At 42.5% G+C, this 72,089-nt stretch overlaps 3 protein-coding genes and 1 pseudogene across 5 annotated transcripts; 3 read left to right on the top strand and 1 right to left on the bottom strand.

Annotated features, from left to right (window-relative positions):
• Positions 1–54,487: 54,487 nt before the first annotated feature.
• Positions 54,488–55,996, top strand: LOC103652721 (uncharacterized). Its single transcript, XM_035967160.1, has one exon. It carries the CDS (start codon positions 54,816–54,818, stop codon positions 55,248–55,250), a length of 435 nt encoding a protein of 144 aa, XP_035823053.1. The 5' UTR covers positions 54,488–54,815; the 3' UTR covers positions 55,251–55,996.
• Positions 55,997–56,449: 453 nt separating this feature from the next.
• LOC103652723 (Inosine-uridine preferring nucleoside hydrolase pseudogene) lies at positions 56,450–60,822 on the top strand (annotated as a pseudogene). Its single transcript, NR_163436.1, has 6 exons — positions 56,450–56,503; positions 57,090–57,150; positions 57,238–58,468; positions 58,736–58,905; positions 59,915–60,018; positions 60,572–60,822. The product of NR_163436.1 is annotated as an Inosine-uridine preferring nucleoside hydrolase pseudogene (transcript).
• A 4,552-nt stretch (positions 60,823–65,374) lies between these two features.
• Positions 65,375–69,724, bottom strand: LOC100217284 (uncharacterized). 2 transcript variants are annotated; one of them, NR_158971.1, is made up of 4 exons: positions 69,057–69,724; positions 68,601–68,880; positions 66,454–66,517; positions 65,375–65,702 (listed from the first exon to the last, which is right to left on the bottom strand). NR_158971.1 is itself a non-coding variant. In NM_001366424.1 (3 exons), exons 1-3 carry the CDS (start codon positions 69,107–69,109, stop codon positions 65,694–65,696), a joined length of 342 nt encoding a protein of 113 aa, NP_001353353.1. In that variant the 5' UTR covers positions 69,110–69,724; the 3' UTR covers positions 65,376–65,693. The 2 variants fall into 2 exon arrangements, 1 of the variants encoding a protein (NP_001353353.1); NM_001366424.1 differs by lacking the exon at positions 66,454–66,517 and having other exon boundaries at positions 65,376–65,702.
• On the top strand, positions 68,745–69,799 carry LOC111591350 (uncharacterized). Its single transcript, XM_023302325.2, has one exon. The coding sequence runs from the start codon at positions 69,233–69,235 to the stop codon at positions 69,725–69,727; it is 495 nt and encodes a 164-aa protein (XP_023158093.1). The 5' UTR covers positions 68,745–69,232; the 3' UTR covers positions 69,728–69,799.
• The last annotated feature ends 2,290 nt before the right edge of the window (positions 69,800–72,089 follow it).

The following is a 72,089-nucleotide window of genomic DNA, read 5'->3' as shown; positions in this document are numbered from 1 at the left end:
CAATGAATGTATTATTGTGAACCAAAACCATGATGATGTCAATAGTGCAGTAAGGTATTGACACCAACCAGTAGAAATTACAAATGTTCCTCATGCATGGCTACCACGGTTTCAGTTTATGGTTCAGTTTATAAATGGTGTAAATATTTGCCACACGGCACCATAAAATGTGTTGTCTGCAGGACCCAAGCCACGTTTTTGAAGAAACATGTTCTTGCCCCAACAAGGAGAGACCTTTAAATCCTAAATAAAAGAGCCTCTCTGCTAGATAGGATTACAAACAATATATGTAACTTCTTATTGATTGCCATGTATATCAGAAATATAGCACAAACAGATGCATGACAGTACATGAGTAACACATGGTGTGAGATGCACTAGGAAATACATATCCGTGTGTTTGGTTGCTGCTCTCTGGCACGAGCGAAGCTCGCTTTTCACTTCCCCACACGTGCAAACTGAAGGGTGGAAAACGACCTAAGTTGGACGCGTGCGTGCAGGCCCATGGATGAAAGCACAACCAACCAAACACGCTCTTGCGCACGATCAAAGCACGCCGCGAGCCTGGACATGGCTGTGTGGGCAACCAAACACGTCGTATGTTGACCAAAAAGATCCAGAAGGATGGGATACTGATTTCCGAGATGGTGCAAGTTGTGATGAGGCACCACCAAACTGAGGCACGTATATAGCAGCAGGTGTTTCTAGTGTTCTCCGAGGAAAAAATAGATATGTTATAGAGGCGGCCATTGTTGAACCGTTCAATTATCTATTCTTGTGTTCACTTCAATCCATTTGAGTTGGGGTAGGTTGAGTTAAAACTTCCTTAATTTTCCACCTCAATTGACCCCGACACATGTGCGTGGATTGAGGTAGATAGCCAGACAAGGCCTATGGTGGGAAAGTGATGTACCAAGACTCGAAGAAGGTATCTTACTTTACCAGGGACAATGACTTCAATTAGTACTGCTTCCTATAAACATAGCTTCTTTTTTCCCATGGTCCATCAGAGCTAACATAGAAATGAATGCACACATGAGTGAATGATGAACAACCATTAGGTATGAGCGGTACCAGGAGCTGCCCATGCAGTATGAGGTCCATAACATCAAAAGCATCAAGGTGCTTTAGAACGTTGTATGACATTCAAAGTTCCATGTGGTTTGGTGGCTTCCTGCTGCCTTCTTAGCTTCTAGCATTTGTTCGATCTGACATTTATGCATCTCTCTTATATTATATATAATATGTAGTTTATTGATTCTTAGTGCATCGCATATATGTAAGAGCCATGTGGAGACATATCTGAGACAAAAAGACTCTTTAGTGGCACTAACAAAATTATGACATGTTACCATACGTAAAACACCTTATTTAGTGTTGTGACGTTTCATTAGTCATGCATGGAAAATTGAAGCAGATGCACACAATGATTGCATGGCAAACTATGACGTGTTGCTTACTTGTTTATATCTTTATCAACTAATGAAATGTAATATTGATACTCATTGGTGAAATAAGTCATAATGATTGCATTGGCTCCATATACATATGCATGCACTAAGCGGTCGAAACTGTTAAAGAATTTGTCAAAGGAAAAGTCTATATAACCCTCTCACCATTAGAGGGTAGTCTACTTCACTCTCTCACCTTCAAAACTAGTTGTTTACCCACTCAACTATACAAAACTGGCCAAATATCCCCTTGGGCAGTTTAGTGAGTGGTTTTGCTGATCTAGAATTGCCATTGTGGTTCTAGCTGCTGCTGATGGGGCGTTGGTTGCTGACGTGGAATTACCACCATGGCACCAGTTTTGTCTATTTCATTTATGTGTAAGTTATGTGTTCATATTTAGTGTCCTCAAAAAATTCTGTAAATATTTATGTAAGTTATTTTAGTTGAGAGAGGACAATGGAAGATTGTTTTATTAATGTTTGCAAAGTGTGTCTAAGAAACAAATGTAAAATCGATTTAGTTAGAGATTAGAAGACATGCCATTTAACTTGCTTTATAAAATCAACCAAAATTTCAGTAGTTAAATAATAGAACTAGTTATCTCTAGTAAAAGTTTTATCCCTATAAGATAAGAAATAAATCTTAGACAAAAAGATTAATCTCTTTTCATATAGTTTTTATTTTTAGTAATTAAGCTGCTACTCCTAAAATTGTAGAAAAATAGAGCAAATACAATATATATCCAATTACCAACTTGTGTGCAAAATTATATAAAATTTAGATACTGTTAGATTTTGGATTTGAAATAGATAAAACTAGTGCCACGGTGGCATGCCACATCATCAAAACAACCCACTAAAACCGACCAGGAGTTATTTGGCTGGTTTTGTAAAGCTGACAAGATTAAACAATTGATTTTGAAGGTGAGACAGTGAAATAGACTATCCTGAGGTGAGGGTTATGTAGACCTTTTCATTTGTCAAATGTTAATCATTTTTTATTTTGTTCGTCAGATGTTGTGTATTATAGTACGGTGAAACTCCAGAGATTCAAAATGAGTTTGTTTTTGATGCACTAAAGTCCGATATGTCATTTTGCACTTATATAAAGGTGATCGTTGATGCTTAGAACCCATGGGGTCAAGGTCATGAAATGAGATATTTCCGCTTTGTAGTAGTTGTTGTACATATTGTATCACACAAAATCACATTTTTGGTGATTTAGAGAATTCTCCAAAAGTGTTTGAGATAAAACAATGATTTCATGCCTTTATTAAGTATACCTCTCAAAATTAAATAAATAATAACAATAAGAGTTTGGTATTCACAACTTAGTTCCAAAACCCTAAAACTAAAAGTTAGAACAACAAATAAAAGTGAGATTTTCAATCCTTTCATCATTTCCCTTTATAAACTATATAAATAAAACACTCTTTAAAAGCATTTGTAATTGAATAGTTCATGGTAAAGATTATATATTAACTTATCTTAAACGAAATAAGTAGTAAAATGTTGAATCTTTGGATAAACTTTTTAAATTAACTACCCTTCCAAAACGATCTTTTCTTAAAATGTGTGTTTTGCATAATTGAAACATTTGCATAAATAAACAAATAGAGTAATTAATATAAATTGTTTCATGATGGATTTTGTATGTGCATCTAATCTAAATATAAAATTTGAAAATAGTTTAGATTTTGAAACAAGAAATTGGAAACAAAGTAGAAAATAGAAAAACAAAAGGAGAAAAGAGGAAAGAACCAAACCTGGGCCAAAACTTACTCAGCCACTCGGCCCAATAATCACAATGTAGTCCATCTACCTAGCGAACGCCGACGGTTCGGCCACCTGCACTAGCCCCAAGACCACGCCCAGGTAGGGATCCTTCACGCATGCCGACATTGATGTGTGGGTCTGCCGGTCGACCTCACAAAGGGTCATGCGCTCACCATGCATGTGTCGTTGGCGTGTGGGCCACCAATGCCAACTGCTTCTTCTTAGATTGAGATGAATCCTCAACCGAAATGTGATGTTGGTGGGGGGATCCTTCAAATTCCAATCAAGTGTCCCGACGCATAAATACCAAGGCCCCTGCGACCTTACCATCGCCAAACCATGGACCATGAGGAAACCAAGCACAGAGAAACTTGAGCCACATCCCAGTGGACAAGAACTTGTTGGCCGAGCAAGAAGAGATGGAACTAATGCCATAACTACACGCCTTTACCATCGCTCAGCAGGAGATCAGGGGGCTCATTAGGGGCCATTGAATCGTGCATTGCTTCATCGGGCGTGAGAGGCCGGGAGTAGATGGCGATTTCTCGCCGGTGGTTAGGCACCAACGTTGAATTACAAGAACTCTTGGAGCAGCACTATGATCACCACAGTTCCCGGTAACAGGACCTTTACGAATTCACGGTTCACTCGGTTTTGTTTAGCACTGACCGATGTTGAGTTTGGCTCGTAGAGAAGCTTGTCGAGTCTGCGCTGTCGTGCGACCGTCGTGGGCATGTGGCGGCACCGCCTGGGTTCTCGGCCAGTGTAGGGGGAGAGCAAGGGAATCATGGACCGAGCGATCGGATCAAACGATCCTATGCAACCCAAGTGCACTGTTTGGACCAACCTTGATCATGGTCGTTGGATCATGGATGAGCGGTGAGGATTAGATCGCGTTTTCATAAAAGTATAGACCGTAGATATGGAATTGTGTGGTTTTCATTTGACATCTGTTCATAAAGAATTTGATCTAATCTCGATCATTTGTATTAAACCGAACGACCGAGGACAGCCCGTACCCCTTCGGGCGGCAGCTTTGCTAAATAGACCCCGAGTAATTATAGAATCAACCTGTCATCATCTCCAGTTCAAAAACAATTAAAAATCGAGTCCAAATTTTAGCGCATTAGCCCCTGGATTTTAGGGAATAGTGACTGCAGTCCAAAGAATTCCCTGGAATTGGTAAATTGGAATTAGAAATTCTCTTTCAATATAAAAAAAATAATCCCTAAAAGATTAGGAAATTCATATCTTATTCGTTTAACTCCGAATTTAGTGATTTTTGAACCTACGATTTTGTAGCGGTGCATAGAATATTCCTACGTAGTTTGTTTTCATGTTTGGTGTAATGTTATTTTTATGTACTCCTTGTCTATTTGTATGTATTGCTATGAATAGTAGGTAGGTCACGAGGAATCTGAAGACCAAATTGGAAAAGTAACTAGAGTTGCACCAAAAAAGCAAGTTGTGCCCTTAATCACTCTTCTTTACCTAATAATGTTCCTGTTAATCACTGTGATATGCTCATGTTAATTTGATGGGACATAATAGGTTGCCCTAGTTTTGTTTACCCCACACCTTGCAGACAAATGAACTATTGGATAGTTTGGCTATGCTCTACCTGGTTTTTGGGAAGTAATGCTATATGACATATGATCATGCTTTATCATTGTTACTGGATTATTTATTGTTCATGATAAGATTAAGGTGTTAATTGGAACATGGATCTTAACTTGAGATAATAGTGCTACCACAAGGGTGGAATGGGACACCCTTTGTTGATTAATTAGGAAAGCTAGTGTGACTTTGTCCTTTCCCGAAAGGGGCAAGCAGGGTGGAATGCAGGTATAGGGAGGTCCTGAGATCTAACTGTTTGTAAAGCTTTTTGGACGAGGTGGAGTGAAGGTATAGGGATTCCTATATCACCTTCGGCCCGGAATCCGTAGCGGCTTCTCTCATCTAGTGGAACTTTGTAAAGGCCTCGCAGTGGATCCCTAGCCATTCACCTTGAGAGTGTCTAAGGGTCTTGCAAACCCTGGCTAAACGGGAAACACGTCTTGCGGGTAAAGATGCGCAACCTCTGCAGAGTGTAAAACATGTATATCAGTCGTGCTCATGGTCAAGAACGACTTACGACTCTCACATGATTAATAACTTATGGAATTAAACTTAATCTGTCATTTGCATTGCGCTGTGGGATTTATTATTAATTGTTATCTCTTATTTAATTGAGATGGTATCTAATTATACTTAGTAACTTTTAATAAAATTTTGACCAACTTGTTAAAAGCAACGCTCAGCCTTAACCATTCTCTTTGGTAAGCCATACACTAAACATGAGCCCCCACCATAAGTGAGCTCATGCACATTATTCCCCAAAACTTGTTGAGCGATGAACATATGTGAGCTCACCCTTGTTGTACTCACACCTAGGTCAAGAACAGGGTACCGCAAGATGAGCAGCATGAAGGATGCTGCGATGAGTTCGTGAGAGGTTTGGGCCGTCGTCTCCCAGTCAACTTTGGTTGCAGAGGATCGTTGTCATCATATAATGTAATTATTTAGCTATTTTGTATAGAACCCCTATTATATAATAAAGATGTGACACTGATTTTTATACCATGTGTCATCATATGTGTGATACTTGATCCTAGCACATATTTGATTCGCGCCCGAGTTTGCCCTTAAATCCGGGTGAGGACACATATATACTCAACCAAATAGTTGTTTTCCTCATGAGCATTACTTTTCATTGTAGTGGAGTAGCCGGTAGGAGATCAAAGGAGGATCGAACAAGCACTCAGAAGTACCAACTTTTAACCAAATGGGCATGAGAGTTGTCAGGATTACATTTTCACTTGTTTGCACCCAAATGTAACGTTTCCTTCTTCAGCTGCTTAAACACTTGCATCTGTTCGTTCATGGACTACAATGTTTATCTTCTCTACCTACACATGTTATCTGCTAGTAACCACTAGCATAAGTCACACTACTGTTGATACGGATAAAAACAGTTAGACGGTGAGTGTCCAGTTCCAACATAGAAACAACATATGTTATATGTTATGAACTTCCATAGAAAAGAATAGTGTAGTGCAAAGATTAACCTATTGTGTTCTGTTCTCTCTAAGCCCATTGTTGTCTAGTAAATTTCACCATACGTCCAATGCACAGAACGTGTATGAATTAGTTACTAGGTGCGGTATACATTTGAAAGCCTGTTTATGAAGCATTCGTCATACTTACAGTGTAATGAACCATGTGATACATCGATGTTTAGTTGGGAACATGTTGGTAGTGAGGCAAAGCCTATTAAACAAAAAACTAACCAATATTGACCAAATAAATGGGTGGTTTTTGGTTAATAGTGACATTTCTCTCTAATGATTTCTTTAGAAACCACCTTTGAATTAATATTTTTTTGTTGGTATCATCATGTCTAGAGGATTGGATATGCTTCACTAGCAAAAAAATGTATACCACATTCAACTAAGACACCATGCGAGTAAGAGACCATAGTTCGTTACCACTAGTGGCTTTGTTAAATAGAAAAGAGTTGAAGCAACCCGATCCAACGCATGCACATGGATGTAGTAAAAGTAGGTGTATGTCCTCGCATTCTGGAAGTAGTGTCGCATGCCTTAATCTCATGGATTTTACCTTAGAAGCCCATTAGACCTCTCATGGATCAATAATATCTTATTTTTGTTCTTTATGGATTACATCCATAGGATTTATGATGATCGCCTCTTTGACACATCAATTCACAACATTTTTAACAATGAACAATCTTGCTTAAATAAATTAGTGGTAGTACAAAAATGTTGCTTTTAAAAATAATGACAGAATCAAATATATTTTTATTACTTAGTAAAAAAGAAATATTTCCATTAAATTTGTTCCTTGTTAGCTACATATATACGCAAAGGTTATATTTCAATTGGCAGAATGTATATTTTTGTTATCTCAATTAGTTAGTAATACTAGGATGTCATAGACCATAGAAGAATATAATGTTTGACTCACACTGCATGGCAGGAGTAAAACAAGGACACATCAGGCCTTACACATGTGTGTTCACTTGGCTATATCTGCAACCAACTACATGTATTTGGTGACCATAAACAAATCATCATTTTCACATGTTACACCAAATTCAATAGAAATGCACGCACACTACAACGGATGGGCTGCCATTAGGTACGAGAGGCACCAGGACTACCCAACATCCTCTGGAACCCTAATTGATACCCAAAGTTTTGTATTCCATATTGGTAGCACCATACTCATTGCTGGTGGCAGCTTGGCTGCAAATATGTTGCGACTTTCAATGCCGCACTCGAAATCATGGCAAGGGACGATCTATGGATACCACTCACAACAAGGCACTCAAAATCCTATTGTGAGAATGATACCTAATTTGATCACATCAGGAAATGTCAATTTCTATTTTATTGTTCCATATGGGAACAATTCAAATCTATATCAACTTATTAGTGTATGTCCCCTCGTTGGTGCTATATAAATCACCATGTGTAGACCTGTGTATATCCATCTAGTTCCTTATATACAATTGGTCTCATTTTATTCTCACATTGGAATATAGCACAAGGGAAAGTGATGTACCAAGGCTCGAATAAGGTATCTTACTTTACCAGGGACATGACTTCAATTATTATAGCTTTCTTGTTTGGATCCCAGGAGCTAAAGTAAAAGTGACTAAAGTTTAGTCACTTGATGAGCTAAAGATCCAAACGGGAAAAGTTAAAAATGACAAAATGGTAAACATAGATCTTTTTACTTTTAGCTCATAAGGAGGAGCTAAAATTTAGTTAGTTTGCTTTAGCTCTAGGATCCAAAAAGGCCCTAATATAGCTTCTTTTTCCCCATGTTCGATCGGAGCTAACAGAGAAATGGATGCACATGAGTGGATGATGAGCAACCATTAGGTATGAGAGGTACCAGGAGCTACCAATGGAGTATGAGGTTCACAATGCCAAAAAGCATCAAGGTGCTCTTGAACTTTGTACAACACTCAAAGTTCCATATGGTCTGGTGACTTCCTGCTGTCTTCCAAGCATCTAGCATTTGTTCAATCTAACATTTATGTATCTCCCTCATATTATATATGTAGTTTGTTGGTCCTTAGTGCATCCCATATACGGGAAAAGCCATGTGGAGAAATCTCTGAGGCAAAGGCCACTTCAGTGGCACTAGCAAAATTATGGCATAATTCTACCCTCAAGGTAGAACATATTACTTTGTGTTGTTGCGTTTCATTAGTGATTAGTGACAAACAAATTGAATCAGAAGCCCACTATGATTACATGGCAAATTATAACATGTTTTTTAATTGTTTATAACTTTCTCAACTAATGAAATGTCATGTTGATACTCACTAGTGAAATAAGCCATGGGCAGACGAACATGGGGCAAAGTGGGATAAGCACCGGGAGTTTATGAGTCACAAACCACCGACATTCTCTAACTCCACGGACCCACTACAAGCAGATGACTGGTTAAAATCTATGGACAAGATGCTCAACATAGCTCAGTTCTCTGATAGAGAGAAGGTGTTATATGCACCGGGTCGCCTTACCGGCCCCGCTGCGGATTGGTGGGATGCATACTGCGCTGCTCACACTGCTGTCAACACAATTACCTGGGCAGAATTCTCCACTCAATTCAGAAATTACCATATTCCTGCTGGACTTATGAAGATTAAAAGGAAGGAGTTTCTAACCATCAAGTAGGGAGGTATGTCCCTAAGCGAATATAGAGACAAATCTATCCAGCTATCTCGATATGCTCCTAGGGATGTTGAGAAGAAGCAGAAGCTCTTTCTGGAAGGTTTGATTAGTCCTCTACAATACCAACTGGTATCACATACTTTCTCGTCCTTCCAAAGACTACTGGACAAAGCTATTGCTCTGGAAACCAAGAGGTTTGAGTTTGGAGAAAAGAGAAAGGCTGCTAACCAGGGACAGGATGGAAGTAGTTCCCGTCCTCGATATACTACTACTCAAAGAACACCCGCTCATGGCAGTTCTGGACAGCAAACTCAACAGACACCTACTGCTCCTCCTCAAGCAAGCACCCCAGCAGAACCTGTTGCTCCTAATACGTCCACGAACAGATCGTGCTTCAAGTGTGGATAGTCTGGACACTACGCCAACTACTGTCCCAACAAGGCTGCCTATACTACTCCGGCTCCGATGAAGCAGGGTCAGGCCTCGGCAGGCAAGAGTCAGCCCTTATCTGTCAATCGAGGTCAGGTCAACCAAGCAGAAGTGGAAGTTGAACCTGGTGAACCTGAAAACCAAGAAGAAGTACTGGTTGAAGAAGTTGGTGAAGAAGTCAACAAGCAGCAAGATTAGAGCATATAAATATATAAACATAAATATATAAGTAGTATTTGTAAAGACCTAAATATTAATTTAGTTAGTAGCTAGTATTATACTATTTTAGGAATAATAATAAGGTTTATTTGACCCTATGTGTTGCTAATGAGTTATGCATCATGCTGAGATGTGCATATGTTTTGAGACAAAAAGCGCTACACCCTTTTTCTTACTAATTTCGAGGACGAGATTTCTTTTAAGGGGGTAAGATTTGTAAAGCCCAAAATTGGTAGAAAAAATATAATAATAAAATAAATAATTAAATATATTGGTGATAGTGTTTCTAGAATTTTTGAAACCTTAGGAATTTATCGGGACCTTTCCTCTTCATAATCAATTGAGAGTACTAAATTAATTAAATGACCAATAAATAGATAAAGAGAGGTTGGTCTCTTGCTATTGATGTTGTGGTGATGCATTTTATGGAAAACATAAACTTGACCTCCAATTTTAAATGAAAACATAAATATGAGGAAGGGAATTCAATGAAACCATTTAGTCCTTCCATAAATAAATGACAAGGAAAATAAAAAAGTAATATGGTCAACAGTGGATATTATATTCACATTATTATTAATTTTGGTATTTGGAAATTTGAAGTTCAAAATAGGAGTTTAAATTTTATTTAGATATCTGAAATTAAAATAGAAAAGAAAAGAACAAATGAAAAACCTTACCCTGGGTCGAATTTCCCCTTGGCCCATATCTACTCCCCTCCCCTCGGCCCACTGCCACGTGCGCGCTCAGGCCACTGCCTCCCATGCTCTCGCTCACCGGTGGGCGGGACCCGCGTGTCAGCCTATTTCACCGCCTCACCTATGCTTGGGAACTACCTGTCAACCCGAGCGCTGTGTGATTGGCGTGTGGTACCGCTTCGTCAGGAGTGTCACCAACCTCCTGCGAACCTCGCGCTCTGCTCCGCATGGCCGAACTCCGTCAACTGCCCACCCACCTAGGCCGTGGCCGTTATACCCTCGCCCTCGGGCCATAAAACCGGAATCCCGCACCCCCTTCCGTCCTCCACACCCAACCTCTGGTTAAAGCCTTCCGCTGCAGAGTATAGGGAGAGAAAGAGTGTGCTGGTGGGTGCCGTTGTGCGAGTGCCCCACCTGCGCGGACAACGAAACGCCTGGGAGCAACACCGTGATCGAGCGGAGACTCTGCGACTCCAATTTGGGCGAAAAAGTGGGCGGATCGTGGTCAATTGCTCGTCGGAGCGGAAGCATTGTCGCAGGTCCGCATGCCGCCGTGGGTGGCCCTATTGCTGCCTCCAACGTGTAGCGCCTATCCGTGACCAATTTAGTGCACCGAGGCCTTGGCTCGACTGTTCGCTGGCGTACCTTGCCGCGCGGCGGCGCCGCCACCTCTGGGGAAAGCCAGATAATGGGTGTGAGGTGGGAGAGTTCACGGTAGGAGACGGCTCTGATGAATAAAGAGTATCTTGATGGTTCCGAAAATTCTAGTACACATCATAGAGGTCTACTTGGACTTGAGGGATCCAAGTAAAATATTCAAAGACCACAAAAGATTTTAGAGCCTTCTAATAAATAAAAATAGCTATAAGAAAATGAGAATAATTGCCAGAAAAATCCGGTAAATTCTAGGGAGAACCTAATTGATAGATAAACACATTTTAAAACTTTTTTTGCACACAAGAAACACCAAGAGCACACACAAGCACATGCAACTCACACAAGATCATTTAATTTCAAAAAATAAATAATTATTTTTCCCATGTTAAATTACTTGTAGAACCAAATAAGCTTGACAAAAATTTAAAATTATGCGAAAATCATTGCATTAATTATTATTCCTATTCACATCCTAAAATTTGGGAATTTTATGGTGTGACACGAGTCTTGGATCTCAGTCGGCGACGTTTCCTGACCTCGTCCCCTTCCCGATGTCACTACCTTTCAAATATGTCGACATTCGACAAGATACACATAGCTTCGATTTAGCTCCTGTTGTTTTATTCGATTGATAGATTGAACATGAGATTGAATATTTGGATTAGATTGGAATATTCACTTTTGATTGTGAATTGGAGATTAGATAAGAAGTTGATGATCGTTTCTCCTCTTTGTTTAGATAAATGAGAAGATTTTTTCAACTGCTTTTAAGGGGTTCCACGATCGATGGTCACAACAATGTGAACGATACGCCTATTGAGTAAACACGAATTTTAGAACAATAAAGTGTTGGAAGGGTATTTACTCCAAATGAAACAGTTATAGATCCAACATTAAAAAGACAAATTGATGTTGAGATCATTATTTGACGATTGACGATGAGATCTTTAAATCCATTGGTGATGAGATCATTAGTCAACGATTTTAACGCCTCATAACTAGAATGATCAATTGCCTCAGTTAGCAAGAACTTAGTAGTATGTTTGTTTATTTTAATCATATAATTTCTATTTTTGAACTTCTATTGTGTTTTAATATGAAACTTGAATTCTATGCAATACTATTTTTCTACAACTTTACTTGATTTTGTCGTGCGGTCTTCTTGGACCCCATGAATTCTCATCCTGCGTCCGCCAATGAAATAAGTCATAATGATTGCATGGACTCCATATACATATGCATGTAGTAATAAGTTAAAACTGCTGAATAATTTGTCAAATGTTAATGAGTTTTTGTTTAGTTCATCAAGTGTTGTTTATTTTATACTATGGTCAAATTCCTTAACTTCAAGTTGAGTTTGTTTTGGATGCACTTAAGTCCAATTTGTCCTTTTCCTCTTATATAAAGGTGACCATTGATGTTAAAACCCATGCGGCTAAGGTCACGAAGTGAAATATATTCCTCTTCTAGTAGTCGTTGTGCATATATACTTAACCAAATAGTTGTTTTCTCTCATGAACATTACTGTTCATTGTTGTGCGGTAGGAGACCAAAAGGAGGATCGAAAAGGCACTACAAAGTACCAACTTTTAACCAAATGTGCATGAGAGGTTGTCATGATTAAATACTTCACTTATCTGCACTCATATCTAACGTTTCCTTCTTCAGCTGCTCGAACAGTACCTACACGTGTTCGTTTGTAGACAGTGGTGTGCCGGCGTTTATCTCCTCTACCTACATTATGTTGTCAGCTAATAGCCATAAGCATGAGTCACACTTAGAGGTAATAATGGATCACGATCCAAATATTTCTTCACAATAAGTTAGGACCCTTAGTTAATTTTAGTTCAAAAATAAATAAGAATAAAGCTCAATTCTAATCCGATTTTATCCTTAAATTTTATAGTATGAAATATAGAACCCATTACCAGCCCTAGTCACAATATAGCTAAAATGCTTAGTCACACTACAGCTGAAATGGATAAACACAATCAGATGGTGAGTGTCCAGTTTTAACATAGAAACAACATATGTCACGAACTGTCATAGAAAAGAAGAGCATGAGCTACATATATAGTGCATAGATTAAGTATTAACCTATTGTGTTATGTTCTCTTTAAGCCCATTGTCCAGTAAATTTCAGCATATGTCCAATGCACAGAAGGTGAATGAATTGGTAACTAGTTAGGAATGAGAGTGATCATAGTTATACATCTAAAGACCTATTTAAGAATCATTTGTCATACTTATAGTGTAGCATGATGCATCGAGATTTAGTTGGGAGTTAACCCCACGGTGCATCGAGGTTTACTTGTGAACATGTTGGTATTGAGGCAAAGCCTAGTAAACAAAAAAAAATTAAGCAATATTGACCAACCAAATAAGACAGTTACTTTTAGTAATTGGGATATACATAGACATGAGTAATTTTTTGTTAGCTTTATGTGTGAATATTTGATTAATAGTGACATTTCTTTCTCTAATGATTTTTTTATAAACAAAAAATTCCTTTGAATATTTTTTCTTTGGTATCATCACATGTAAGGGATTAGATATGCTTCGCTAGCGAAAAATGTATACCACATTCAACCAAGATACATTGTGATCAGGAGACCATAGTTCGTTACCACTAGACGCGTAGTAAAATAGAAAAGAGTTGAAGCAACCGAGTACAACACATGCGCACGGATGTAGTAGAAGTAGGTGTACGTCCCTCACATCCTAGAAGCAGTGTTGCATGCCCTAATCTCATGGATTTTACCTTAGAAGCTCATTAGAAGTATCATGGATCAATATTATCCTATTTTTGTTCGCTTATGGATCAGATACATAGGATTTATGATGATCGCCTATTTGGCACATTAATTAGCAATATTTTTAACAATGAACAATCTAGCTTGAATAAATTAGTGGTAGTAAAATAATGTTGCTTTTGACTATATCGACACAATCTAACATCTTTTTTTATTGCTTATTAGGGATAAATCAAATAATTCCACTTTCAGCTATATATACACGCAAATGTTAGATTTCAATTAGCGGAATGGATATTTTTGTTGTCTCAATTAGTAACATTAGGATTTTTTGTTGGCTGAGTTAGTAACGTTAGAATTTCACAGGCCACAGAACAATATAATAATGAGCCACCCGCGCTGCAAACATATGAGGTGACCCCGTTCGACGGCTGCATCTCCTACCAGCTACATGTGTGGTGACCATAAATAAAGCCTCCTTGATCTCCTATGTTGCACCAAAGCCAATAGAAATGCACATACACTACATTGGATCGGATGAGTTGCTATTAGGTACGAGAGGCACCAGGACTACCCAGCATGCTCTGGAATCATGATTGATACCCAAAGTTTTGTATGTCATACTGATAGCTTCATCATACTCGTTGCTAGTGGCTGCTTGGCTGCCAAATATGCTGCGACTTTCATTGCCGCTGTGGACCGTATAGGAAGGCAAGGAACGATCCATGGATATCATTTATGGCTGAGCCATATATACATGCTGATCTAGAGGCTGAACCTAGATCGGAGTGACTCTTTTGTTTGAAGAGGCTAAACTATTACATTCTACCTTCTCTCTAAATATATATTACTATTCTCATTTTCATATTATCAACATTGGCATGCTGTAATTTTCTTATTATCAATGTAGGGTGAGCAGTTACAGACATGTGATTTTCTTATTATGAACGTCACGATTGATGCCTAGAACCAATCACCACCGGTACCAGTGAGGGTACACATGCCATAAAGATATATAAATTCCATATGCTAGATGCGCCATATATACGTACACCCAAATACCGAGAGAGTCGTTCTCTAGCGAACTACCAAGATGCACCAAGAGACGACTATGCAAGGCGCCAGCGTGCACAATCAATGAGTACAACTAAATAGGCATAGTTATCCGGAGCATTCATTTTACACCAAAGTATAATGAGTTTTTTAATAGCAAAAGGAAAAGAACTTAGCGTTAAACTGGATAGTAGAAAGTCGGTCATATTTCTGACTCCAGGACCCTATAAGTACACATTGATTGTAGGGTGAGCAGTTACAGGCATGTGATTTTCTTATTATATAAGTATAATTTTCTTATTATCAATGTAGGGTGAGCAGTTACAGGCATGTGATTTTCTTATTATGAACGCCACGATTGATGCCTAGAACCAGGGCCGTCCCTGTGGGGGTGCCAAGGGTGCGGTCGCACCGGGCCCAAAAAATAGAGGGCCCCCTAGCCACTGTACGGTAGTATTTTTTCCTATTAAACCTATCTATTATAGACATAAATACGTAAGGAGCGATGCGTTATCGAGTAGTCTCGTTTATATTCTTAAACTGTCTCAATTAGTTATCGATTATCGAATACTCCATTCGTTGTAAAATAGTATTTGTTTTAGTTCTTGATTTTTATGTTTATATTGATGATGATGAATCCACTAAATAAGCAAAACAAATTCTATTTTGATATAGGGAGAGTATTATAAACTATACATATGATGGTTGCTTTGGCAGAGAGAAGCTTTTTAAAATTGAAATATTTTTGTAAACTATTTTTTATCAACAATAACTTAAGAGATGTTAAATAGCTTGGTGATTCTATATATCGAAAAAAGTTGTTGGATGAGATTGATCTCAATGATATAAGAGATGACTTTGTATCATAAAATGTTAAAAGATATTTTTAATAATATCAGATAACAAGTGTTTTTTGCTATATTTTACATTTGTTATCTTGTAAACTTTAAAATAGTGCATAATAATTTTTATATGTCAAATATTTGATAATATATGTATAATTATATATATATATATATATATTATGTGTGGATGGACCTTGATATCGGATTTCGCACTGGGCCTCTGAAAAGTCAGGAACGGCCCTGCCTAGAACCAACCACCACCAGTACCAGTGAGGGTACACATGCCATAAAGATATATAAATTCCATATATACGTACACCCAAATACCGAGAGAGTCGTTCTCTAGCGAACTACCAAGATGCACGACTATGCAAGGCGCCAGCGTGCACAATCAGTGAGTACAACTAAATAGGCATAGTTATCCGGAGCATTCATTTTACACCAAAGTATAATGAGTTTTTTAATAGCAAAAGGAAAAGAACTTAGCGTTAAACTGGATAGAAAGTCGGTCATATTTCTGACTCCAGGACCCTATAAGTAGACACACGGTTCTGTTCTCTGTTGACATGAGGGTAGTAGAGACTACTTCGATCAAGATTGAAGTACTGCTGGAACCAGAAAAAAAACTAGAGAGAAATGTTTATTAATTTGTGGGCATGGAATTTCATTGTCTTATGTCCTGCATTGCCCTCAAATGGTTGCGAGGATCGCACTTAGCAACCTACACGTGCGCACCTCACTGAAAACTCCATCCCAAAAACCGTATGGAAAAAAAAAGGGAACGGAGAAAAGAACATGCACACATCTCTAGCCTATACACATGTACTAGGTCCAGAGGCTTTTACACTATTGAAATCCGACTCTTTGTCGAATGCTCGACGTTTTACCAGGTGCATGTCAGACACTCGATAAAGCAGATGTGTCCGGTAATACTAGCTGATGTGTTGAGAAAGCCTCTCCATCGTAATGAAGGTGTGGGTGTTGTTGTAGATGCCAGAGATGTTGGTGAAGTCCCTTGCGGAAAGATGACGGAGAAGAAGTCGCATGAAAATGCACGTGAGTTTATAGCTAGGGTGTCTAATTTTTTTTATGGTTAATTTTTAATTTCTACGAATCGATTTCTAGAGACGGCTCAATACCCAACCCTACAAATCGTTGAGTAGAGGCAAATTTTGATCGCCTCTACAAATCTATTTTGATCGTGAGTAAAATATTATTTGGAAATTTTCATTCTGATCTAGAAACTAGTTTCAGCATCCGCCTCTAGAAATCGTTGAGTAGAGGTGGTTGGAGTCGTCTCTACAAAATCTGTTTTGCATATGAGTACAAAAATGTTCTCCTCCGCATTCATATATATGCAGGATTATATCAAGTTCTCAATATAACCTCTACTCAACGATTTTGTTCTCCTCCTTTGGATGGGTACGTTTAGGGTCTAATCCTCATACATTGCAATGCAATTCGATCTGCGGACATGTGCTTAGGTGATTTTCATGTTTCTTAACTGACACTTGTCAAGACAATAACAAACAATAATTTGTATTCCGGTAACCTTTAATATATATACATGGTACTTTTTAAACATCTATGTGCATCTCATCTCACCCTCATACCTAATTGGTAACAAACAATACATTATTTTAATCCTTTTGAACACAATTCTGAACTGCTAAGCCTCAAATGAAAAACAACAATTTACAGACATTTATATCTCATTGAACACTGCAATAATGGCATAGAGCTATATGTTTCATTCGAGATCATTTGAAAAAAAATCAAGAATATGTAATGAATGTTGTGGAAATTAAAGAATTATCAACTATAAAGTTGTGTCGTTGCCATGCTCTAAAATATTGATATAAAGTTTCATTCATCCTTGATCATATAAAAAAGATAAATGTATTTGTTCCATAACTACGACAATACTATCCATATATAGGCCCCGTTTGGGATGGGTACAAGTTCCAGCTCCAGTGTGAACATATCAATTTATAAATAGTTTTAAAAGTATTTTAATCTAAATAATAAAAAATGTTGTATCTAAATATTTTTAATGGCTTACAGCTCTAGCTCTACAACTTTCTGGAGCATCTAATGACCTGCTCCATCAACTCCACTAAATTTACTAGAGCTGGAGCTATCAAACAGAGGCCATAATGTCGAGCGCCCGTACAAATGACCATTTCATAGAACTGCACGAAATAATATTTGCACGGCAACCACCAGAACGTACTTCCCAGAGAAATCAATGAAAAAAATATTCAGGCAAATTCAAGAACTCCCGAACGGAACAGCATCTGAGGCACAATAAACCCACCAGGCCACCACAGAGCAAAGTGCCATATAAAAAGGGAACAGATACCCTTGCTGTGCTAGGACATCCTTGGGTATCAGGTGCACAGCATGTCTTATACTGTGGGTAAACACTCATATGTAGACAAATAACCATAGCATTCTTGTGCCTCGTACAATTTCTATTGCCGTAAATTCAACTACGTGCTGCTAAGCTCCAACCAGCATAGTGATGCTAATGCAAAAGTTCACACATTCTTACACTCCGTTGCGTTGGAAATAGGAGACATTAGGAACATACTTGTGGTCGTGTGCAGGGATGAGGGACGGATTTGGGTTCCGAACAGCCATGGCTCAGGTAGCTAATTTAATATATATATTTGCGTCGGATACCCCTAAAAGTAACATACTTGCATCCGCCTCAGCTCGTCCGCCAGCTGATCTTGTGGACAAACGGAAGAAGCCGGTCGAGCGCGTGCCAATAATGTGTTTGAAAATAATGTACTAGCTAGCGAAAAGTAATAAGCAATGCATAGGCTATATTGCTGATATGGAAATATCAGGGTTTAGATTTATTTAGTACCTCAAAAATAAACTAGATTAGAATCTGAGTTGGCTGGAAGCTGTCTGTGGTACACCATTCCACCACTAAAGTTGTGCTAACGACATTGAAGTTGTGCTAAAGACTTTATCGAGTGTCCGACATAAAATACTCGACGAAGAGACCATTGTCGATGTATAGTTCACCGAGTCCTTTTACCGAGTGTCACACTCGGCAACAGCTTTGCCGAGTGTTATCGAGGCTTTGCCGTGTGCCTGTGGCACTCGACAAAGTACTCTGTTCCGGTAGTGATTACATCTTACCTTCTTTCTAAACATATCTTACTATTCTCATTTTCATATTATGTAATACCCACTTTATAAGGAAGAATAAAAGGAGAAATTGTTTCCTTTATATATGTATGTGTACCTCTAGTTATCATTACATGTGACCACTCATGTAAAAAAAAGTAGATCCTTAATAAGACACAAATAAACCATTGCATCATATTGGATTTTTTGTTTGTGCATTAAAATCAATAATGATAATGAGAAGAGTATTTGAGGAAAAAAAAGAGAAAGAAAGGGATAAAATAAAATATAAAACAAAGTTTAGAAATACACAAACTTAACCATACTGGTATGATTAAAAATCTAATTTGAGTACAAATTCAAAGTCATACTTGAACTTCAAATTGGGTACTAGTTTCATACTCATATTTTGAAGTTCAAATTGGGAATTGAAAAAAATAAAAAGAAAAGAAAACAGAAAACAGAAAATATAAAAAGAAAAGAATAAAAAGGCTTCATGGGCCAATTCCACTCTATTCGGCCCAACTTCGAGCCAACTCCTCGCTTCGCGCGGCCCAACTACGTTCCCGCGCTCGCTGGCGGGCGGGACCCTCTCGTCAGCCGCTCACCGCACCCGCTGTGCGACCAAACTATCACGCTGCGCAGTGGGCCCCACGCCTCCCGGTCGTCGTCTTCGCGAGTTTGGCGGACCATGCCGAACGCCTCGCGCTGCCGTTGTGTGGCCCGAGCACCCCGCGATCTCTGTAACAGAATCTCGCACCTCCCTGCTACCTCCTCGGCACCGACCTCCAGTCCATACCCGTCTCGCACTTAGGGCCGTTTGGATAGGGATCCTAACGAACTCGACCGTCAACCGTGGAGCCCCGTATGTTACCGCCGCCGCAACCAACCGGAATCGGCCTGCTGCCTCAAACGGATCCCTAGATTCTCGCCTACCGATCCTCGCTCATGCACGAACTTCACGGGTATATATGCCATCATATCCCAAACCGCAGAGCCGAGCTCGCCATCGGAAAATAGAAAGGGGCCACCGCGGTCGCAAGAACAGGGGAGGTGAGAGCAAAGCCGAGAGAAGAGGGAGGGTGTGTGCTCCGTATCGGTGCGCTGGGTGCCAGACCTCGGTACCTTCATCGTCGGGATCTCCGGTTGCCGTTTCTTGCGATAGAGCAGGATCGGTGGGCCATCTGTACGGGCGCAATTCGCGATTTCGCGCCGGACCTGTTGCTCCGCCGCGGGCCCGTCCTCCACTGCGAACGCGCGCGTCTTCGCCTCTAACCTCGGTAAAGAACCCTTTCCCTCTGTCCGCTTTCAGCTCCTCTTCGTAGTGCACCGATCGGATTTCGCTGTTAGGTGCTTGGGACCGAAATCGCTGTGCCCCGGGCATGGCACCACCGCCAGCTCGGGCGGCGCCGCCGTGCTCTGGCGGCCAAGGGATTAGGGATGTTCTGGCCGTTGGATGGCCAGGGAACGACCTTGATCGGCTCGCGGTGACCTGCCCAGCCGAAAGCGAGATGGGTCGTCCGATCGGGATCGGAGGGCGGTGAGAAGGCTAGGATTCATTAAACCAAGGTCGTTAGATCGTGATCTGAGGGCCATCCTCGCTTACCGTTTCGGTGTGGGTGCAGTCTAATCTGGGCCACCCATTGTGGATCGGACGGCTGAGATCTAGAGATACCCCTTCGCCGTGGACGTTTTGCTTAAGAGTCCCTGTTCTTTTTGTAAATGAACCCGCCGTCCAGTGCGGGGGAAAATGAGTCTTAAGAAATTTTATGAGTTAGACCCCGGGTTCAATGTTATTGTGTGCGCAGCCCAGAACTCAGGAAAATAGGAGAAATTAATTTAGAAAATGATTTTTAATGAGAAAATAAATGCTAGAAACTTGTATAATTCATAGAAAATTTATATTAAGTCCAAATTGATCCATTCCAGTTCCTATAATTTTGTAGTACTATTGTTTATCATTTTGTGTCACTATTTTGACATGAAAGCCATATTAAAATTGATATCCTAATTAATTTTGTGCTAAACACCTAAAACCTCATAAAACTGTATCTTTTGAACTGTAGCTCCGAATTTAGTGGTTCTTGATCCCACGATCTCGTAGCGACATGTAGATTATTATTACGCAGTTTATTCTTATGTTTGGTGTAATGTTAATTTTGCCTATGTCGTGTTTGTTTGCATTGCTACGACTAACGAGAGGTTACGAGCCATCCGAAGAGCAAGTTGGTACCTGGAATCTCAAGTCCGAGGCAAGTTGTGCCCTTGACCACTTTTTACCCAATAATGTTCTTTAATATCACTTATTCATGCATAGGTTAATTTTGATGGGACCCGATAGGTCACCCTAGATTGTTTATCTCATTACCTTGTTTACCCCTGAATCACTTGGGTAGTTTGCTATTGCTTTACATGGTTTTGGGATAATCATTTATTATATCTATGTTCCAATTATTTTGTTATTCTATTTATGTTCATGTCAAGATCATTAATGTTAATTGGAACATAGAGCTTAACTTGAGAAACACGTGCCACCACAAGGGTTTATGGACGCCCTTGGCTGATTAATTAGGAAAGCTAGTGGAGGACTACCTTACCCGAAAGGGGCAAGGGCAGTAGGGGAGTGGTCAGTGTAGGGAGGTCTTTGGTTGATTTTGCTGCGATGGCGGTCAGGCAAGAACCCTGCATTAGAGCTTCCTATAAACTGTAGCGGGTTTTCTGAAGCTAGTGGAACTTTGTAAAGGCCTCGTAGTGTTACCCTGCCTCGCCTCCTCGGTAGAGGTGTATGGGAAGTCGCGATCCCTTGGCAGATGGGTAACATGACTTGTGGGTAAAGGGTACCACCTCTGCAGAGTGTAAAACTGGTATACTAGCCGAGCTCACGGTCATGAGCAGCTCAGGACTCTCTGATGATTAAATTATGGAACCTAAATTCAATTTGTCATATGCATTGCATCGCAGGTGAGGTTGTTACTTTTGTTCTACTACTTAATTGGGTTGGTATTTACTTATACTTAGTAACTGCTAATAAAATTTTGACCAACTTTAAAAGCAATGCTCAGCTCTAACCATCCTCTTTGGTAAGCCTTACACTTCACGTGAGCTCCCACCTTTGGCGAGTTCATGCACATTATTCCCCACAACTTGTTGAGCGATGAACGTATGTGAGCTCACTCTTGCTGTCTCACACCCCCCACAGGTCAAGAACAGGTACCGCAGGATGAGGCGCATGGAGGATGATGTGATGAGTTCGTGAGTGGTCTAGGCCGTCGTCTCCCAGTCAATTTTGGGTTGCTGGACCGTTGTCTCCTTATAATGTAATTATTTATTTATTTTATACAGAACTCCTGTTATGTAGTAAAGATGTGACATTCGATCCTGTGCCATGATTCATCATATGTGTGAGACTTGGTCCCAGCACACCTGGTGATTATGTTCGCGCCCGGGTCTTGGTGCCCCTAAAACCCGGGTGTGACAGAAGTGGTATCAGAGGAATGTTGACTGTATGACGAAACCTAGATAGAATTGGATAACCCTTATCTACTTACCTTTACTACTCTGATTCTTTTCTAAACTTCCCTTAATCTTTTCTCATCTAATTCCGCTTACTCTAATTATTCTTATCTTTTCTTTCCAAAGACAAATGTGGATTTCACACTTTGAAATCCCGTACCTAAAGTGACATGTAGGAATAGGAGGCCTACTCTTAGGGAAAAAAATAAAACTATTTTTATAGATATCTATGAACTTGAATGTTTGTTCTTATGATATTTGTATGATTTGGATCTTTGATTGAGTGTGATGAATTGTGGAGTAATGTCTACAATTGCATCTGCATATACATCTAGGCATAAGGGAGAATATTTATAAAATAGACAACACAGATTATCCCCCATCAAAGTATATCTAGCTTCGTAAGATCCAACTTATCTTAAAAGATTCTCTCTTATCTTAATAGATTCATCTTATCTTGAAGGATTCATCTTATCCTAACCACTTTATTTATGTCATCCTAAAGTAACAACTAGGATCTAATCCAAAAGAATGATATCAGATCTAAGTTATATCCCACCATGATCATGAGCTAACCCAACCAATAGAGTCTTGATGGATTGTATAATCTATCAACCCCCACCTGACATCAAACTAGATTTTGACCTACATCATATAGTCCATTTCACCTATAACTATTTCAACCATATGCCCCATCTCTACTGATATACATTAACCCCGATGCAATGAGGCCAAGACCGGAGAAGGAAAGGATCAACCTCGTAAAAAAAGAAAGAGAGGAAGACGAACTCGATCTTCAGATGCATTACCACCCAACAAGGATTCACCATAAACCTTCTTACTCCAGGCTATTCTTGCCCTAACCTACCTATCCTTTATACTACATAATAAGTAGCTAGGTATAAAAGATACCCATGCATTCCTAATCAACTCCTTAAAACTTATGGCTTTCTACATCCCTTTTCTTACAAATCTCGAGGACGAGATTATTTTTAAGGGGGTAGGATTTGTAATACCCACTTTGTAAGGAAGAATAAAAGGAGAAATTGTTTCCTTTATATATGTATGTGTACCTCTAGTTATCATTACATGTGACCACTCATGTAAAAAAAGTAGATCCTTACTAAGACACAAATAAACCATTGCATCATATTGGATTTTTTGTTTGTGCATTAAAATCAATAATGATAATGAGAAGAGTATTTGAGGAAAAAAAGAGAAAGAAAGGGATAAAATAAAATATAAAACAAAGTTTAGAAATACACAAACTTAACCATACTGGTATGATTAAAAATCTAATTTGAGTACAAATTCAAAGTCATACTTGAACTTCAAATTGGGTACTAGTTTCATACTCATATTTTGAAGTTCAAATTGGGAATTGAAAAAAAATAAAAAGAAAAGAAAACAGAAAACAGAAAATATAAAAAGAAAAGAATAAAAAGGCTTCATGTGCCAATTCCACTCTATTCGGCCCAACTTCGAGCCAACTCCTCGCTTCGCGCGGCCCAACTACGTTCTCGCGCTCGCTGGCCCATCGCACACCCCGGCTCGCTGGCGGGCGGGACCCTCTCGTCAGCCGCTCACCGCACCCGCTGCGCGACCAAACTATCACACTGCGCAGTGGGCCCCACGCCTCCCGGTCGTCGTCTTCGCGAGTTTGGCGGACCATGCCGAACGCCTCACGCTGCCGTTGTGTGGCCCGAGCACCCCGCGATCTCTGTAACAGAATCTCGCACCTCCCTGCTACCTCCTCGGCACCGACCTCTAGTCCATACCCGTCTCGCACTTAGGGCCGTTTGGATAGGGATCCTAACGAACTCGACCGTCAACCGTGGAGCCCCGTATGTTACCGCCGCCGCAACCAACCGGAATCGGCCTGCTGCCTCAAACGGATCCCTAGATTCTCGCCTACCGATCCTCGCTCATGCATGAACTTCACGGGTATATATGCCATCATATCCCGAACCGCAGAGCCGAGCTCGCCATCGGAAAATAGAAAGGGGCCACCGCGGTCGCAAGAACAGGAGAGGTGAGAGCAAAGCCGAGAGAAGAGGGAGGGTGTGTGCTCCGTATCGGTGCGCTGGGTGCCAGACCTCGGTACCTTCATCGTCGGGATCTCCGGTTGCCGCTTCTTGCGATAGAGCAGGATCGGTGGGCCATCTGTACGAGCGCAATTCGCGATTTCGCGCCAGACCTGTTGCTCCGCCGCGGGCCCGTCCTCCACTGCGAACGCGCGCGTCTTCGCCTCTAACCTCGATAAAGAACCCTTTCCCTCTGTCCGCTTTCAGCTCCTCTTCGCAGTGCACCGATCGGATTTCGCTGTTAGGTGCTTGGGACCGAAATCGCTGTGCCCCGGGCATGGCACCACCGCCAGCTCGGGCGGCGCCGCCGTGCTCTGGCGGCCAAGGGATTAGGGATGTTCTGGCCGTTGGATGGCCAGGGAACGACCTTGATCGGCTCGCGGTGACCTGCCCAGCCGAAAGCGAGATGGGTCGTCCGATCGGGATCGGAGGGCGGTGAGAAGGCTAGGATTCATTAAACCTAGGTCGTTAGATCATGATCTGAGGGCCATCCTCGCTTACCGTTTCGGTGTGGGTGCAGTCTAACTGGGCCACCCATTGTGGATCGGACGGCTGAGATCTAGAGATACCCCTTCGCCGTGGACGTTTTGCTTAAGAGTCCCTGTTCTTTTTGTAAATGAACCCGCCGTCCAGTGCGGGGGAAAATGAGTCTTAAGAAATTTTATGAGTTAGACCCCGGGTTCATTGTTATTGTGTGCGCAGCCCAGAACTCAGGAAAATAGGAGAAATTAATTTAGAAAATGATTTTAAATGAGAAAATAAATGCTAGAAACTTGTATAATTCATAGAAAATTTATATTAAGTCCAAATTGATCCATTCCAGTTCCTATAATTTTGTAGTACTATTGTTTATCATTTTGTGTCACTGTTTTGACATGAAAGCCATATTAAAATTGATATCCTAATTAATTTTGTGCTAAACACCTAAAACCTCATAAAACTGTATCTTTTGAACTGTAGCTCCGAATTTAGTGGTTCTTGATCCCACGATCTCGTAGCGACATGTAGATTATTATTACGCAGTTTATTCTTATGTTTGGTGTAATGTTAATTTTGCCTATGTCGTGTTTGTTTGCATTGCTACGACTAACGAGAGGTTACGAGCCATCCGAAGAGCAAGTTGGTACCTGGAATCTCAAGTCCCAGGCAAGTTGTGCCCTTGACCACTTTTTACCCAATAATGTTCTTTAATATCACTTATTCATGCATAGGTTAATTTTGATGGGACCCGATAGGTCACCCTAGATTGTTTATCTCATTACCTTGTTTACCCCTGAATCACTTGGGTAGTTTGCTATTGCTTTACATGGTTTTGGGATAATCATTTATTATATCTATGTTCCAATTATTTTGTTATTCTATTTATGTTCATGTCAAGATCATTAATGTTAATTGGAACATAGAGCTTAACTTGAGAAACACGTGCCACCACAAGAGTTTATGGACGCCCTTGGCTGATTAATTAGGAAAGCTAGTGGAGGACTACCTTACCCGAAAGGGGCAAGGGCAGTAGGGGAGTGGTCAGTGTAGGGAGGTCCTTGGTTGATTTTGCTGCGATGGCGGTCAGGCAAGAACCCTGCATTGGAGCTTCCTATAAACTGTAGCGGGTTTTCTGAAGCTAGTGGAACTTTGTAAAGGCCTCGTAGTGTTACCCTGCCTCGCCTCCTCGGTAGAGGTGTATGGGAAGTCGCGATCCCTTGGCAGATGGGTAACATGACTTGTGGGTAAAGGGTACCACCTCTGCAGAGTGTAAAACTGGTATACTAGCCGAGCTCACGGTCATGAGCAGCTCAGGACTCTCTGATGATTAAATTATGGAACCTAAATTCAATTTGTCATATGCATTGCATCGCAGGTGAGGTTGTTACTTTTGTTCTACTACTTAATTGGGTTGGTATTTACTTATACTTAGTAACTGCTAATAAAATTTTGACCAACTTTAAAAGCAATGCTCAGCTCTAACCATCCTCTTTGGTAAGCCTTACACTTCACGTGAGCTCCCACCTTTGGCGAGTTCATGCACATTATTCCCCACAACTTGTTGAGCGATGAACGTATGTGAGCTCACTCTTGCTGTCTCACACCCCCCACAGGTCAAGAACAGGTACCGCAGGATGAGGCGCATGAAGGATGCTGTGATGAGTTCGTGAGTGGTCTAGGCCGTCGTCTCTCAGTCAACTTTGGGTTGCTGGACCGTTGTCTCCTTATAATGTAATTATTTATTTATTTTATACAGAACTCCTGTTATGTAGTAAAGATGTGACATTTGATCCTGTGCCATGATTCATCATATGTGTGAGACTTGGTCTCAGCACACCTGGTGATTATGTTCGCGCCCGGGTCTTGGTGCCCCTAAAACCCGTGTGTGACATATTATCAACATTGGCATATAATTTTATTATTATTAACATAGGGTGAGCAGTGACAGGCATGTGATTTTCTTATTATGAACTCCACTATTGATGCCTATAACCACCACCAGTACGAGTGAGAGTGCAGGCCATAAAGAGATATAAATTCCATATAGTAGATGCACCATATATACACACCCAAATACCGAGCGGTGTTCTCTGGTGAACATTCTTATTTGTCGAAATGCACCAGGAGACCATGCAAGGAGCTAACGTGCACAATGAGTGAGTATGAGAGTTATCCGGAGCAATCATTTCACACCAAAGTATAATGAGTTTTTTAAAAGCGAAAGGAAAAGAACTCCAGGACCCTATACGTAGGTATAAGAAGAACCAGGAACTACTTTGATCAAGAAGTACACTGGAACCAGAAGAAACTGGAGAGAAATGTTTATTAATTTGTGGGCATGAAATTTCATTGACTGTCCTGCATTGCCCTCAAATGGTATGGAAAAACGGGAATGGAGAAAAGAACATACACACATCTCTAGCCTATACACATGTACTAACTCAGAGGCTTCTAGCTGGTGTGTTCAGGAAGCCTCTCGTAATGAACAAAGATGTGAGGATATCTCCAGCAGCTTACCTATCCACATACTCATATTTAAACTACACTCTGTAAATAGTGCATCAGTCTATTTTTGAACATAGCCACAATTCTCAATAAACTAGAAGAGGATCTTACTGTCTTGTTCCAAGCATTTTGGACCACATTCATGAAGCCCGGAAGCTCAATCCAATAATTTTCAATGTGAAAGCAACTACCTTTAGGGATGGAAGTGCCAATCTGTGCCACACAAGGGATATGATCAGAAGTAGTCTTAGCCAGGGGAATTAGCAAGGTATCGGGTTAAGTGGAGGTCCAATTGATAGAAGTGAAACACCAATCAAGCTGAACCAGCAAGGGGTCCAACTGCATATTGCTCCAAGTGTAGCTTCTGCCCTTCATAGGGATTTGAATTATTCCAATGTCTGACACATTCCCACCTGGCTTGTTTCTATCCTCAACCGAACGACAGAAGTTGAAATCACCCATCAACATCCAATTATCCATCGAGGAAATGCACAGGTTGCTCCGCCAGCCGATGAAGGCCAACCGATCAAGGCCGTGACAGGGACCATAAATAGCCGAAAGGATCCATCTTTTAGTCGACAGCCAAGAGAGAAATTCCATAGTCACAGAAAAGACATTGATCTCACGAACCAATCCTTAAAACAAGGACTCATTCCAGCAAATCAGGATGCCACCAGATGCCCCTCTGGAGGGGCTAAAAGCAAAGTTGATGAAACGCTTGGGGGCAAGATTTTTTAGGTGCAAAGTAGTTATGACTTCCAATTTTGTTTCTTGAATACAGAAAATACTACAACAACTCTCCTCAATTTTCTGTCTAACCACAAGGCATTTGTTGTCATCATCCAGCCCTATTATATTCCAATTAAGGACATTGCAATTCCTGAGATGGGTTAGTTCATTTAAGGTGGTGTTTGGTTCATTGCAAGGAGTGGTTAACGTAACGTGAATGGATCTCACTGCTATTGTTTACAGTGCATCAAAAAACAAGGTAAGTTTGGTTAGTTAACGTTATGTCGTGGTTTATGGAACCGGGAGATAATAAGATTTGTGTTCGACAGGGGTGTTAGCGCGAACTCACTCTGAATGGCGAGCTACGGGGAGCTCTAGGGTGGATTTGAGGCGAATGGGTAACATTGGTTCAGGCCAGGGCCCTAGTCTAGTGAAGTGCTGGTCGTGGTATTGCTTGGAACGTGTTAGAACTGGGTTCTTGTGTGAAGTTGTAGAGATATGGGATGATGTTTGGATGGGGGTTATCTTGCCCTTTTATAGCCCAAGGGTAGATGTTACAATGAGGACTAGTGTTCTACTAGGATGGAGTTTGGTCTCCTGCTTCTGGGCCTCGCAACCCATGTGGTCTCGTCTGTTGGGTCATGCTTCTAGGCCTTGTAACCCCTATAGAGTCGTTTGTCGAGGCGTGCACCAGCGTACCTCTGGTATGGCGTCGTGTCCTGTCCGCTTCCTGTAGCTACTCCGATTTAGACGTGGCGGTGCTTGGCACGTTCTATTGAGTCAGCTCAAGGGGTGGTTTAGATATGTCTTCAGTATAGCTTCATCTTCTGTCATCCCCCTAGCGTCATCTTTCATCATGTGTAGACACACGCCTGGTACGGCGTATTGCCTCGTCCCCTTCGGTATATGGGTCACTATAGAGATCCTGATGCTAAGGTTCCTACGGTCAGGGTTGTCCTGTCTCACTGGTCAACGGGGATACGTATCTAGCGTCGTGCCTGATAGGGATCCCTCGGTACCGCTTCCATAGTCCGAGCATGGCTCAGAGACGTCCCATCGTGCCAACGTGGCTTAGTAGTACTAGGACGGCTCTTCCTGGTTGTCGTCTTGCTGCGTTGCTCGGCAGACTGGTTGGTCGGTAGCCCCGCCTCGCTGGGTTGCTGGGCGGGCATTTGTTCGGTGGTCTGGTAAGCTTGGCAAGCCGTCCCCGGGTGGCCTTTTAGGCCTTCCCGCCGAACTGCTTGCTGGGCGGACCATTTTTTGGAGGTCTTGGGGTCTTTTTTGGGTACCCTATTCCCAGGTACCCAACATGTTATGTATTAACACTAGTTGGGGAGTGGTAACGAAGGTGTGAATCGTTACGAACTGGCCCAACCAAATGGAAAACATAGGGAATAGATACCACTGTAAATGGATCACGGACAAAAACATCTAACCAAATAGCCTCTAAGTTCTAAACATACTATTTGGAAATTTTCATTCTCTTGAAACTAGTTTCAGCATCCGACTCTAGAAATTATTGAGCAGAGGTGGTTGCAGAAATCGTCTCTACAAAATCTGTTTTGCATATGAGTAAAAATGTTCTCCATAGTCATATGCGGGATTATATCAAGTTTTCAATATAACTTCTACTCAATGATTTTGTTCTCCTCCTATGGATGGGTACGTTTAGGGTGTAATCCTCATCCATTGCAATGCAATTCTGTGGACATGTGCTTAGGTGATTTTTCATGTTTCTTAACTGACACTTGCCAAGACAATAACAAACAATAATTATGCGGACATGAAACAATGATTTTCATGTGCTTAGATGCAATCCACTCCCGATTCTATTGGCAAAGCGGACATCTTAAAAAGAAATACAGATTGACAAAATGAAAGCTCGTTTGTCAACCTAAGGAGGTTGGTGGATTGAGAGTAGCCAATCTAGCCACTAAGAACATTTAATTACTCAACAAGTGGCTCTTTAAGCTTCAGAATGAAGATGGTACATGACAGTAAATTCTTATAAATAAATATCTAGGTTTCAAATCGCTTACTCAAGTCGGGCGAAGGTCTGGAGAATCGCATTTTTGGTTTAGCCACATGAATAGTAAAGAAGAATTCTTGAGATGGGAGAGGTTTTGAGCAGGTGATGGGCGAGCAACTAGATTTTGGGACGACAGATGGATCTTAGATAGATCGCTTAAGGACCATTTTCCAAATCTTATTAATATTGTGTGTACAAAGAATGATATAGCCAGCGATGTAATGGATGAAAATATACTCAACCTATCATTTAGTTGATTTATTGTTGAGGTTAAATAGGTTGAGTTCTAGAATTTATCAAATTTATTGGCAAATGTCTCTTTGTGACAATCGAGAGATAATTTCCTTTGGGGGCACACAAAGATGGACATTTCTCTGTTCGATCAATGTACTGCCTTCTAATGAATACCCCTCATTTCAATCTTAATATGCTGCTTTGGAAACTTAAACTCCCTCTCAAAATTAATTTTTTCTTGTGGTACATAGGGAGGGACGTTATTCTCACTAAATATAACCTAGTTAAACACAGGTGGAAAGGTAGTACAAAATACAACTTTTGCACTCAAAATGAAATTATCTAGCATCTTTTCTTTGATTGTTATCTTGCAAGGAATATATGGAGAATCATTAACTTGACTTTACATATAGAGAGGCCTAGTAATATTAATCATTTAATTGGAAATTGATATGGTAACAAAAAACCTCACAAAGGAAAAGATTTCTAATTGGGGTGACGTCAATGTTTTGATCTATTTGGCTTAGCTGTAATGATGTCGTCTTTTCTCTCAAACCAATACCATCAATTATGCAGGTTATTTTTAGGGGAACATACTGGTTTAGATTCTGGAGATTATTGCAGGAAAAGAAAGATCACTACGAGGTCCTTGCAGTGTGTCGAGCGTTAGAGGTAGTTGTCATGGAGATCTTCGCAAGATGTGAATAGAGGTCCAATGCTAGATTAGAGGGTGCTTGATCTTCTATTGTGCCCTGTCTAAGGTCTCCTTTTTTATGATGGATGTTTACTTAATTATCAATTTGTAATAGTCATACACAGGAGACTGCAAAAGGCTGGAATATTTTTTGCTTCCATAATAAAAAACTGATAACCTTTAATATACATGGTACTTTTTAAACATCTATATGCATCTCATCTGACCCTCATACCTAATTGGTAACAAATAATACATTATTTTGATACTTTTGAACACAATTCTGAGCTGCTAATTTGGGCACCTAGAAGGCCTCAAATGAAAAAACAACAATTACATACATTTATATTTCATCAAGCACTACAATAATGACATAGAGCTATATTATTCATTCGACATCATTTGGAAAAACATATGTTTAAAAATTCAAGAATCTATAATTAATGTTTTGGAAGCTTAGCTATCTTAAATTAAAGAATTGTCAAGTACAAAGTTGTAATCATTGCTATGCTCTAAAATATTGATATAATTTCCTTCATCCTCGATCATATGAAAAAGATAAATATATTTGTGTGATAACTACGACAAGACAATCATGGCCAGCGCCCCTAGAAATGACCATTTCATAGAACTGCAGGAAATATTTGCACCGCAACCAGCAAACGTACTTTCCAATTAAATCAATGAAAAATATTCAGACAAATTTAAGAACCCCCGAACGGAACACCATCTGAGGCACCGTAAACCTACCACAGAGCAAAGGGCCATATAAAAGAGGAACAAATACCCTTGCTGTACTAGGACATCCTTGGCTATCTCGTGCACACCGTGTCTTATATTCTACTACCTCCGTTATCAGTTAGTTTATTTTTAAACTAAATCGCGACAAATAAAAAAGAACAGAGAGAATAGATAAACACTCATATATAGCCAAATACACTGTAGCATTCTTGTGCATCGTACAATTTCTATTGTCGTCCATTCAACTACGTGCTGCTAAGCTCCAACCAGCATAGTGATGCTCATGCAAAAGTCCAAACAACCTTACTCTATGTTGCGTTGGAAATAGGAGACACTACCGGAATCGCGTTCTTTGCCGAGTGTCTAAGACACTCGGCAAAGACTATTTTACACTCGGCAAAGGCTTTGCCGAGTGTAACACTCGGTAAAGAACACTCGGCAAAGATTTCATCGGCAAAGGGTTCTTTGCCGAGTGCTTTTTTTCGGACACTCGGCAAAGACTTTGCCGAGTGTCAAAAAACACTCGGCAAAGAAAAACACTCGGCAAATTAAAAATCGAAAAAATTAAAAAAAAACAGCAAAACATTTTTTAAATTCTAGGAACAACTCTCCAACCCTACCCTATTACCTTACCCGTTGCCCTATCATTTTTCACTATTATTTTGAATCAAACTTATATGTTTTATAAATGGTGAGATTCGAACTCGCAACCTCTCTCTCGCGCATACTCTCCTATACCACTACACTACTACACCAATTATGTTTATATTACGTTTCCATTCCCCATGTACTATAACAAATCGAGAGTAATTTGATTATTTAAGGCACTAAATGAGTTCATTTGAAAATGTGACCAACTATAAAGTTGCATAACTTTTTGAGATCTAAAAGTTTTATTTTAATAGTTTCTACATCCGAGACCGTTTATAAAATTTGAATTTTAAATTTTAAAACTTCACACGAAATTTTCAATGATAAGATGATTTCAAATCAAAAAATTGTCAACTACAAAGTTTCATTACATTTCAAGACCTACAACTTTTATTTTGGTGGTTTTTCCATCCGAGACAGTTTGAAAAATTCAAATTTCAAAATTCAAACATAGTTTTGCATAACAAGATGATTTCAAACTAAAACATTGTCAACTACAAAGTTTCATAACTCTTCAATACCTACAACTTTCATGTTGGTGGTTTTTCCTTTCGAAGTCGTTTTCAAAATTCAAATTTTAAATTTTTTAAATTCAGACGTAGTTTTCGTTGACAATATGACTTCAAATGAAAAAGTTGTCAACTATAAACTTCTATAACTTCTCAAGATCTACAAAGTTTATTTTGGTTGTTTGATAATTTGTTTATCTCAGATGATGGTTCTAACAATATGCACAAATTCTATACGTCTCTCTCGTAGTTTCATAAACTACGAGAGAGATATAGGTTTTATGAACAAATTTATTTTTATTTTGTCATATGAAGAAATGTTCAATATATAAATTGTACATCATGATGAGTTATACAAATTTGTAGTTGAAAACTTTTTCATTTGAATTAATTTACTACTTTAAAATGTGATTTTTAAATTGTCTTTGCCTAGTGTTGGAGAAAAAACACTCGGCAAAGAGCTCTTTGCCGAGTGTTGTATTTGTGACACTCGGCAAAGAGCCCTTTGCCGAGTGTCAAAAAAATACGCTCGGCAAAGAAACTCTTTGCCGAGTGTCAAAAATAAAACACTCGGCAAAGAGGTTCTTCGCCGAGTGTTTTCTTTTACCGAGGGTTTTTTGCGTGGCACTCGGCAAAGAGCTCTTTGCCGAGTGCCCGAAATAAAACACTCGGCAAAGAATATGGCACTCGGCAAAGAGCCAAATTCCGGTAGTGAGACATTAGACCAACTCCAGCAGACTCCCTCTCCGTATCCCTAAAACGCGCGGCCAACACATTCTCTCTCCTCTCCGTATCCGTCTCCATTTCCAGCAACACTCCCCATCCCACTCCGCATGCAGTCTATGACACCTGGGGCCCGCGAGCAGCCGCGCGCGCACGCAGAGAGCTGCGGAGAGGAGAGAGAAAGCGTGGAAATGGGGAGTGCAGGGACACGGCGTCTATTTTGCGGAGACGGATGCGGAGCCTGCTGGAGAGCGCAATAGTGCCTCAGACCGTGCAAAATGCGGATGCGGAGTGGGATGGGGAGTGTTGCTGGAGTTGGTCTTAGGAACTTAGTCGTGGCATACTTGTGGTCGTGTCCAGGGACGGACGGATGTGGGCTTTGGGCGGCTATGGCTCAGCTAGCAAATGTAACATATTTACGCCGGACACCCCTAAGGTAGCATACATGCTGTGGGGGACAGATATCTCCGGGTCCACTGGAAGGATAAAAGACCTCACGAAAGGCACAAGGGCCCAATAGATCGTAAGGTCACTCCTTCATGGATCTGGGGAGGAACAATCAGTAAAGCAGATTGACATAAGGCCGGATCGGTGCAAGCCCGGATGGCCCCACAACATTGAGCAAGCAACCACAACAGAAGATCCGACTTCCTCGTGCTGGAGCCTCGTACGACAGAACCAGGCGAAGATAAGTCGGCAGAACTATAGGAAGATAGACCCAATCAGTTCACTCTCTCTTAGGAGCAATTTGTTATCTCATCCGCATGTATTGCCTCACGGTCGAATATATAAGGCCTAGGGGGCACCCCTTCAAATGAATCAATCCCATTACTCAGTCATCCATCCCAACTCTCTACGTTCTAGCTTTAGAGAGCTCCCTTGTAACCCATTACATAAAGCATACTCGTCAGGACGTAGGGTGTTACGCATCTCAAAGCGGTCTGAACTTGTAAACACTGTCCATTGTTCTTCGTGCATCTGGCACGAACCATTTAGCTACAGTCGGCGACACCGTCCTACTCCTAAAACACCTTGAGGGGCAACCCCGGGTGTGTGGTCGGACCCAAAACACCGACAGTTGGCGCGCCAGGTAGGGGGTGTGTCGCCGATCTAAGCTAGCTCAATGGCCGTCACCTTCCACCCCAAGATCACCCTCCGTCCCGGATCTGTATTCTGCTTTGGAACAATCTCATCCGTAGCAGATGAAGAGGGAACTCTACACCGCATTGCAGATCCGCCAAAGAAGAAGTATCCTCCAACAAACTCCGAGAATATCGGAGAAAAAGCGCAACCTCCAGCGCTCCAAAAAAAGATCGCCTTCAGCAAGCCAGGGGCCAAGGGCCCGCTGATCCGGAGAACTCCACTGTCTACTTCCCCGACGAAAGAATGGACACAAATCGCAAGGAAGAAAGAGACCGAGAGGAAGCAAGTCGTTCTTTCCGTGCCTCCGCCCTCAAAGGAGAACGGAAAGAAGATCGCCACGACAGCCGCACCATTCTACCCCGACGTTCTTTTCATCGGGAGAGTGGAGTCGTCCCCCGTCTCCGACGACGAGCCGACCGCGCCCGGAGAAGAACCACCTCAGCGGGAGTCCCGTCGACGGAGAAATCGGCGCCGAAACATCCGGCGATATCACGAGGCCGGAGAGCGGGATCCGGAGCAGCCTGTCTCACGAGACGAGGTCTCAGAGATAGGAGAAACTCCGGAGGAACGCGTCTTCAGAGAGCGAAGGAACTCCCGACGGCGTGATCGCCGACGAACTCAGTGTAAGGAAAATGGTCCCCGGGCCTGTTGGCTAATTGAGTTTTGGTGTTTGATGAACAACACAATCCGTGAACTAATAAGTTTTCTAGTGTTTGTGTTTGTAGTTCACAGGATGCGAAGAGAATTGGACCAAGGCAATGAGGATGCAACACCTCAAAAGAAGACATAAAAAGATGCATAGGAGTCCAATACTCAAGAACAAAGAAGCCCGAAGAAATCAGCGAAGAAATCCAAGACAAGGGCTGTCAGCCAGCGCCTGGTGGCGCACCGGACATTGGTGTCCGGTGTGCACCGGACTGTCCGGTGAGGCACCGGACAGTCTGCGCAGAGAGGCCGCAGACAGGCGCTCTCTGGCTGTAGCACCGGACTGTCCGGTGTGCAGCGGACTGTCCGGTGTGCCAACGGGCAGACGGCAACGGTCGGATCCAACGGTCGACTGCTACAGGCGCCAACGGTCGGCTGACGTGGCGTGCACCGGACATCCACTGTGCAGTGTCCGGTGGTGCACCGGACTGTCCGGTGCACCCGACGACAGAAAGCTGCTGCTTTCTGTCCAACGGCTAGTTTGGGGTGTGGAGGCTATAAATACCACCCCAACCGGCCATTCTCAAGTGTGGGAGCCCAAGCAACATACCAAGACACATAGTGCATATTTCCAAGAGCTCAAACACCCAAGTGCTTAATAGAATCACTCGGTGATTAGCGTAGGTGCTTTGCGAAGTGCTTAGGTTAGTTAGACCGCTTTAGCGCTTGCTCTAGGTGAACCCTAGTTAGTTGAGTGAGTTTTGTAAAACCACACAACCCCTCGGCTCTTGTGTGATCCGTTGTAATTGTACCGAGTGGGGCGAGAGTCTTGCGAGACCGTGACAACCGCGTTTGTGTCACGGCCGCCACCGTGTACCGGAGGGAACGAGGCCCGCGGCGTTTCGGCCGGAAGCTCGATAGTGGAGACGGCGGGGAGCGTCCGAGAGGAGCCGGAAGCGGAGCACCACTTGCGCGTGGAGAAGGCCCGTGGCTCTCTACGGAGTTACTCGACCGTGGTGCTTGGCCCTCGCATGGGCTTCCCTTTGCGTAGGGGCACCAACGAGGATTAGTCGGAACCTTGCGTGGTTCCGGATACCTCGGTAAAAATACCGGCGTCATCCACGAGAGTTTGCTTCTCTACTTAGCTCTTTACATTCCGCATTTATATTAAGCATTTAAGTTTCAATCTTATTGTCATACTTATTTAGTGTAGATTAAAACTTAGCCTTTGCGGTAGAGATAGCAACACTTAGACAAAACCGAGTTTGCACATTCTAGTTTTGATTATTTGCATAGGTTTTGCTCTAGGGATTTAATTGTGGCCTAGTTTAGTAAAAGTTTTAGAAGTCCTAATTCACCCCCCCCCCCTCTTAGGCGTCACCCGTTTCCTACAAGTGGTATCAGAGCCCGGTTTGGCTCATTTGAAACGTTTTAGCTTCACCGCTAAAAGAGCCGACGCCTTTTAGAGGAAAGGATGGATACCCATAGGCCACCACACTTCGACGGCACTAACTTCCCATATTATAGTGCTAGAATGGCTTGTTACCTAGAGGCCGTTGATCTAGGTGTTTGGAGAGTCACTCGTGACGGGATGAAACCTCTCAAGAATCCCGAGAAACCCACCACGAGTGAGGAAAAAGAAATTCATTTAAATGCTAGAGCCAAAAATTGCTTGTATGAATCTCTTAGCATGGATATCTTTAATCAAGTATTTACCTTGAAAACTGCTAATGAGATTTGGCTAAAATTGCATGAGCTCCATGACGGCACATCCAATGTCCGTGAGCAAAAACATTGCCTAGTCTTAAATGAGTATAATACTTTTGCTATGAAAAATGATGAGCTTGTTAGAGACATGTATTCTCGTTTGAATCTAATTATCAATGAGCTCAATTCTATTGGCATTAATAAGCTAGGTGATGCGGACATTGTGAGGAAGATTATCTCCCTGCTACCACAACAAAGATATGGGAGCATCATCACCATCCTTCACAACATGGAGGATTTGAGCAACATGACCCCGACCATTGTGATTGGGAAAATTGCAGCCTTTGAGATGTCGCGAAAAATGAGTCGGGGAGAGGAGCCAACTTCCTCAAGGCCATATGCTTTTGCATGTGATGAAAGGAAGGGCAAAAAGAAGGCTCCCACTCCAAGTTCCTCAAGTGAAGAAGAGGAAGAAAAAGAAAGTGATGATGATGAAGATAATCAACCATGCACATCATCCTCCGAGGACGAAGAAACAATCCGACGCGTCGGAAAGGTAATGAGGATGATCCGCAAGATTAATCTAATGGGTGTGCCCCTGCAGGTCGAGGGTCTTCTCTTTAACATTGACAGGAAAAAGCAAAGGAAGAGAGGATGCTTCGCATGTGGGGAGAAGGGCCACTTCAGGGACAACTGTCCAAATATGGCCAAGCCCAAAAAGGAGAGGAGCAAAGGCAAGGCGCTAACAAGTGTTAGAACTTGGGATGATTCTTCAAGTGAAGATGAACCTCCAAGGACGCGCAGCCACCGGTCCTCGTCACGATCATCACGGTCATCACACAAATGCCTTATGGCAAGAGGTAACAAAAGCATTCCATCCTCTAGTGATGAAAGTAGTAGTGATGATGAAGGTGAGGGAAAGCCCTCTCTAGATGAGCTTGCGGAAGCCGTAGAATTTTTCCAGGATATTTGCACTAAGCAAAAAGCTCAACTTAAAACTTTGAAAAATAAGTTGGTTTGCTCTCAAAATGATTACAAAGGTTTGCTAGAAAAATTTGAAACTTTTGCAAACTTAAATAGTGAGCTATCAACTAAAATTGAGCTATTAGAATCTAGTGCTCCATCCACTGCTACCGATGATAGCCTTATTAAAAAGAATGAAAAACTTAAGGCTAAGTTAGCTAGATCCCAAGAAGCTATTGAAAATTTGCTAGAGAAAATGGAAATTCTTAGCATACACAACAATGAGCTAACTACTAAGCTAGAAAACATTGGTAGCACCCCAGCAGCATCTTTAGTTGAAATACCTGAAATAATTAAGAAAGATGCTTCTACTTCCTGCTTTGATTTAATTGATGATTCTAACCCCTGCAACCAAGTCGTTGTTGAGAATATTGTTGTAGAGACATGTACGGATGAGGTTGCAAAGGAAAATGAACAATTAAAGCAAGAAGTGGCTCGCCTTGGCAAGGCTTTGTATGACAAGAAAGGCAAAGCCAAACAAATCCGACCTTCACAGGATAACACCACTGCGGGAGTGAACAAGCCTATGGAGGGAGAAATTGTGATTTGTAGACTATGCCACATGGAAGGCCACAAGTCTTTCCAATGCAAGGCGATGATCGGGGATAAACAAAGGCGAAAGCTCAAGCAAAAGCCATCAAGCAAAATCTCCAACACCTACATCAAAAAGGTGAACAAAAAGGATGCTACACCATATTTGATCAAGAAGAAAAAGAACGGAAAGGTGATAGCAATCAAGGCCAACAAGCAAGCCAACAAAGGAAAGGGGGCCAAACGCATCTGGGTGCCAAAGGAGATAATTTCAACCATGAAAAGCACCGAGAAGGTTTGGATCCCGAAAGGGAAGTAAGTGGACCGAAGGTCCTTGGGAAATTTGGAGACTTGGCAAATTTGGATGTATATCATGGGATACATCATATTAGATCAAGTTTATTGCCAAGTGGGTTAGTGAAAATTTTTGACCCAAATTTCCCACCCATGACTAAGGTAACTAGTTGTATTATATTTCTCGTTTTTAGATATGCGTATCTATTTACCTTTTATCTAGTTTACCTTTCTTGCCTAGTATTACATTTGTTATGTACTTTTGTTCAAAATCATGCATACTAGGTAAATCATATTGTAGGATTGCTTGTTTTTAAATTCATATACTTGAGCAAACCTACATGGCTTAAAATGTTTATTTAAGCACGGCACATAGCTTCTATATCTCTCCATAGTAAATGATGCATAAATTGAAAATTTTGATTCCTACAAGTTGTATCATTTAACTTATATGTGCCAAAGTTAGGATTATGGATAATTTACCCCTCTTGATATCAAATCAAAGTGCATGTCTCCTACAAGTATTCAAAACTTGTATGCACACCTTTAGGGGGAGGTTACTCTATAATCTAACACTTTGAGACTAACACCTTTTCAAGTCTATTTCTTGTGATAGTCTCATTGTAAGGAAAATAAGGTCCCCGGAGAAAGACAACAATCTTCCACTGAAAATCTCCAAGAACTCTCATGTCTCTCAAGCTCGTCATTGATCTTCAATCGGTATCTTTTGAGACTACATTCAGTATCATTTACATGTCTTCTCCAATATTTGATTAGACTATATTTCATATCATATGCTTCCATGTTGCTAAAAATGCATAAGTAGTTAACTCATATTCTGTTACCTATGCATAAGGGAAGTTAGTCTTTTCAAATCATGTCTTGCACCTCTAATTTTCACATGCTTTTTCCTAAGTAGAGGATCTCTGTCAGGGGGAGTATTTCTTCATCTCTAAAGGGGGAGAAAAACTCTTTCTAAAGGAGACAACTCATTTAGGGGGAGTAATCTTTTGAGGACTCATTCAAGTGGTATCATTCACATAGTTTAATTTAATATCCTTCTAGTGATATCATTTGATAAAATTCCGGTGAGGGCAAGCTTTTATTTACTTCCTACATGCTTTTAATGTCTTCCTTTTCGGTGGTTGATGCCAAAGGGGGAGAAGTTTAGGGACCAAAGCAATGAAAACTATATCAAACACCAAACACCACCAATTTAAAATTTTATATCTCCAAATGACTTTTTCAAGTGGTTTTGGTTATTTGGTCCAAAAATAGGAAGTAAGTGAATTATGGAGTTAGAGGGAGGCTTAAGTCCATAATATCACAATGTGGGGACAATCGTGCATCTTAGCAAGTAGATTGCATAGTTTCACTCAAATACTTGTATTATTTGCTTGCTTTGGTTGTGTTGTCATCAATCACCAAAAAGGGGGAGATTGTAAGGAAAATGGTCCCCGGGCCTGTTGGCTAATTGAGTTTTGGTGTTTGATGAACAACACAATCCGTGAACTAATAAGTTTTCTAGTGTTTGTGTTTGTAGTTCACAGGATGCGAAGAGAATTGGACCAAGGCAATGAGGATGCAACACCTCAAAAGAAGACATAAAAAGATGCATAGGAGTCCAATACTCAAGAACAAAGAAGCCCGATGAAATCAGCGAAGAAATCCAAGACAAGGGCTGTCAGCCAGCGCCTGGTGGCGCACCGGACATTGGTGTCCGGTGTGCACCGGACTGTCCGGTGAGGCACCGGACAGTCTGCGCAGAGAGGCCGCAGACAGGCGCTCTCTGGCTGTAGCACCGGACTGTCCGGTGTGCAGCGGACTGTCCGGTGTGCCAACGGGCAGACGGCAACGGTCGGATCCAACGGTCGACTGCTACAGGCGCCAACGGTCGGCTGACGTGGCGTGCACCGGACATCCACTGTGCAGTGTCCGGTGGTGCACCGGACTGTCCGGTGCACCCGACGACAGAAAGCTGCTGCTTTCTGTCCAACGGCTAGTTTGGGGTGTGGAGGCTATAAATACCACCCCAACCGGCCATTCTCAAGTGTGGGAGCCCAAGCAACATACCAAGACACATAGTGCATATTTCCAAGAGCTCAAACACCCAAGTGCTTAATAGAATCACTCGGTGATTAGCGTAGGTGCTTTGCGAAGTGCTTAGGTTAGTTAGACCGCTTTAGCGCTTGCTCTAGGTGAACCCTAGTTAGTTGAGTGAGTTTTGTAAAACCACACAACCCCTCGGCTCTTGTGTGATCCGTTGTAATTGTACCGAGTGGGGCGAGAGTCTTGCGAGACCGTGACAACCGCGTTTGTGTCACGGCCGCCACCGTGTACCGGAGGGAACGAGGCCCGCGGCGTTTCGGCCGGAAGCTCGATAGTGGAGACGGCGGGGAGCGTCCGAGAGGAGCCGGAAGCGGAGCACCACTTGCGCGTGGAGAAGGCCCGTGGCTCTCTACGGAGTTACTCGACCGTGGTGCTTGGCCCTCGCATGGGCTTCCCTTTGCGTAGGGGCACCAACGAGGATTAGTCGGAACCTTGCGTGGTTCCGGATACCTCGGTAAAAATACCGGCGTCATCCACGAGAGTTTGCTTCTCTACTTAGCTCTTTACATTCCGCATTTATATTAAGCATTTAAGTTTCAATCTTATTGTCATACTTATTTAGTGTAGATTAAAACTTAGCCTTTGCGGTAGAGATAGCAACACTTAGACAAAACCGAGTTTGCACATTCTAGTTTTGATTATTTGCATAGGTTTTGCTCTAGGGATTTAATTGTGGCCTAGTTTAGTAAAAGTTTTAGAAGTCCTAATTCACCCCCCCCCTCTTAGGCGTCACCCGTTTCCTACACTCAGGAACAAGACGAGCATGATGCAAGGCAACGTCGAGAAAATCCACTCTTCAGGCGCAACCTGAATCCCGACTTCGCCCGAGCCATGAACACGCCGAGTGAAGTTGGAGGGGTACTAACTCGGATAGCTGACGGACTCCCTCGGACTCCCGACGCCGAGGGCTATCGGCGACTGTTTACCCAGGCAGCCAACCATCTTCTACCTCTTGCTCACCCGCCGAACGATCTGCGACACGCCATCAACAGTCGCCGGGACGCGCGAAGCTCCATCAATGCTTCGTGTGAACGACGACATGAGAACGAGATCCGCCGCCGAGAGGAGTACGATAGGGATCATGGCATCCCAGCTCGGAGTTAGGCCACCAGAACCGAGTCAGCGACGGCCTCGACTGGCGGTACTACCCGGGGACGGTCGAGGAACCACAACAACTACTCCCCTCCCCGGAACAGACATCATCCCCGACGACAGGAAGACACGTGTGGAGTGTCTGCCCTTACTCCACGCCTTAGGGTCATTCAATGGCCCCCTAACTTCAAGGTATCCAATGTCGACAAATATGAACCTAAGCAGGATCCAGGGAGCTGGCTGGCCGTCTACACCACCGCCGCTCGAGCCGCCAGAGCGTCCGAGGACGTGATGACTGCATACTTACCCATTGTCCTCGGGCAAGACGCACTACAATGGCTGCGACATCTACCCCGACACTGCATCGACGACTGGAGCGACTTCAGTCGATGCTTCACCGCCAACTTTCAGTCCCTCTCCGACAAACCAGCGCAACCATGGGACCTCAAATCCATCAAGCGCCGGGGGGACGAAACTCTCCGGTCATACCTCAAAAGGTTCCAGACCATGAGAAATCGTATCCCCGAGGTCACGGAGGCGGCCGTGATCGAGGACTTCTACAGAGGATCCAATGACTTGGCCTTCGTCCGAGCCATATTGCAGAAGGCGCCGACTACCTCCGAGCAACTGTTCCGGGAAGCCGACCTCTACATCACCGCTGACGAGCGAGCTCAGGACCTCATCGGGGGAGCGAAGCCTGCACCGGCAGCGCCACGACGCGACGCGAACCAGCAACCCGACAAACGCTGGGAGAAGAGACCTCGCGAAGAAGTGCACGCCGCCGGACCACCTGCCTCTCGCGCCCGGGGAGGACCTCGCGGAGGCGAGCGCACGCTGGACGACATCCTCGACGCCCAGTGCCCGTACCACAAGGACATGCGCCACACCCTTCGGAACTGCAGGGACTTCAAGCACTCCGTCGGACATGGCCGACCCTTCCAACCTCTACCTCCTCCTCCGCCGCGGGGAGGACCAGAAGAACCACGACAACCCTAGCAGCAGGAGGAGGGAGGAGGTGGAGCCTTCCCGCGCGTTGACAGGGAGGTCAACGTCATCTTCGGCGGACATGGATCGCAGGAGAACAGAAGACAACAAAAGCTCAACGATCGCCAGATATTGGTGGCGACCACCGGTCCTCCCGCTTCGTACCGATGGTCGGAGCACCCGATCACTTTCACTCGGGTAGACCAATGGCTCAACTTCGACCACCCAGGCAAATATCCGCTCCTCGTCGATCCGGTGATCCGAGAGAGCCGGGTGAAGAAGGTGTTAGTGGACGGGGGGAGCAGCATCAACGTCACCTTCCCCTGGACACTCCAAGGCTTGGGAGTTCACCTCAAAGAGCTCCACAAGTCAGATACTCCTTTCTTCGGCATCGTGCCGACTGAAGGGGAATACCTGCTGGGCCACATCTACATGCCCGTCACCTTCGGAACTCCGGAGAACTACAGAACCGAGTTCCTAAGGTTCGAAGTGGCGAACTTCGACTGCGGGTACAACGCCATCATCGGGAGGCCGGGATTGGCAAAATTCATGGCCATTTCGCATTACACGTACATGATATTGAAGATGCCAGGACCACAAGGAATCATAACTGTGCGCGCTGACTTCCAAGGCGCCGCAGAATGTTTCTGAGTGGCCATCCAGGCGGCCCTCACCACCAAACCGTCGACAACTTCTTCAACGCAGGCAAACTCTAAGCCTGAGGAAGACCTTGCAGCACCGGCGAATGAAGCTCAAGCCGCGACCTCTATGCGGCCGACTGAAGAAACTAAAAGGATCAACCTGGGGTTTGCTGATGAGCGCAAGACTGCCATCATCAGCTCCAGCCTGGGCGATAAATAGGAAGGCGCGCTCGTCCAGTTTCTGCAAGATAACCGAGACGTATTCGCATGGCAACCTGCGGATATGCTGGGAGTCCCGAGAGAACTGGCCGAGCACAAACTGAAGGTCTACCCCTAGGCAAGGCCGATTCGGCAAAAACTACGTCGCTTCACGCCCAACAAGAGAGAGGCCATTCGCTCTGAGCTGGCTCGCTTGGTCGCGGCTGGGTTTATTAGAGAGGTGTTACATCCCGAGTGGTTAGCCAACCTTGTTCTTGTACTCAAAAAGAATAAAGTGGATTGGCGCATGTGCGTCGACTATACGGATCTCAACAAACATTGTCTAAAGGATCCCTTCGGGATCCCTAGGATAGATCAGGTGGTAGACTCCACCGCTGGGTGTTCTGTGCTATCTTTCCTAGACTGCTATTCCGGATATCATCAGATTAGCTTGGCAAAGGAAGACGAGGAAAAAACAGCGTTCATCACTCCGTTCGGTGCTTTCTGCTATACCTCCATGCCGTTTGGCCTCAAAAACGCTGGAGCGACTTATCAGAGAGCCATTCAAACATGCTTAGCCGATCACTGGGGCAAGCGTGTGGAAGCCTATGTAGATGATGTGGTAATCAAAACGGAGAACTCAGAAAACTTCATCGAAGACTTACAACTGGTTTTCAACAGTCTACGGCGATATCGATGGAAGCTTAATCCCGAAAAATGTGTCTTTGGGGTACCAGCAGGAAAGCTACTCTGATTTATTGTCAGCCACCGGGGAATTGAAGCTAATCCGGATAAGATTGAAGCTATCATGAAAATGGAGGCACCACGATCACAAAAAAAAGTTCAGCGACTTACCGGATGTATGGCAGCCCTGAGCAGATTCATATCCAGGCTGGGAGAAAAAGGTTTACCATTTTACAAGCAGCTCAAGAAAGTGGATAAGTTTCAGTGGACTTCAGAAGCACAGGAAGCCCTAGAGGCACTAAAAAAATTCTTGACGACACCACTAGTGCTGTAGCCGCCGCGGCGAGCCACGTCAACTCAACCAGCTGAAGACTTGCTGCTGTATATCTCTTGCACGACTCACGTGGTGAGCACCGCGTTGGTAGTCGAGCGAGCCGAAGAAGGACATGCCTACCCAGTGCAACATCCTGTTTATTTCATCAGTGAAGTTCTAGGTCCCTCAAAGAAAAAGTATCCTCAAGTTCAGAAGTTATTATATGCAGTACTTCTAACTGCCCGCAAGCTACGTCACTACTTTGACGACCACAAAGTCATAGTAGTCACTGGTTTTCCGATAGGGGATATTCTTCACAACAAGGAAGCCATTGGCCGAATAGCCAAGTGGGCCTGTGAACTGGGATCTCATGACATCGAATTTCGACCTCGCACTGCCATCAAAACTCAAGCGCTGGTTGACTTCGTATCAGAATGGACTGAACAACAAGTACCAGATAACCCAAAAACTGCAGAAGTGTGGCGAATGTATTTTGATGGCTTGCTGAGGCTGCAGGGAGCAGGTGCGGGAATTCTCTTCACCGCACCTGGAGGCGAGCACCTCAAATATGCCCTCCAGTTGCTATTTCCAGCCTCCAACAACGCAGCCGAGTATGAAGCCCTAATTCATGGACTGAACATTGCTATATCACTAGGCATCAAGAGACTGATGGTGTACGGAGATTCTTTGGTAGTCATAAGCCAGATAAACAAAGAATGGTTTTGTTCAAGCGATTCAATGGGAAAGTACTGCACTGCCGTCCGAAAACTAGAAGATAAATTCGAAGGCTTGGAATTTCATCACGTAGAAAGAGATCGAAACACGGCAGCCGATGTACTGTCCAAGCTAGGGTCCAGTCGAACTCAGGTCCCACCTGGAGTCTTTGTACAAGAAATACCACAACCAAGCATCTCAATGGATCAGGCAGAAGAGTGTAATATCGTGAATCAACCAGAGTCAGACTCTGATGACTGGAGAAGGCCGATCATCAAATATATAAAGAATGAAGAGGAACCAGATGACAAAAATGCAGCCGAGCACATCGCTAGACAGTCAGCTCACTACACACTCATTGGGGAGACATTATACAGAAGGGGTGCATCAGGCGTCCTTATGAAGTGCATTCTCTCATCTACTGGGAAGCGACTTCTGGATGAGGTCCATGCTGGGCAATGTGGAATACACGCAGCATCCAAGACGCTAGTCGGGAAGGTCTTCAGGTCAGGATTCTATTGGCCAACGACGAAAAGTGACGCAGACGAGTTAGTTCAGAGGTGCGAGGCTTGCCAGTACTTATCAAAGCAACAACATCTACCAGCACAGCAGCTGCAGACCATACCAGTAACTTGGCCCTTCGCATGCTGGGGACTGGATATGATTGGACCGTTCAAGAAAGCTCAAGAAGGATACACTCATGTACTGGTAGCAATCGACAAATTCACTAAATGGATAGAGTTCAAACCTATTGCTTCTTTAACCTCAGCTAAGACCGTGGAATTCATACAAGACATAATATTCAGGTTCGGGATACCGAACAATATCATAACTGACCTAGGATCCAACTTCACAAGTTCAGAGTTCTTCGATTTCTGCGAGCAAAAAAGCATTCAGATCAAGTATGCTTCAGTAGCACACCCAAGAGCCTACGGGCAGGTTGAACGAGCCAACGGGATGATATTGGAAGCACTCAGGAAAAAGGTCTTTGATAAGAATGAAAAGTTCGCAGGAAAATGGATAAGGGAATTGCCCTACGTCGTTTGGAGCCTAAGAACCCAACCTAGCCGAGCTCTGCATGGAAACACTCCTTTCTTCATGGTCTATGGGTCAGAGGCGGTATTACCCGCTGATCTCAAGTTTGGGGCGCCGAGGTTGGTCTTCGAAAGCATAGCAGAAGCCGAAGCTACTAGGCTGGAGGACATTGATGTACTCGAAGAAGAACGACTGAATGCAGTAATTCAATCAGCACGATACCAGCAGACTCTGAGACGCTATCACGACAAGGCCGTACGACAACGATCCTTTTCAGTGGGAGACCTCGTCCTCCGCCGAATTCTAACGGGGGAGGGACGACACAAGTTGTCACCTTCATGGGAAGGACCATTCATAGTAGCAGAAGTCACTCGGCCGGGATCATATCGTCTCACTCAAATGGACGGCACAGAAATTGGGAACTCCTGGAATATAGAGCACCTCAGGAAGTTTTACCCCTAGCTGTATTTCAAAAGCTATCGGGACGATAATGTACTCTGTAAAGTGGGAAATATGTCATCAATAAAAAAGGCTTCAAGAATATTCAGTTTGTTCATAATTGACTAGCATTCTTATTTAACTTGGGGTGACCACTATGCCCTGCTAACGGAGCAATCGGCTTAAGTCGGCAACGACTTAAGACGGTGCAACATGCTCGCGCTTACTTAACTTGGGGTGACCACTATGCCCTGCTAACGGAGAAATCGGCTTAAGCCGGCAACGACTTAAGACGGTGCAACATGCTCGCGCTTACTTAATTCGGGGTGACCACTATGCCCTGCTAACGGAGCAATCGGCTTAAGTCGGCAACGACTTAAGACAGTGCAACATGCTCGCTCTTACTTAACATGGGGTGACCACTATGCCGTGCTAACGGAGCAATCGGCTTACGTCGGCAACGACTTAATACGGTGCAACATGCTCGCGCCTACTTAATTCGGGGTGACCACTATGCCCTGCTAACGGAGCAATCGGCTTAAGTCGGCAACGACTTAAGACGGTGCAACATGCTCGCGCTTACTTAACTCGGGGTGACCACTATGCCCTATTAACAAAAGCAATCGATTTAAGTCAGCAACGACTTAAGGCGATTTCACATGCTTACGATTACTCATATAGGGGTGACCTCTATATCCCGTAAACAAGTTTCAAAATCATCACACAACATTTTACTCCAGCAAATTTACGTACTGCCGAATTCTAAAACAATAGGAGAGTAACAATATCATTCAAATGCCGAATTGGTGTCCTCTAACAAAATATCCGATCATGATAACCGCGCGCTCAAAGCACGCAAATATTTCTCTATTTTGAAATATCTTTCTCAGGAGCAACCGACGAAGAAGGGCGACTTGAGGAATCGGGAGCAGCGTTCATGTCAGCCCTTATATCATCAGGAACAACCACGCCGGGTCTCCTCATCAAGATCCGCCCCGCGCGAACGGCCTTATCCATGGCTCTGTCGCGCTGGGCCCTCAGAGTAATGGAAGTTTCTTTAGCAACTTTGGCAGCCAACTGAGCGGTCTCTAGCTCCTGGGCGAGGGACTTCTTAGAAGCACGGAGTTCTTTGATAGCAGCATCCTTAGCCGATATCAACTGTCGGAGACGGATCACGTCATCTGTGGATTCCTGCAGCTTACAGCGATGGTTGTCTAACTCTTCCATGGTGAAGCGATGACTCCTCTCCAGGATAGTCAACGAATTGCTAGAATCACGATATAGTCTGTCAAGATTGTCGCAAGAAGCAACAAGGGCACATTTTTCTTCCTGCAAGCAAGAATCAGCTCCTTCAAACATCAAGCAAGCAATAAGAACACATCAATACAAGGAACAGTTTCATAAGTCACCTTTTCAGAATCAAGCTGAGCGCGAAGAGTAGAGTTCAGCATGTTAGCGTCGTTCAGAGCAGCAGAGACCTGGCCCAGCTCAGTCTGGCTTTGAGAATACTTCTCCTCAAAATCAGAACACCGCCGGACCAGTTCGGCCTGACCTTGAGAATGTTTTTCTTCAAGAGCGGAAATCTGCCGAGCCATATCTGGCGAGAGACAATCAAGCAAAAAGGGTCAAAGTGTAAAGCAGTTCAATAAGGTAGACGAAGAGAAGCAAAAGAGCACTAACCAGCATTTGTCGCCTCCAAGTCAGAGACACGATGTTGAAGCAACACCGGATTCCAACGTGCCAGAGACGAAGCTCCTTCTGGAACAGAAGCACCTTGCAACCTCAGCTGACTAGCCATCCCGTCCACCAATGCCTGATATGGAGAACAGATGAGTGTAATGACAGCAGTTCGTACGGTGTAAAAGTCAGGCTAGGACATATCACAGTACCTGGAGGTTGGAGAAGAACGAAGGGACTCCCAAATCGTGAGAGATCAATTGATGACTTGGCATAGGGTCGCCACCCAAAGCGGCTCGCAATGAACTAGCAGGAACCAACTCAGTGCCATCAACAGAGCCCAAAACTTGGTCAGCGGGAACGCTAGCCTCTAAAGCGACTCACTGGCCCAAAGCTTGGGCTACCACCATGCAACTAGAGTGTGGAGGAGATCCTGCGTGAACATCCATGGAAGTACAAGAGGGAGACCCCGCTCGGACACCCTCGGGGGCTGGGCCATAGTTCGCGCTACCCACTTGAGCCGGATCATCTCCGGCAGTACCCTCGGGGGCTGGGCAGTGGCTTGCGCTTCCCACCCGAGCCGAATCATCCCCGGCAACACCCTCGGGGGCTGGATAAGTGTCAACACCATCCTTGAGGACCAAGTTCTCTGCAGTAGCCGCCTCTAAGGCTGAAGGTCCCTCAGTTACTTCCATGGGAACAAGACGATCCAAGTCAGTTTCCTGACCCTCAAGACCGCGCTCCAAGGTCGATGAGGCGCGGGACGCTGCCCGGGATGACCCCAACTCGGCGTCGAGCGCATCGGCACAAACATCCGTCGCACCATCATCCGCTGGCGCTGATAACAGATCCTCCGGAACCATATCTTCAAGAGTCTGATCAAAGTTCGCCAGGGACAACTCTTGTAGACCAATGAGGGCAGACAGAGCAGGAGAAGGAACTCCACTACTTTCCCCAGTGGTGACATACTGCCGACTGTTCTTCCGAGTCAAAGGGACCTCATCTTCTTCCTCCCCGTCATTTTCATCAGCAACACAAACAACACCCTCATTGGGATCAGCAGCAGATGGAGCACACCCATTAGGATCAGCAGCAGATGGAGCACACCCATTGTGATCAGCAGCAGATGGAGCACACCCATTGGGGTCAGCGTCAGTAAACTCAGGCACATGCACTTCCTCAGCAGCAGGAACCGAAGGACCAGCGTCCCGATCCAAACTAGATACTCGCCGAAGACGTTTCTTTTTCTTTTTCTGCTCATCAGCAGGAGAATCAAGTTGATTGGCTCGTCAAGGGCGTCTCGGGCGAACACTGACAGGTCTCTGAATATCCAAGGTTGTACCAGCTTCTGGAGAGGCACCACCACCAATGTCCCAGCAGGAGCAGCATCAGAAGAGTCCTCAGCCAGCATATCAAGCATAACATGAGCATAGAGAGGCGAGCACGGGTCAGCGGTGGCATGGCATAACATGAGCAAGCAGGTACACCGCGTGCGAGAAACACGAGCGGATGACCATGCAGCACGAGAGGCACTAGGCCGCTAGCAAGCGCGAGACAGCGCAAGCACAAGGTCATGGCTGGTACTACTCTATCAACTTAGTATGTGCTCCGCTCACGACTATGTAAGTGATAAGTTTATAGAACAATAGTAATTACTCATTAGTAAATCGGTGGTTACAAAGATTGGTACTAGTTGTATATATAAAAGGAATATCTAATTGATATGAGCGCATTTCATATTTGATAAGTGATAAGTTAATAGAATTATAATAATTAGTAAATTAGTGTGTATGTTAATTGTGAAAATCTAGATGTAAATAAAATTTTGCATATTGTTTTACCCAGTATAAGCTTATTTTCGACGACACCAACCTGACCACCGAAAATAGATCAAAATAAATTTTACCGGTCAGTGTTGACCGCTAAAAACTAACTAAAATAACTTTTGTCGGCTAGGGTCGCACCCACAAAAATAAACGGCCTAAATTTCGGTGGTTAGGGCCCTGCCCGTCAAAAATTAACATTTACATCCGACCAACAATGTCAATCTATGGCGGTCGGGTGCCGCCGAGAATAAGATATTTGTCATCGAAAATAAGCTATTTTCGTCAACAAATGCCTTATTTTCAGAGGCAGCTGACCGCCGAAAATGAATCTATCTCCTATCGTGTGAGCTACCATTTAGCACTAAAAGGTAATAATTAGTACTTGATCATATAACTAGGACTAAAGATTAAGATCATTAGTCCTAGTATCAATTAAGCATTCGATACAATAGTTGGTTCTAATTGTTATTAGTCTACCCTATAAGGGCATATACAATCTCATATAATATGGGGTCTCTTGACACATCTTTAAAAGGTTAATTGAACAAAAATACAAAATACATGCTCTTCACGAGAGTCAATGTCTACACGAGTTACCATACATATTGTTTCTTAATTGTATTTGTGATGTAAAGGCTCAAGGTTGTATCATACAGTCTCTTAGTTGTCTCTATACGAGTTATCAAACAGTCTCTTGTATTCCCACCGGTGGTTCACTTAACAAAACCGTTAGTGGAAAGATGTTATTTCCACTGACAGTTGGCTTAAGAAAACAACAGTGAAAATACTATTTTCATTGGTCCTTTTATACCAACCGTTAGTGAAAATAACCCCTTTCCACTGGCGGTTGTGTTAAATGAACCGTCAGTGGCGGTTCCTTAAAGTCAGCTCCACATGTTTATTTTTTGCTGGCGTGCGGTAACTGAAACCGTCAGTAAAAATTTGTACGTACCGCTAGCTTAAACCTCTTTTCTACTAGTGCTAAACAGGAGTTTTTAGGTTGCACATGCTCTAAATAGGTATATAATTATTTTTTCCAGCTTGCTACACAGGGGGGCTACTTGTAGCCCATCTGAGACACGCATGCGATTGGATAAGTTGTCATTGGGTATGAGAGGGATCAGGCATGGACCGAGTCCGAAAAAAATAGTTGAGGCTTATTTAAAGAGCTACAACGATATAATCTCACTAAATCACTCATAATAAACATATAGAATAATTTGTATATTTAAAATTTAGGAAGGATTTCAGTAGAGCTCTATAGATTCGGGAGCGATAGGGGGCTAGAGCCCAACCTGCCCTACTGCTGATCCGTCATCGGTGGTCCCTGGGATTATGAAGTACCAGCATCCGCTAGAGGTGTATGATGTTGACAGCAATGCTCTACGAGGTGTATACTAGTTCTTGTGCAGTACTTGCAACCGTGACGTTTTTTTTTTGGCTAAAGAGGACTTGTATTCTTGCCTTCAACGATCAATGAATGCATTAAGACAAACAGAACTGATGTGTTCCATGTGTATCCGTCTTTTAGCTCTAGTCATCAGTGACGCTCTTTAATTTCAACTCATATTTGAAATTCAGACAGATTTCTTATTGCCACATATGGAGGACGCCATGCACAAGAACAAGCCACTGAAATCAGCAATATTGCACAACTGCACAAGTACTAATCTGCTTGGGCATCTTCGGAAGAACAAGGAACGACAGCACGACTGTGTCCAAACGCTAGGATGCAGTTTTGGTTGCAAGACAAAACCAGTCGCTAGGATACAAATTGTGTGTTAGGATTAATCGTACATGGATTATGTTTCCTCGAAGGCTCACTTATTGCATTACTTCATTTCCAAGAGAATTATTGGCACACATATATAGCTTTTACCTTAAAACAGTTTATTATATCATTGCAACAGTTGTCTTAATTTTCAACCAGTAATTATGTGGTGTTTGTAATAAGAATTTCAACAGTTACCTTAAAAGAGAATTATTGTAGAGTGAAATTTTAAATAGGGAATGAAATAGAGGATGAGATAGGGCAGCTGAAGATAACCTTATGACCATGTCTAGTATAATAATATTTTTGAATTCTAAGGACTAGTTTGGAAACTCAAAATCTCTCCAGAATTCGAGTGAATTAAGGAGAAATTTAGTTTATTTCACCCTCAATCCACTGCAAGCCCTAAGAGGAAAATATCAAAGCAGTATATAATGCCCTCCCTACCCCCTAGCCTGCCATACTGAAATCCATTGTAGCATGTACGAGACCATGTGACATGAAGATAGCATATACTAAGTCTTTGAAGTTAATTAGCTTCATTTTTCTAGATGCTTAACAAAATACATCATGGAGTCACGATCGATTTTCCTTAGGGAGATAAGCTCTTAGCTTGTTCATATTGGATTGGAAGACATTGGGAATTCAGGTTCCACAGGAAGACAATATGCCACCTGATGGGCATGATAGGAACTAGCATATTTTGGGAATTCAGGTTCCACCGGGTTCCAAGGTTGCGCCCTCTGTTGAGCAATGAAGCCGTGTAGAGGTACCACTGAGGTAAATAGACATCTCGAGCAATCAATATAACGTGATCTGCCAAATTTCGGCTCCACGCAAAGTAAACCAGTATAATTGATTAGGGTGTGCCATACCCTATGTTTTGAGAATTTTTACAACTATTTATCAATTATAGGGCTCATCTAAAGAGCAACATTAAGAGTATCTGCAATAGTTTTCTAAAAAATACTCTCTGAAACTTATGCTTAGCAAGTTGCTAAATAGCTATCGGGAACAAAAAAAATACTTTGCTCTCCAATAGTTTCTAATATTTATGGAGTATTTTGATTTTGAATCTAGAGTAGTGAGTCCATTTTTTCTGTTACATGCGCTTGTCAAAAATCAGTTCAGGAATTCGGCCACTCACTGGCGGATCTCCGTGTTGGCGGATCTTCCAGGAGGAGGCGACATCATCAGCACGGCAGCAGCAAGTTGCTTAACAGTGACGTCATCGTCAGCACAACTGCACACTACACAAAAAAAAATATAAACTTGTTACGGTTTTTAACTTACTATAATTTTTATAACAAACTATAGAAAATTAACAACTTCCGATAGGCTACTGGTAGCTCTAGAAAAAAAACATAACTTACTACGGTATGCTAAAAAAGTTGTAGGAAGTAAGCTTTCAGCTGTTGACCATTGGACGCGGTCAAACGAGCCGCTAACTGGCTACGGCCTCCTCTAGGAAGTTAACCGCTCTATGAGCTACAGTAAGCCGTAGAAAGTTAGCTGGCCGACGGCGCTATATAACTTAACGGCGTAAATCTACTAACTTACGAGAGGGCTCTAGTAAGTTAAGCTAACTTCCGACGAAAAAATTCTGAGAGCTAGATTTCCGACGGGATCGCTTTACTTTCAAGGATTTCACTAATTTCCTAGAGTTTAGGGCTAGAGTTTAGGTTCTAGGAAGTTAACTATTTTGATGTAGTGATGGCAACAAGTTACCTAGTGGCGGCAGCAAGCGAGTGACGTAGTACGGAAGAAGCACCTTGTACGCATCTAGCTAGCGCCTTGGAGGAACAAGTTGGGCGGTGAGAATAACTGCCGAGGAGCAGACCATGGTGCCGAGATCACGGTCGGAGGAGCAGGACGTCAGCGGCGGTGGAGAAGGCTGGTCGGTCCGGATGGGCGGGAAGGGAAAGAATGACCACACGCGATGCGAACAAATCTCTACTACTAATTATAAGCATAACGTAGGCGTCCACGCCCCCACGGTGGTGCACGTTCTGCCGCCCGCGCATCCCGCCCCGCCCGCGGCCGCACCTTGCCCCGCATCACGCAGTCCAGGCGCAATTCCTGCTCGCGAAGGTTTCGGGAAAGGTTGAACACCGCATTTCGCCTCCGGTGTCTGTCTGCCTGCCTGGCTCGTGCTCCTCGGCGTCGCCCTCACCCCCATCTCGAGGCCGCCACCCCGCCGCCATCCTGGCTCACCCCACGACGCAAATCTGTGTGCCGCCCCTCCCCTCCCATATCGCCATCTCTCCTCCCCTCCCCGGTCACCACCCATACCTCAGCCACCTCGGCGGTTGTGCTAGGGGCGATGGTGGTGGAGGCTGCGGTCGCAGCTGTGTTAGTGGAGGAGATGTGGTGGCGGCAGCTAGACAGCATCGTGAGCGCGGTGTCGTTTGGGCTCATGTCCATGTTCCTTGCCATTGCCATCCTCGAGCACTTCCTCCGCCCCCTGGCCCACACGCTCGAGCACGCGCCGCCCCGGGGGATCCGCCACCGCCTCCTCCTCTTCCTCAGCCGTGGCGGTGAGCGCAGCGCCGCCCCCAGTTTAGATCTTGAGGCGGCGACGAAGCTTCAAGCCCACGCGCCCCTCGAGATGGGGCCGATGCGGACGCGGATCCGAAACTGGACCATGGGGCCGACGGGGTGGCCGCGTGGTGGGTGTGGGTCGCGCTCACCGTCTGCGTTGATGTCGTCGGCGTCGGTCTCGCGCTCGTCGGGTTCCTCTACTGAACAAGGTTTCTAGGGATTCCCCGGTTTCTAGGAATTCCGTCGTCGCTTGGCGCTGCCCTGTTATCGTAGGTGTCGCCAGCTGCCGGTCCTGTGGCCCGTGCAGGTGCAGCCATGCCCTTCCATGGTGTGCCACACCAGCTCTCGGAGGTGCACAAGAAGCGCACGCTCTACCATCCCGAGTTGCCCTCTGCCTCCAGGTACGCACCTCCTCGTTACGGCGGTCGAAATGTTCATGAACGCGAGCTCTCAGAGGTGTAGAAGAAGCGCACGCTCAGAGGTGCAGAACAGATACGCACCTCCTCCAGAGTAAGAATTTTCTCTGCTTCCCGGTTAGGAAGAAACAACATTCTGATTTAATCTGTATTTTTTCCAAACAAATTGACATATCTAGGAGCATTTGTTGCAGCTTTTGAGCTCTAATTATTTAAAGTTCAAACAACTCAATCTATTTGATTTTAATTGTAATTACAACGCAGTAGTATTGTTCTATTGTCTTATTGTGAGTGGTTCATGGTTCAAACTTTTTTGACGCCTTAAAAAATTTATATCTCCAACTTTTTCTTTGGTGCAAAATTTGGCCCAGTACAGACAAAAGCTTTTATGACATGGTTTAGTAGCCATCTGTTTGGTAAATATTTGTTATTTCCATGTATGGTAACCGATTTCTCCAAAGGGATACATTTGTAGAACTAATCATTTACTCTTGATGGTTTGTAGGCATTTCGTTTGTTACTCATCCATCGGACATGCATTTGGTCCCAAAAAAAGGGTCAAGCTCCTATCACTGTTCATCATTTGGAATCTTTGAGAACTACAAGTTTGTAGCGGCTCATTTATCTCTTCAAAATCCTACCAGCACGTGGTAGTAAAATATAGATGATAATTTAGGTGATGGGTTACTTATATAATAGATTTTGATGTCAGTTGTGTTGTTTTTTTGCGTTCTCCATTCACTTAGATTAGAATATTTGTAATGGCGAAATATTCGTCAATATAATATTAGTTGTATGTACCTGATTCACGCATTTTTTATGCATTACTAACAATTTATTTACTTTTATTTTAGTTGTTTGTCAGGATGAAGCTTGCTAACGAACAAAACTAGATATCTCCGCCACTAGCACTGATGGCGAGACCGCCCCGGTGCATCTTAAGGGGCGAGAGGGCAGGGGAAAAGCAGCAGCAGCAAAACTGGTCAGGGGCCAGCACACCGAGATCCAAGCATTTCACTATCGAGCAACGGAGAAGGACAACGATAAATGACAGGCAAGCTCGTTGAGCTCGAATTTCATTTTTGAATTGTACTGAGCTGATCAGAAAGTAAAAGAAAATGAGTGAGTGAGCCAGCTGCCTGCTCAGCATATCACAATACATCATCACATGAACTTGTCAGCTGTGTTCTTGAAGGTGGTCCTTAACAACCCCAATGTGCAGATTGAGGACACCACACGGTTCAGCATAGGAATGGTGCTTCGATTCATTTAAGTGCCTAACACATAGACCATCTTCAACTCTACGTTTGGGAACAATCTCCCTGATCAATAACATGACTTTACTTTATTTCCTCTCTTACTAATTAGTGGCCACTCGCTATGTACAACACTAGAAATTATTTTTTTGCCGCAGTTTGAAGTTGCACGTGCGTTCACCAACTTTGCATTGGACACAACAGAAAACACAAAGGTGGTGGCTGGGCGTGGTGCTATGCCCATATTTTTAAGCGTGATTGTATTAAAAAGTAGTCTATGGTGCTATGCCCTACTACTTTCTGATTCCTTTTGTTTTAGTACATTGTAACTAGCAGCTTTCGGATTGCATGTGATTGTGGAGGCATATATCTTACTACTTACAGGTATGCATCTTGACTAGCTCGCTGAGGGGGATGGCTTGGTGGATCTAATGTTCGTTTGCTTGTAAGTGATTAGCTAGATTGTGTTGTTTTAAGTCCCGGCAATTCAGTTTCTGTACATGCTCGCCCATTGTTGAATCTACCCTTACAGGTATCGCTACTAGGCCTGCTGTTGATCGAAAGGAGCAAGCGAGCAACACCAGTGGACTACCCTTGAAAATTGTGACCTGGCAAGTCTAGTAAGTGATGCTTGCATCATAATACATTCACTTGAGACTACATGAATGCCCCCTAATATTTTAGGGATGAGGCGACAGGGAATAGCCCTTTCACTGTCTTCATCTACTTTTGTTCTCCAGGTTTGCATTCTATTTACGAATTACATTAGCAGTCATTCTTTGAAGTATTGAGTTTCTCCATGTTTTCACATTTATAGCATGTCTTAGATGCATAGTCTAGAGAATTTGATTTTATTCTTGTTCTAAATATTGCATTTGATGGAACAGAACGAGACCTTACTACGTTGCACTTATCCAAATTGATCAGAAGTTAATTTTAACATCATAAAGAAAATATCTGATTTACAGATGTCCGCCCAAAACATACCACCAGGAAAATATTGCACATATTATCCTTCCCTCTAAATCTCATCAGGTATGCTGAACAGGGGCGCAAAACTTCTAAAAACATTGTAGCATGCCTTCTCTAAAACTAAGCTTTTTTGTTACTTGTTTTTTCAAGACAAGCGGCACAAAACATAGCCAACATTCCAGTTGTTACACTCAACCAAGTAAATATGGTCAGCCATCCAGTTCCCATCTCTTCTACTTCTCTACTACTACTTATGTACCTAACGTAGGCGTCCACACTCAAAATTGGTGCACGGTTCTGCCTTTCTCCACGCGCTGGCCGCGAATCTCGTCGGTCTACCAAATCCGTCGCGAATCTCGTCCACAAAACTTCCAGCCATGGCTGCCGTGACCAATCCATGGCAGCCGCGCCCTGGTCCCCCGACCGCGCCGGCTTCCATCCATGGTGCTTCTTCTTGTTGTGGTGTTCGGATCGCAGTCCACTGACCGAACCGAACCACTGTTCGACGGAGCAGATGACACGATGGCCATCTTCCTGGCGCTGCGGTCGCCGAAGCTGGAGGTGTTGGGCCTCACCACTACCTTCGGCAACGTCCACACCGCCCTCGCCACGCGCAACGCGCTCCACCTGGTGCCGCCGCCTACCTTCCTTCCTCTCTCTCCCCCACCCTGCTCGTCTGTTCCACCCACTCCGACCGCGGCTCACATTTGCTTCTGATGTGTGTGCTTGAGCTGGAGGCTGTTGGCAGGACTGACATCCCTATGGCAGAGGGATCCCATCCAACGATCAAGGTAGCTATCAGCGTCTCTTTGTTTATGCTACCACGCTGAATCGATGTTCAATTGTCAATGTTGCAGCGCCCTCATCAAACATAGAGAAAAAAAATCAAAGAATCGCAGTGATCTAGCAAAGCTGCAAACAGTTGAGATTGAGGGAACACCATCGAGAGGATCATACTTCATGCGTGTTCATCAGCAGCTTTCACAAGGCTGTTTTGTTCGTTCATTTACTCTGTCATCTGAATTGCTGTTTATTTTTCATTTCCCCCTCGAGCACAGAAAGCCACCAAGCTGAGGATCGCAAGCTTTGTCCACGGTTCAGACGGCCTGAGGATCGCAAGCTTCGTCCACGGTTCAGACGGCCACTGTGGATCGAGGTGCGGCAGGTCGGGGCGCCGCCGCGGATTGTAGGCTCGACCGAGACTACTTCGTCACCAACGTCCTCGTATGTAAGAGTGAAAATTATTTGCCTATTGCCGACATACTTATCTAAAGTCCAACTTCTTATCAAATAAAGTATGTGAAGATTTACGTGTTTTTTTTTCTGTTTTCATACCACCATATTACCTCCTTAAATGGTTTTCCCAGGTTTTAGCAAGCATCACTATAAAGCACGAGTGAAGGTTCTCCCAGGTTTTAATAAGAATAGCTACAAAGCCTACTCTGAATAAATTTGTCTAGATGTTTTAGTAGGTTCAACTGTAAACATCCAATAGTTAATGTACCTACCACTTTTAAGAAATCACTTCTTTGAGTTGTTCACTTGTTGTAGAGGTTAATGCCACCAATGCTGGGACAGAAACAAGTGAGTTGAAGCAAGATCGACAGATTTGATAAAGGTCCCTCTTGTTTACCCTAGACAAGTCTAATATCTTCTCAAACAGATAATAATTAACATAAACGAGCGAACTTTTACACAAGAAATCTAATGAAATGTTCTTATTGCATTCTTCAATTAATATTTTCTCTCAGTAGCATAGCTTTTAGGTACTAACTGTACAATGGCAGGAACAGCAGCAACACTAAGCATCCAACGTCATGTTCTAGGCACCTGTTCCATGTAGCATGCATATTAGTAATTGCCACAGCTTAGGAGTGAATCCGGTAGAATAATATGCTCTAGAGTTGAATGAAGTAAATTTCAATTACTCCTGAGGATTAAATGAACTGTATAAGGCCGTAATTTGTTCCTGGTTTAGTTTCAGGGTAGAAATGGACATTGCTGTAATCAGCTACACATTACATGCGACCGGACCTGAATTATTATATAAGAAACCTGAAGTGTAGTCGATATACATGTTTTCGTCGGTGAAACCCACTTACTTTTTGTAGGCCATTGAGGTGCAATAATTTGATACGCATGTATGTTAATCTGCTAACCCACATGGAATGCAATTTCATAGGTTAAATTTGCCGCTTGTCATATTTTGTAGGCTTCAATGTTAAACATTGTCACAGGTTCTCATATATGGGTGGAAGATAAAGATTTGTCCTGGGTTGATGGTGAGGTATTTCGAATTGATGGCCAAAACGCCCATGTTCGCACAACCAAGGGGAAGGCGGTATGTGTTGCTCTGCTTTTGAAGTCTGTCACAAACCCTTTTTAGTTTGTTTTTTAGTTCTTCATAATTTCATAGTTCTGTTTCTGACCCAGAGTTTCTCGCACAACCAATGTTGTTAACTGAATAGTTAAACTGAATAAAAGGTATGATGTTTCACATTTTTAATTTTAAAAATTATTTCTTTTATTATAGGCAAGAGGTTACCTCTATTGAAGGAGATGACAGGTGTCTATTATTATAGCAGTAAATCATCTTTGTTGCTCCTACTACACCCGTTTTGAGCTAGAAATTTCGTACTTAATCACCATTACAATATGACAGAAGTGTAGGATATGCACAAAAGCACTTATTGAGTTGAGTGGTAATATATACTGCCAACTCCAAGGGAATTTGATTTTATTACTCAACGTTTATGCCTTTCATTTACTACCTTCATTTTTTTTTCCAGAAGTGTTTAGTGCATCAACATTGTTTTCAGTAAATGTCTTTGACTGTTGCCTTTTATTGCTATATGTCGGGCCGTTTTGTTGCGTTGTTGTGCACGCGGTTGTAGGGATGGCGTATTGTGGCGGCTACGAGGGACCGATGTTCCTGTGTGGCAGTGACAACGATACCGTGGAGCCAAGGCAATGTCAGCAAGCTGATTTTTCAGATTGGAATCTATGGTTCTTTTTAAAGATCGAATATGTTCTAGCATCTTAAAAAGATTTGTCAGAATGTAAACATTTGTTCTGAGGTCATTTAGGCCTCAAACAGAATTTCTTGGACTTATTTCGTTGGAGGGAATGGGACATCTTGAGATCTAAATGTGTATAGAAGATCCAAATGTGTATAGAACATATATTTTTATGGGTATCAAACATGATTGTGTGCAAAGCACGGACATGGTACTATAACAATGAAACACATATTTGTACATAATTCATCATGGTATTATATGTTGCCGTTGCAACGCACGGGCACTCACCTAGTCAACAAATAAGACCAAATGTGTTTCGAGAGTGAGTATGGAGTTGTCAAATCTGGAGACCACATGAGGTTAGTTAGCCAATAATTCAATTTAGCAAGTTTATTTAGAGAACTATTAGAGAAGTATTTTTCAGTTCAAAGAACTATTAGAGAAATATTTTTCAGTTCACTTTTTAACTGCAAGATTTAAAGAGTTGATTAGAGAACTATTGGAAATGCTCTAATAACGTCTATCGTGCTCGGCACATAATAATTTTTGGGTGATGAAACTCATGACAAGAACAATAAATCATAAGTGAAAATGTTTAATAAACTATACATGCAATTTATATGGTTTAAAAGACGTAAAAATAATGTTTATGTTTTATTTGTATTTTAGCTTCACAAAATCAAATTTTAAATTTGAGAAAAAATGTAAACAGTTAGGGTGTGTTTGGCATAGAACCGCTCCACTTCAGAAAAGTGTACTCTAAAACTCTAGGTGGAGCAGCTCTGATCTAGAGTTTACATTGCTTTCTTATAACCAGTATGAGTGGTGGGTAAATAACTCCAAACTAAATGTCTTGGTTGCTTTTATAAAGATTTTGGAGCAGCAAAAGAGGTACTCCAAAAATTTGTATTGCAGCTCTAAAAACTCCATGAAGTTTGCAACTCTGGAGTTAGGGTGTTTGGCAAGCTCTTCCATAGAGTTTTGCTCTAAAGTCATGCCAAACACGTACTTAGTAAGATTTTACATTTTTATACCACGGGTTGTTACATGAGCTATCATGCACGTATAGGGCTAGTTTGGAAACTTAAATTCGTTCCAGGATGAATGTAAGCTTCCAAACTAGCATAAGAGTCCATCAAACAAATTTCGAGCAACATAGACCCACTTGGCCTCAGCCAAGGATAAGAGGGTTCCCTCGAATCCACCAACCACTTCTGATTTTTATTGATCGAGTAAGAAGTCGAGCGCCAACCAGTAACAAATCCACAAGCTTGGATGGCTGAGCAGCGACCCACAAGAATGTAGCCCATTCGGAGCATGCGACCTGATGACATGGTCCGCGTGTATAACATTGTTAAGGTTGCACTGTCACACCCAGTTTTAAGAACAAAACTGAATGGACCTATATGTGTGTCTAGGATGTTTACTCACACATACAGTGACTTCATCAATGATAACAATTATCTACATCCAATATAAAACAATGTTATTAACTTACATAAGGCCCATGGGTCAGTAGAGAGATTACATCGGATACATAAAACATCAAAGTTTTAGTAGATCTGGGGGCCTCCACAGGCATCAACTAAGATGACCATGAGCCTAGACTTCACCACTGTCTTAATCAACATACACACATAAGCTTCCTTAATTTAGCTGAGCAACATTATTAAAGCAAGGTTGAGTACTTTTGGTACTCATCAAATGTGGAAAAGATGGTATGTAGGCTATCAAGGAAGGCTAATTGGTTCTTTGCATAAATGACTTTAGTTCAAATTCATTTATAAAAGCAAGTAATTATTATATGTCTCTCATCTCATCATTTTCTCATAACAAGGATCATCATCCATCCCATAACGAACCAAACCATAAATCATTTATCTTCTAATCGTGTGAGGGTTCATGCTCTTAAGTGTGAGCACGACTGTCATGACAATTTAATCTCTACAGAGTTGTACACTTTCCCCACAAGAAGTTACTTCATTTCCCCACCCTCGGAGTTTGAATATCTCCATTTGGTCCATGGTCACAAGTCGTTTACACACTTCCTTAGTGTGCGACCTTGTCTTGTTCGCAGTTGTAGCCACAAGCACACACCCAAGGTGTGCGATCAGGAGACCACTACAAGACTTTTCAATTGTTTCCTCCAAACTATACGCATTGTGGTTTCAACCAATAGGAAAGCAGCCCTTTCTTGTAAGGCCCCTCTTGTGCTAGATGGGCAGTAGGAGTTCCCCACATAACCCCCACACCTCACTTTACAGATGGTTTTGGCGTACCCCGCCATTCCCGTAACACTATTTGGTGCGCAGAAATCTAAATTTCACTAGTTACTATGCTAGGTCACGCCCATACTTGGCTTGTGGTTGTACAGTTCTCATGGGTAGTCGCTCCACAAACCGGTCATTATACATTCACATGATTTAGGTGATAAACACAAGGAAAACTACCGGTAACCCCGGACGTAGTTTCCAAACTGTCGGTACCCGCTCTTGACCTAGGCATTGTTAATAGCAAGTGTGAACTCACATATGTTCATCACTCAGCAAGTGTGTAAACCACAAAATTCCGTCTTAGAGTCTGTTTAGTATTTTTTATTTATTGGAGAGCAAAGTTATTAAGATTTTACCTTATTAAGTGAAACATGCATTGAGATTTATTCCTTTTAAAAAATTACTAAATAAAAATAATTTTGTTTCTGCATGGCATGATGTGTTTTTATTTGTTGCGTATTTTTTAAAATTGATATTGAAAACTAAATTTGACTTGGAATTCTGAATTTCATATAAAAAATAAAATGCAAAAGAAAACGGAAAAAAGAAAAGAAGAAAACCCGTCCCTATGCTGAATCTCTCATGCGGCCCACTTACCAGCTCGTGTAACCGGTGGGCACCGATAGATGGGCCGCTCGGTCAATGCCTTTCCTCCCGCGCTTACAAACGATGTTGCGTCGACATGTGGGGCCAGCTGGTCGGTCACCGCCACGCTCACACGGGCCGCTACAACTAGTGACAGGTGGGACCGCACCTGTAGCCTCATCACCCACGCGCGTGATATAGAGATACGCCGACGTGTGGGCCTGCACACACAGAAGCTTCTTCACCCCAACGTACTCGAGTTAGATTTTTTTCAATTTAGACCCAGTTTAGGAGAGACCCTGTTTAGAAGAGACTTTATTTAGGAAAGCTTTACTCCAAGAATTTCAAATTTATTTTAGCTTTTTCTATCAAATAGTTCTAGCTTTGTGAGCTCTAGCTTCAAAAAAACTAAAACTAGAGGCTAGTTTTTTGAAATTTTCGAAGCTCCTCAAAGAGTACTTCAAAAACACTATTTTTATACCTCCTCATGAAGTTACATCAAAATTACCCAACTTGACATTGGTTACATGACCTATTGATCTATGTCTCTTTCTCCACCTGCTAATCATCGAGGGTAACTAGGAAAACTCACACAGATTAATTGTATTACAAAAGCTAAAGTCTATGTGCAAGCCAAACACTCTTGAACCCCGTCTTATCAATCTGTCGAAGTTGTTTAATGGTGAAGTTAGAAAAACCAAAACTGTAATTTTTGAAGTGAAACCATTTTAAACAGGGTCTTAAATGTGGGGATACAACGATGGAACAAAAACTGGTGTTTGAATATAGTAGAGAAAACACATGAGGGCATGTGGCTAGCTTGGTATCATTTTGCCATGCTCATCGGAGAATATGCTAGTGAAGCTGGGCGCCTTCCACATATTTAAATTCACTCCCGGCGTAAATGCATGGTCAAGAGCAGCTAAATTATCTCTCTTCGGGAGTCAAGACTCTCTCTCTCTCTCTATATATATATATATATATATATATATATATATATATATATATATATATATATATATATATATATATATATATATATATATATGGACGAAAGGGACGAACTAATGGAAGCCCAGGGCTTCCATTAGTACGGGAAGCCCCAGCCAGGTATCCCTACGCGCATTTGATCGTGCACGGTTCTGGCTCAGGCAGATTTTAGCGTAAAACGTGAACCAAACCAGCGTAAATGAGTACGGATTGTAGCGTAAATCGTAGATCTGTTTCATAACGATGAATGGGCCCAAACATTACGGCGTAAAAATCGCGCGCTTCCGATCGTGCGCGGGTTCTGGATCGGGCGATTTTTTGCGTAAAACGTGAACCAAAACAGCGTAAATGGGTATGAATTTTAGCGTAAATCATAGATCTGTTTCGTAACGATGAATGGGATCCAAAATTATGGCGTAAAAATCGCACGCGTTCGATCGTGCGCGTGTTCTGGCTTGGAAGGATTTTTGCGTAAAACGTGAACCAAAACAACGTAAATGGGTACAAATTTTAGCGTAATCGTAAATTTGTTTCATAACGACGAATGTGTCCCAAAAATTACGTCGTAAAAATCGCGCGCGTCCGATCGTGCGCGGGTTCTGGCTCGGGCGGATTTTTGCGTAAAATGTGATCTAAAATAGCGTAAATGTGTGTAAATTTTAGCATAAATCGTTGATCTGTTTCGTAACAAATTACAGAGTTTAAATCGCGCATGTTTATCGTTAGTTTCCGTGCATGTCGCATAGAAGTTTTTGAACGTAAAACGCATCGACTGGACTATTTATTATGTAACAACCAAAATGCAACACATGGTTCAGATCTCAAAAATAAGAAATCTATCGTTTCATATCTGTGAACCTATAAATGATATACAAAATACGATAATGAGCGACACAATGATGGTCAGGATGTTAAAAAGATCCATCATTCATGTCGCACACATCAATCAAGAATGATGTCATAAATATAACAAAGATGACAGATGCCATGCCATAAATCATGTCAATATATGTGCATGCTGAACCAATAACAGAAAATACAATTGAAAAAACAAAATCATCAGAACACTTGGCTTATGCTATAAAAATTCTTTTTATGCTTCTTTGTAGTGCTTCTTTGTAGCTTATACATAGTTCCTCCGTATGCTTTTATGATTCCTGAAAGAAATAGGATAAATGAGATGAAAATGAAAGAATACAATCCAAAACTTTAGTAACTTACTTCTTTATCCTCTAGCATTTCTTTAGAACAATTATTATACATTTCTAGTACCACAATCGAGCCATACAAAAATTTTAAAGCCCAATGTTTCTTGTTTATCCCATGAAATGGAAGGACATGATGCCCAAATAAGCACACACACGCAATGGATAGAAACTTGACTGAGTTCAGCTACATGCATCTCTATGGATACCCTCAATTCCATTTCTGCTATAAATTGCAAAGTAAGTACCAAATGCCACACCAGGAAATACATAGAGGAAATGAAAGTGCATAGTAGCTGCTCAACTATATAATAAACCATTATGTTGCTAGCATTTTAGACAGAAGATAAAATAAAATATCTAATATCATGATAATGCAAACCATTACAATATGTTATATAATGCATGATGAGCAACGAAGGCTATTCCAGCTAGAACACAAGCTTCAATTGCTTGTGGATAAATGATGCCAGCAACATAAATCATATATAACAAGTGTTTGTTAACCAACAAAGTTGCATATCACCCATTCGCAGGTATTGGTTCTCAATCAAAATCAAATCAAATTTCTTACACAACATAATCTAAAAGATCTCATCCCACAACACCATCCAGCACCCACAAAACCCCCATACCCATTCAACAAAGAATTAGAACATTATACAAGGAAAAGTTACGGGACACCCAGGAAAACAAAACAAACCTTATAGAATGAAGGGACACCCTAATTTGCATCATGTTCCTGACCAGCATAGCCCTCACCCCAACTGGGTCATCACCGGGAACCAAAACAATAATAAGAATTGTTCAGTTATGGCATAAGGTGCATCTGGAATGATATCATCTAACCATTTCATAGCACGAACCATTATCATTCTATATTATCAGAACAAAAAAATCATCATATTTGATATTCCCTAGCATAAAGAAGCAGAGACAAAAATCTTTGTACAACCATGTCACACGTGAAGGAATACCACAATATAAAAGCTGATACAAAATTAAGAAAAATGATCATTTAAGATTTTTTTGCATAAATATGCATAAAGTGTAAAAACAAGTAACATGCCTCCTTCATGAAAGCGACAACATAAACACTAGTGCTATTACCCTTAAGGCCTAACAACATTAGCAATCACATAAATCAAATAGATTTGCATAGCAGAATCGAATCATATTGTTGTATTTCGACTCATGGCCAACCACATTGTTGTGCTCATCCACAAAAATGCATTTGTGAAAAAAAATCAGTCAAGCATTGTTGTGAAGAATTGTCAGTGAATGGCTTGAATATGATAAAACGATCATGTACAAGATCACAAGAAAAATGGAAGGAATTGATCCACAAATTCTAAAAGTTTCTCTTTAATCCATGTTCACCCACACGAATTTCCACACTCCACTCAAAACTGTGTACTATAATAACTTGCTAGAAGTACACTTTGTAAGCATAATATTGCCCTGACTTTCGAACACCATCCAAAATTTACATAAACAAAATTTGCATCAATTATACACTTAAATACTTAATTGATTCATAAAGAATTACTCATCTATCATCATCAATTATACAGACAGTACATCCATATCCAGATTATTCTTTTTTAATTACATACTGAACCTGAATTCCGGATGCAAAAACAACTTCAAATCATGGCTCTTTCTTATAGTCAAATGTTGTGAGACATCGAGCAGCACAAACAATGTAAATTGTTGATTTTCTTTGTATACCACATAAACTCGACGATGCATTATTAATTGCAGTGTAGAGTTGGAAGTATGGTAAAGTCTACATTCTCAGGTACACTTCAAATCATGTAACTCTAATACTAATAGTTCCAGCCCATTCATCAAGCAAATCTTGCATTTATTTGAGTTTAAGCAAATTATCCATATTCCATCCGCTACTTTACCATTGGTTAATATTTGGCACTAGTACCTTGTCTGAAGATTAGCATATAAATAAACATGTATCATTGTTAGCAAGATTCCATAATTATTTTTATTTCGTCTGATAATTGATAGTTGAAAATTGAAATCATGTGTTCCAATTGTGTGTTTGAAGGGACATATACCCATGGAGTTTTTTTTCAAAACTCAGAACATGGTACTTCATAAACCTCAAAGTTACGGCATCGGTGCACACTAAATAAAAGTACTCAAAGATGTTTTATTTTTTTAATGTTATGTACTTAAATAATATATAAAAAAAAACTTGACCTGCGGGGGGTAAGACAGCCCCCGGGTATTGTATTAAGAAGAAGACCTTCTCACACAGGTCAAGAAAATCCCCGAACCCCTGCCCCACCCATACACAGCGGCATCGAAGCCCATGTGAGAACGACCACGACCGGGGCTGAGCCTTAGACCTGTGCTTTGGCGTGGGACAGACGAGGGGATTTTTTTAACCACAGCCTGAAATTCGCTCCCACGGGGAGTCGAACCCAGGACCTGAGGAGTGCTACTCAGACCACCTAACCAACTCAGCTAGAGGCCCTTTCGCTACTTAAATAATATATATACACTAAAAAACCAATATATATGCATAACCAAAATATATATAAAAATATAAAATGTCTCATAATTGTAAAGAATGAAGCAACAAATATCATTAGGACGAGTATATATGAATAATTGACAAACAACACTAGCTAATTATGATAAGATTATTACTTGCCATTAACCAAAAGTGGATAACACAACCCCGGGCTCATGACTATTGATTGATAGAGAACCCAGTTGATTTATTTGTACTGTGTAGCTAGCAACGGACCATATAGCCTAATTATGTAATGGAAATCACCTATATACAATGTTTTATGCATGTTTGCATAGCATACAAGAAATCACCTTGGCATTCCGCCGTTGCATCTCATCAACTCCTCGAGCTGCAAGCAATACTGGAAGTAGCACTCCAGCCCTGCGCGAAGAACTCTCACCCAAGTGCTTGATCCATCCCAGCTCGCCGCAGCTGTGTTCTTCAATAAGAGGCGTGTTAATGTATTTTCCAATGAAGCATCCCAATGAAGCAAAACTCTTCAATTGCTTTACTTGATATAGTATTTTCTTATTAATGTCATCCCACACATTCACAAATCTATCACACCCTCCGGTGGCAAACATTCCAAAGCTGCACAAGGATAACAAAATGAGAATTACTAATAATAAGTGACGTTGCACTGTGCTCCAGGATCTCAATTGCATCCTCCACTCTGAACATATATGCATATTAGGGAATATATGCAGAGGCGTGTCAGCAGCTACAATGCACACACAAAATGAATCGACCCAATAAGAATAGCTAACCTGCAATATGTGCTATTATCAGAGATATAGGATCTACACCTACATACAAGCATGGCAGAGGCACGGAGCCTCAACTCCACTGCCCTGCTGCAATTTTTTCTCTGTTAGTCGATCAGCCAGCGAGTGAAACCAAGAAATTCATGGCGGGTTGAAGGAGACACGGGAGGGAGGTATGCATGTTCCTGGCGAGGTGCTCCCAGCGGCGTAGTCACCAGTCTGTTGACTCATGGGGACATGGTCATAGTCGGCGTCGGCTTGCTCGAGTGCCAGCAGCAACCATGGCCCTATTCGCAGCCATAGGGGGTCAGCCTTCTTGCGCTCTCATGGCATCGGTGGAGCTGATAGAGGGTCTTGGGGGGCTCCCCGTCGACGGGTCTCCAGCGGCCACTGCAGCACCACGAAGCACAATGTTGTTGCCCGGGTCTGCCAGGGGGGCGCTGTCGAAGGGTCGACCCAAGAAGCGGATCTCGATGTTGAGTGGCGCAGCGTGCTCCACTTTGCATCTCCCAGATGTGGTCCTCCGCCGGCGGCGAGCCCGGGTGGAGGTGGAGCTCTTGTGGCTGGAAGGCGGAGGGGAGGAATGGATCGGTAGATGGGAGGGAGAGGAAGGTCTTGCGGTGGGGAGGAATACACGGATGGCGATTCGGGAGGGGACGACGGCGATCTACTAGGGTTTAGTTTGGGCGTGAGGGGATGAGGGCGGATGGCGATCTGGAGACAATGACGGCGGTTCAGATTAGGGTTGCGAGCGGCTCGATGGGCGCGTACGTGGGGTGGATCCGAGCGGTCCGCCGCGTCACAACTCAACTATTTTTTTTATGTAAAACGGATACAAAATAAACATAAATGTGTGCGTAGCTAATGTAAAATCTCTTTGGTGGGCTATCTGGTTCACCTGGTCGACTGATCAGGTAGAATGGTTCGGGCTTTCTCTAATTAGATAGAGCCCAGGGCTCTTAATAGATATACTATATATATACTATTTCTTGTGCCTGATATGATATGCAAGCCCGTCCATCTAAAAATTAGACAAAAATGTGTGTATTTGGGTGAAGCACTACTCGATCGGTATGAGAGGCCGCGGGAACTTACAGGAGCCTAGTTTTCATAGTGTCGTAGAGCTTCCTTGCAATCCATATGCCGAGATTCAAGTTATAGCTTTGAATTAGCTCGGGGGTAATGTCATTCGGTAACTTTTGCTTTAGTGGCTGCAGCAATAGAGGCAATTAGACGTGCGGCTCATAACTCAGTACAGCAGTCAGCCAGCGGTTCAGGATGTCTGTGCAGCTGAATTATCGAATATATGAAACACTAATCAATCATGCTACTGCCTATCAAGTTCTTTCAGATCTTGTATGTTTCTACCCTGTTCGTCTTCTTCCTCACCAAGTACGCTGAAACGCTAATTAATCATGAGGTTGTTTTACATGTGCTGTATGGTGGTGCCAGAATGAATGAACTGTGAACAAAAGCCATGATGATCTCATTATAGTGCAATAAGGTATTGGCACCAACAAGCAGAAATTATAAATGTTTCCTCATTGCTTGCTACCACACAAGTTCAGTTTTTAAATGGTGTAAATATTTGCCACACGGCACCACAGAAAGTGTTGTCGTTGTTCTGCACTGCTCTTTATAGACACCCTACCTGGGTCATCTTGTCAGCAGGACCCAAGTCACGTTTTTGAAGAAAGATCGATGTTCTTGGCCCCCAACAAGGAGAGAGCTTTAAATCCTAAATAATAGAGCCTCTCCTGTTATATAGGATTACAAACAATATATATAGTTTCTTATTGATTGCCAATTATATCAGAAATATAGCACAAACAGATGCATGACAATACATGAGTAAACACTTGGGTGCTGTTTGTTTCAACATGGAGTACGGGAACGTTAATGCAACTAGCTAACCGTTGCAGAGGAACTAAAAATGTTGTATGTTGGTTCAGCTTCGGGAATGATTTCTACTGGATGGGATCGATTTACGCGCTAACTGATTACAAACCTATCGATCCAAACACAAAATAGCGTTATGTATTCACGAGGGGAATCACTGACGTTGTAAGAACTTCAAACCAAACAGCTCCTTGGTGCGAGATGCACCAGAAACTTGGGCCGGCAAAAAACCTGTAACCCAAAATCTGAAACCGAAATACCGTAACCCGAACCCGAAATACCCGAAACCCGAATTTCGTGTGAATTTCTGATAGCAACTTGCAAAAACCGAATTTATTTCGGGTAATTCGGGTATCATAATCGGGTACCCGAACTTTCATGTGTTATGTACGCATGTCATTCTTAATTATTAATTTGTGCATCTATAATTATGTGTAAGTGTGCATGACTTGTGATTGTAGATTGCTTGTGTCTTTTATTTCCATGTATATCATTATTCAAACTATATTTTTATACTAATTTAATAGGATGCATGTGTTTTTATGAAGCTGAGACAAAAGTTCGGATAGTTCGGGAATATCCGGACCCGGACCCGAAACTCCGGGTACCTGAATTTTCGGGTATTGTAAAACTCGTTATAATTTCGGGTATCGATTCTCAAAGCCCGAAATTTTAAATACCCGAATTACCCGCCCCAAAATTTTCAGGTAACCCGAACGTCCATCCCCACCAGAAACAACCTATGTTGACTAAAATGATCCAGAAGCATGGGATAATGATTTTCGAGATGGTGCAAGTTATGATGAGGCACCACACTAAACTGATGTCCGTACACGTCAGTTGTTTCTAGTGAGTTCTGAGAAAAAAATACATAGGTTATGGAGGCTACCATTGTAGAACCGTTCAATTGTTTGTTTTGATATAATTGTATTCACTTCAATCCATTTGAGTTAGAGTAGGTTAAGTTAAAAATTAGTTAAATTTTCACCTTAATTCACCCCCAACATATGTCGATTGAGGTAGATATGTACGAGTATAGTCAAACATGGTCTATGATGGGAAAGATACCTAATCTGATCCCATCAATGTAGTAGTGTGTATCCCCTTTGTCGGTGCTATGTAAATCACCATGTGTAC

The sequence above is a fragment of the Zea mays genome, chromosome 4, assembly GCF_902167145.1.
Source record: "Zea mays cultivar B73 chromosome 4, Zm-B73-REFERENCE-NAM-5.0, whole genome shotgun sequence".
Classification (NCBI taxonomy): domain Eukaryota; kingdom Viridiplantae; phylum Streptophyta; class Magnoliopsida; order Poales; family Poaceae; genus Zea; species Zea mays.
This window is presented reverse-complemented; position numbering and strand designations above follow the sequence as displayed.

What these genes read in the sequence shown, in the direction of transcription:
- LOC103652721 (XM_035967160.1), top strand. Translation starts at nt 54,816, where the DNA reads ATGGTGGTGGAGGCTGCGGTCGCAGCTGTGTTAGTGGAGGAGATGTGG.
- LOC111591350 (XM_023302325.2), top strand. Translation starts at nt 69,233, where the DNA reads ATGTTCCTGGCGAGGTGCTCCCAGCGGCGTAGTCACCAGTCTGTTGAC.
- LOC100217284 (NM_001366424.1), bottom strand. Translation starts at nt 69,109, where the DNA reads ATGCTTGTATGTAGGTGTAGATCCTATATCTCTGATAATAGCACATAT. An exon ending in GATAATAGCACATATTGCAG is followed by an intron (nt 68,881 to 69,056) that starts GTTAGCTATTCT and finishes ATCCTTGTGCAG; the next exon opens with CTTTGGAATGTTTGCCACCG.